This window comes from Thalia democratica, chromosome 6 (assembly GCF_965202585.1).
Source record: "Thalia democratica chromosome 6, ktThaDemo2.hap1.1, whole genome shotgun sequence".
NCBI lineage: Eukaryota > Metazoa > Chordata > Thaliacea > Salpida > Salpidae > Thalia > Thalia democratica.
The window spans coordinates 46301096-46368668 of NC_139170.1; the positions used below are offsets into that span (position 1 = coordinate 46301096).

Genomic DNA, 67573 nt, shown 5'->3' on the forward strand with positions numbered 1-67573 from the left:
TAAAAAAATTACAAAAAGTTTAAGCGTTTTTCGATTCTCGCAAACAGGTTTTTGGAAGTACAGAATAAATTTACAAAACACTTTTAATTTTCAATTTCACAGTTTATAAGATAAAGTAGCAACCTTCGAGTTGCAGACGTTTTAAATTTGCTTGTCGAAATGCCAAATTAATATTTAAACGAATTTCAAACTGATGCTCGGGTTCCAACAAGAATTTGACAAACAGCGGTAGACAGCAATTTCACGCGGTGAGCAGAAACAATTTGAAAGCGCTTGCATTTTGGAGAAAATTGAAAATATTTTGTATAACAAAAACAACTCAAAATGACCAAAATTTTAATTGTTTAAAAAAGAAAGATTAGATTAAGAGAAGCACTTTTCTAGCAGTAGTAGACAGCAATTTCACGCGGTAACAGAAAAAATTTCAAAAAACTTGAAATTTGGAGAAAATTGAAAATATTTTGTTAAACAAAAACACTTTGATACAACTAAATGTTCAATCATTTGTTTGTAACTTGATTATCAAATGTAAAATTAACTTTTCAAAATAACTTGAAAGCTAAAAAATATTGAAAAATCGCAACTTGAAGATACTGTTGTTGATCAAATGGATCTCGATGCAGATGTACGTCTAAAATAAATAATAAACTTGCAATTAATGCGCAAAAACATTTTCAAAAATGAAACATCACTACTCAAAATATTGCCGGTCAGAAGCAATGCCGATCTGCGAACGTATAATTAAAATTCGATAAATCACTGGTAACTATAACATGCATGAGCAGTATTGACATTTGGAAACAAATAATATTGTCACCCGTAACATGCCTACATTGAATCTGACATTTTACGCTGATCTAATGGAAGTTTGATAGACTATAATGCATGTACAATTTTAAGAGGTAGCATAAAAAAGGGGAAGTAAATATTTTACTGTTAAGTATTTATCAATCGCCCTTTAAAGTATGCATGGTAAGCTGATTATAATTATAATTAAGAGTACAATGTTAATATTGAGTTTGTTTTTGTTATTAAATGTTCGGAAATTATTACATACTTAACTCATTAGCTTATGTTACAGCAAATACACATTAGATTGAAAACAAATTAAATTAAAAATTAATTATAACTGATTGCACGGTCGAATAGACTTATATAAACTTTTACTAGCTATCATAACAATACTGGAAGTTCTTAATAAACTTAGAGACGTATTTATCTAAGCAAAGCAAACACTAAATGCCTCTATCAAAATGATAACATTTATTTAATAAATTTTATTTATTTCAATAAAACTAATTTGAAACTAATTTGAAACGAATTTGAAACTAATTTGAAAAAAAGTATTAAACTTATTTTAAATTTTTTAATCTTAATTAGAATGCTTTATTTTAACAACTAAAGTATCGAAGGCACGCTTATTCAATTAAAATACTTAAATTTAATTAGATACCTAAATATAGTCCAAAAAAGAAAGTTTCTATTTTGAAATGACTATTATTAGTTTGGGAAACTATAAGTTATTTTAATCACTAAAAAAAAACTTGAAAATTTTTGATTACAGCATTTCTTTTTTAATCAAAAAAACGTTTTAGTTAGTTAATTTAACTGTTTTATGTTGATTTTTTAAAGTTTACAACTGTATCTTTCTAAAGTTGTAAAACTATGAAACTAACTTTTTAATATTAAAAACTTCCTTAGTTATTTTCATTAAATTTAATAATATAAAATTGTTACTTTTTATCTTAAATTTTTTCAACAACTAACCGTAATTTGTGAAAATTATTGTTAAAAAATGCATTATACAGACAGCTCGATGAAATCACAAACAAGGGAAGTAGTTAAAACATAATCACTTAGCTTACTCAAGCACTTAAAACTGTTTCAAAGGGACGTTTCGATAGTTAGATTACATTTATACCTTTAAAATTTACTTTTAAAAACTTACATTTATATAGTTGTAAACTTAACAACTAACTGTTCTTATTGAAAGTGATCACTTTCAGCACGACGCCGTATTTAGTGAAAATGGTGTTTATGACGTCGATGGTTATGGGGTACACCATATTTTCAACCATTATTCTCAACACGTGGTTCGGGCCACCTTCTGTCTGCTGCAACGCTTGCAACACCGCCTGGGCTTTCTGTTGAAAAAGTTATTTTTAACAAAATAATTGTTAGTATTTTCCTATGAATTTTTTTTTTATTCACCTTATTAATTTAAACTATTATTTAATTTAATAAAAATCAGGTAAAAATTAAGTGAATACAATAAACAAGTTTTATTAGTTTGTTACAACACTGCCTGGGTTTTCTGTCAGAAAAAATTCAATCAAAATTGATAAACAACAAACATTTTAAGTTTAATATGTTTTTGTTTTTATTTTGTTTTAGTTTTAAATTTGCCTTAAAGTAATCTATACTTTATAGATATAGCAGAACAACATATATTTAAGGTGCACAAACAAAACAAGTATGTTATTCGTGCTAATTTATATAGTTTAATAATATCTATTTAAGTTATATTGGATTTATACAAAAACTATTGAATCTGTACATAGTTTATAGAAGCTTTACTACATATTTTATTATTATTTCTGTACAATATTGGTCATAATTTTCTGGCTAATAATCTTATAAATAAAAAGTATTTGCAAAACTAAAACTTTTTTGTAAAACAAAACTATAAATGTTATACTTTGTAGATAAACACAAATTATATTTTTTTAGTAAATTCTAAACAAAAAAAATTAATCTTGGTAATGATAAAACGTAAAATCGTAGGCATTCTATTTTCATAAGTCACTGCAAAATAAACTTAAATACTGTGAGATATACTTTTAGTTTTTAACGAAATTATTTATATTTCATTCCGTTGAGTCAGCCTCAATTTAACTGTCAAAGCGAAAGAAGGTGTATAAATTAAAACATAATTTCATAAAAATATTCTGCTTGCGTTTTCCTCAAAGAAAAACAATTAAATTTAATTTTGAAAAGAGAGTTTGTAATCACGACGCCAAAGCTTTTCTGATTAAAAACTTCTAAGGTCGCATTTATCGATTTTTATAAAGTTTTATTGAAGGGGTTGTGTATTGCGTGAAGCAGTTGCGAAATGCAATTTAGCAAACTTGTTGTTGGAAGGAGTTGATGTTTCCAGCATGAATTTGCTAAACAAGTTATGAATAATTAAGTTATTAGAACAACAACGAAGCTTTTAATCAATAATTAAATGTGTTTGTTTATAAACGAAGGTGAAATAATTAAATTTTGTATTATATCACAGTGGTACACAAATTAATAAAAAAAAAAAATCCGTGCTTGTTAGAGGTTGTATGAAAATAGTAAAAACACAAAAAAAAATTTGAATCTTATTAAGTTTTTATACTATTTAGAAATTTAAACTTCAAACTTTTATAAAAAAGTTCTTATAACTTTTTGTATAAAAGCAAAACAAATTATTTTTTTTAGTTAAGTAGTGAACAACTTCAGAGAAAACTGGCCATAAAATTGTTATAACAGCTTGAAAATTTTCTACAACAGTTAAGTGTTTATTTATTTTTAAAAGTAACTTTTAGCTCATACTTAAAGTTTCAGTGCAAGATCAACCTTTACTTTGCTTTCCAAGCTTTAACTCGTTTTAAAAGATTTATTTTGCAAATACTCAAGCTAACAGGACCATACAACTTTTTCTGCATTTCTTGAAGTTTGAGCTAATTACATTAAAAGATTTGTCCTTATACAAGTCTCGTGTAGTATGAAACTGCAGACAGCCGAATACAATTTTAATGAGCATGGGAAAAAATTATTGATTTTTATATAAGGTTCAGTTAGAAGAGCCTGAGATTTCTAAGTTAACATTACATAACCGTAGATTTCAACAAAGTTAATGCTGTGTTTTTATATTAGCTGTTATAAAAGTGGTTATGATAAGTCGTTAGAGACTAGACATATATCCAAGACATATGGCTTTAAAACCTAAAATAGGTGCTAATTTTAATATACTTATGCTTATACATAGAAAATAAACTTTTTCAAGTTAATTTTGTTTTACCTTGCTAAATCTCTTAACTACTCTAGGAAAAACCAGTAGCTAGGAGTTAAAGTATGTGGCACTTTATAAGTCAATAATACTAAACTATAATTACTAGTTTGAAATACTTATTGGTTAATTATTCCTTTTAATTTTACTTGTATACTTTTTTTATTACGTTTTATATAAGAACATATCTATTTTATTATTTAGATTTTTATATTTAGATATTTAGAACTAGGTTTTTATATTTTATCAAACTTTGTTTGGTAGTTGAGTCTTATTATGTTTGTATTATGAACAAAAATAAACAATTTTTTTTATATACAAAACTTTATTTATTTAATGTGTAATTGCCAATTAAATTACTAAAATATTTATTGAATGTTTTATACTTATAATTCTAACAATTTTGCCATTTTTGTACAAAGTTTTACGATAACATATAAAACAGATTTGATAAGTAAAATTTTTGTTCTATATAGTTATTTAGTTTATATTGTATTCTATAAGTTTCAAAAATTTTCATTTGCATCTGATTTTATAGCTTATATATAACAATAAATCCTGTAAAATTTACTACACATTTAAATTATAAGACGCATTACTTTGTATTTTAAACTATTTATATTAATTCTAATTAAGATGGATAGTTTGTTTATGTTTAGTATTTTTTAGTGTAATTTGTCCAGGTTTTAGGTCAGTTTTATGCAAATACTATATCAACAATTACCATTTGATCTGGTGAAGTATCAGTTTTAAGTTCGTTGTGATTACTAAACTGTTTGTATATCATTCTCTTATAGTTAATATCATATCAACAATTACCATTTGATTTGGCGAAGTATCAGTTTTAAGTTCCTTGTGGTTACTGAACTGTATGTATATTATTCTCTGCCTTATTGTCGGGGGATTCGATTCGCTGGACATCACCATTTGTTTTGCGACGTTCTCATCTGCCATTTCAAGAAATGCCTGATTCTTGCCCTGAAGGTTTTACTTTATGATAGAAAAATATACCTAACTGTAATGTTGTAATTAAATACACCTCTTTTATGATTAAAGTAATAACTTCTTGCTCTATCTTTTTATTTTAGTTATGTTTTTACTATTACAAATTATATAATTACATGTAAAAAAATTACAAAACTTTTAGTTTGGCTACTTACTTTTGCTTGAAGTAATTTTTTCAGTTCGTTATCAGCAAATTTAAACATTGTTACTAATAGAAAAATAAAGTTTTAACTTAATGCCCTAAAGGTTTTCTCTTTATTGTGTTTTTACAAGATAAGTAACTCCTATTTGTTTCTATGTTTTTTTGGCTTTTATGAGCACTTAGTAATTTGTGTGTAAACTGTTATAATAGCTTTTTAGTAGCTCTAATTGACTGCTTTAAAAATAGATAATTGCTTCTTTAAAGGCAAATTTTTATAGCTTCGTGACAGATTTTTTAGTTTCAAATACAAATTGTTTTACCCAAATAAAAACATTGAAAAACTTAATAAGAACTTTTTCAATAAATAATCCTTTGCAAACTATAACTTTTCTGACTTAATTGTTTCAAAAATTATAAAATGAATTAAAACCTTGAGCATAAGCACGTTGACAATTTTGCCGTAAGTCATACCCAATTGTATTACTTCAACATCGGTTACGTCCGAAGGCAGGCTTCTCAAATGGACCACTTTACTGACTTGCTGGTCCGTAAACGGTTCTATCTTAGCCTACAACACATTTGTAATGATTAAAATTTATGCAAACTTACAAAATCTTAAAAGCTTGATTTACATTGTATTCTGTTTTAAATCAAACAATTTAAAGTTCTTGACTTAAATAGCTTTAAGAAGATATTTATCTATCTATTTATTTATTTATTTATCTATACTGATGATCTCTTATATGCCAATATCCGAGTGAAACATTGTTTTGTTAATAATAAATTGTAAAAATAAATAATAGACAAGTTTGATTTATGGTAAAAAACTTAAAATGTATATATGAAAAAAATAAAAAAACTTATGTCACTTGAAAACTATTTCTACTGCTATTTTAGGTTTTAAATTATTTTACTTTTTATTTCAATAATTGTAAACGAGTCACTTAATTAATAAGTTAACTAGCTATTACAAGTCAAACCTTTTTGGTGGTATTTTCGTAGCTGTTATAACCATTGAAGTCCTCATTGCTTCTCTATTAAAAATAATTTAAATCAAATATACGTAATTTCAGCCAAATATTAAGAAAAAATAGCTCTTGTTCCTCTCTTAAACCCCTCAAATGTTCAGTGTTAAAAACATATTGGCAGAGGTTTTTTATTATTGGGTATCACAGTTATTTTTGTTTAAATAACAGCTATTTTAATAGATACTAGTATAAGAAAAAAAAAATGCTCAAAAATTTGATACTATATTTTAAAAAATATATCTTACAACAACTGCCAACTTTTGATGAACAAAAAAAAACACAGCGCTACTAAGAGTGCTCAATTTATTAACAACAAAATCCAGAACTGAACTCTACAAAAATACAAAATTATGCCCGATAAATCGAACACCTTTCTGAGTACCTTGGTGGCGGTTTGAATCGTCACGGGGAAAGTTCTCTCCACAAACTGGTGGTTGAACGCTGGGGGAGGAGAAATGACGATGGAGGGCTGCTCCACGGGCAGCAACGTCGTCGGAGTTTGGATTATTTGGGTGAGGGGCAAGGTGGTGGGAGGGTGGAGTGGCAAGTAGACGAGTGACATTTTTAATAAAGAGCTAAAAGTGACATTACTCATAAGTAGCCAGAAGTAACATTATTAATTATAAAAATGACTTTACCAACAAGTAGCTTAGGCAAGTGACATTTTTAAAAAAGATCTAAAAGTGACATTACTCATAAGCAGCTAGAAGTAGCATTATTAATTAAAAAATGACTTTACTAACAAGTAGCTTAGACAAGTGACACTTTTAGTAAAGACCTTAAAGTGACATATACAAGGAGATAAAAGTGACATCATTAATAAGAACCTAAAAAGTATGGCATTAACAAGAAGTGGCTAAAACAAGTAACAATGTTAAAAAGTAGCTAGAAGTAAAATAAACAATTGCTTATTATTCTTAATAATCTTGACTGGTACTTGATGTAATTAAATTTTACACATAACATAACCTTGTAAATCACAGTAATGTTTTAATTGATAGTTTAACCCCTTTTGCTATGCTTGCTTGGTTTTATTGTTATCGCAGACAAATAGCTTTTATTATACTTTTCACTTATGTTTTATTGCTATTGTAGGCAACAATTTATTTTTATACATGCTTAAATTGTAGCTAGGATTCGGTTTTGTTATTTCCTTGTTAGAAATGCGTTTAAGAAAATACTAATTTTTACTTGATAGTAATCTTTTTCTTACTTGTTTATATCCCTTACATAATAAGTAATTACTTCAAAGTTAAAGAAAATTATAGTTTTCTCGAATAAAAGTAAAAACAAATGTACTTCTTTATCTAATTTGAAAAAAAAGAAACCTTTTAAAACTATGTTTAACTTTTTTTTAACGAAAACTTTACATAATAGTTTTTTTTTTGTACTAAAAACTTATAGTTTTTGTAAAATATGTGTAAACTTTGTATTATGTTAAAGCTTCCATTATTCTCAAAATAATTCCATAATTATTTTAAAAATAAACGAAACTCAAACTTAAGTCTATTCATTTTTCATAAGAAACTTTGAACTTTTTTGACACTTGACTTGTTATGCAAATTACTTTAAATTGCTTTTTATTTAAACTTACTTGCGACTTCTTCCTAAGCTTTTTAATTATTTAAACTTTAAGTTTAAAAGTATACTTATTAAATTTTCTATCTAATGTTTTAAAAGTACAAGTCAAAATGACAACTATTCTGCTGATTTTTTTTTTAATTGTTTTGAAGCTTTTATTAATTTGTTTTTTGAATTAAAGCTTAATCTGAATTCAAAACATCTATTAAATTTTAACAAAAATGAACAACTTAATTCAAATTAAACTTTTTTCTATACTTTTATTAAGTGTTCACAGGTACACCTTACTAGAAGTACTGGTTGTATGTGCGTGCGATTAATTCGCTCGTTTGTAAAAAGTCTCCTTTTTTCATATCACGCTTTCAATGACAGAAGGGAAAAAAGCAAAGTGTTCTGACTCACTGGAAATGATAACAAAATCCTCCCATTATAACATTATAGCTTTGACTTGCTTTTTATTCAAAAGGTGATGTATCATAAATGCAATCTGATTACTTTTTATTATACAACTCAAGTATGAGGATCATAAATAAAACTAAAAAACTAATAAATTTATTTATCAAGCTTTATCTCTACTTTATATTTGAAACTAAAAATAATAAAAAACACATGATAATCTAGTTTTGAATTTAGGTTTTCTCAAAGTTAGTAGGCAATAAACACTGATGCAATTTGTTTTCAACTATCTACTAAAATCTCACATGTGAGCAACAACAACATGATAAAAACATTATGAGCACATTATTTGAAAAGTGTATATGTTGTAACAGTTATAATGAAAAACAATAACAGTTTAACTGTAAACAAATGTATAAATCTTTAATTAAAATTATTCAAAGTTTTATTTGTAAACTAAAAACGTATCCACAACCGCTATATATTTAAATATTTAAAACAGATACGTTTTTGAACTTAAAAAATAGAATTTTAAATCTTTGATAAAAATTTATTAAGAATGTTAAAAATCAATTGCTTGACATAGTATAGAAATTGAATTAACCTATATAATTCTACAAGCTAGAAAATAATCGATTACAATAGCTCTTGTTTTTTAAACCTAAATCCTGTCTTGAATAAATTTGCATCTGACATTTTTAATTTTAACAGAAATTTTTTTTTTTCAAAAATTAGGTTTAACATGTATTTGTTGAATTTAAATAAATTCAAAGGGTTTGTAACGTAATTGTTGTTAACATGTAATACAAACTGAAAATAATATAATAGTTTTTTTTTGAGTAAAATTACACCACACAACAATATTAACAAAACCACTAATTTATTTATCATAAAAAACTTTAAATTATTAATGAGCTTATAGAGTACAAACTATAAAAGGAGTACCAAAATTTAAAATAAGTATTACTAAAGTTTTTATTAAAAACAGCAAGTAAAAATTATTTTATAAGTTATTTTATTAAAATGTGCTATATTTACTAGCCTAATTTCTATAAAGTAAAAAGTATTTTTCCATTTAGACAAACAAAAAATATAACAATTAAAAGATGAAAATAAGTAATTGACCTTAACTTTAATAGTTTAACTTATAACATACTTGAAACTAATAGAAGTAGTTTAAAATTGTAGCTAAAAAACAACAATTACTTTATTAGCTCAAAAAACCATTTAAACTTTTCCTGAAGTATTTCAATGCTTATTATATAAAGTCTTTATCTAAACTCTAAAACTTTATATATAAATTTACAAAACATAGAAATTAATTATATAAAATTTAGTAATAAACATAATCAAAAATATTTTTTTTAATATTGTTAATACAAAAAAAAAAACTATAAACATTTTGTTTATTTACGTCTTAATTAAAAGTATGAACATAAAAACAATAGTCTAGTTTAACTAATGTTTTTATCTAAGTTTTTTAACTAAGTATTTAAAATTCTTTTAAATGTTTAACACAAATTGATTAGATTTTACTAATGTACATAAGTTAAAAATTATGAAATAAATTTCGAGTTTGTACATAAAAAACCAAGTTTCTATATGTGTCTAACTTAGTTTTAAAAAGTTTATCCTTATGATGGCGCTATAACGGCAGTTTTTAGAGACTTCTTGTGATTAATAATTTAAGATAACTTGATTACTTGACAGCTTAAATGAATAGAAAAAACCACTTATACGAAAATAGCCTCACGAATCAATATGAAACAAACATAAAACAGAATTCAACTGTTTAGTACAAAACTAAGTTTTAAAATCATAAGTGAAACTATAACTAGCTAAATATGAAAAACTAAAAAAGTATAAAATTAAACAAATATTATTTTTGCTATAAATTTAAACACGTTAATAAAATGTTTTAAATCACAGAACACAACTTTAAAGCTTTTGAAAACTTTAAAATTTATTTGTAAAAGTCTAGTTAAAAAAATATATGTCACACAGTTATTTTACATAATAAAAAAGAACAAAATAAAACTTCTGTCAAATAAAAATAATTCTTTACTACTACATATAGATCAGTACACTTAAACTTTTTAGTATCCACAATTTAATAGCTAATTGAAAACACTAAAGCGCAACAGTATAATAAAATATAAAAACATAAATCATAAAAAAATTGACAATGGTAAGACCTCAAGAGTTTAAGAAATACTTAGATAAAGTTTTAAAAAATTCAACATATATTAAACGTAAATATATAAATTAAGTGTAGTACAATTAATTATAAGTAGAACAAATAATTGTTTAATTTATAAACCCAAAATAACAAAACATTTGAATACACTTTTGTTAATAGCTGCATTTCAAAAAATTCAAGTTTAAAATTTTTGTAACGGGTAGTTTTTATACAGTTTGAAATTAAGTTAAAAATATCTTTAATTACATAAATAATAATCTATCACTACAATTTAGTCTATCAGTATTATCAAAAATTTTGTATAAATAATAAAATCTTATTGTGTCAACGCGATCTAAACTTAATTTATCACAGAAACATAATTCTATGTTAACTGCATAAACATATTATTAAAGTTTTAAATAACTTGCATACTTTTCAAAACTTAATACATATTTAAATAAACAAAAGTATTTATTTATTAAATAAACCTATATTTTACTAACCGTCTTTAATTTGTTTTATTATATATATAAATGTACTAACAAAAATTTCTACTTACCTTTATTCCAAGAGAATTGGGATAATTAGACATAGTTTATCTTTAAATCTTTGCAAAAAGCTTTATTATAGAATCTAAAAAAGTTTGTAGACATTATTTTCTGAATGCAACTACTATTAACATAACAAAGTTTTGAATAAACAATAACATTAAACTATTCTAATTAATCTAATCTTATATGAGAACGTAGTACAAAATGTACAGTATATAGTATATAACAGTATTTAAACAAAATTTAGAGATAAATGTAAAAAAACAGTTGTTGAAATAAATATTACAACTCTTGTTAAATTTTACTTAAAAATTACATAATGCCAGTTTTTAGTAAAAAAACATTTTTAGTAAACATTTGCTGAAAGTTATTTAAAAAGTATTTAAAAAAAATCGATCATATATTATATAAATATATGTGTTAGATTATATGCTGTGTTTTTTTTTTTTTTTAATGCTTGATACTTTATAAACAAACAAAGAGCAACATTTACAAAAAAAAAGTAATTATGTTATTAAACTCCTTTAAATTACTTTTGTTTATTTGAACTATTTATAACATACATACATGTATATAAATATTCCTATTTTAGACTTATGTACACATTGGACTAAAATCAGCTTTAATTTGAATATTAAATAAATATTGACTAATATTTATTTTTAAATTTTAACAGCCTTAGATAAAATAAAAATTAATGCTTTAAGGGCATCTTAAAAAACGTATGAGAAGATAGGTTTTATGTGAAATAGTCTTTTTTTACAATTTTAGTTTGCGCCTTCCATAAGGAACCTATTGTTGTCTCCAACTTTGACCGGCTATATCTCAAAAATTATGTTGAATTTTTAAAATCTGTAAAAAGCATCTTGTAGCTTAGTTAAAACTCTATAAAATAAGATCAATTTGTGGAAACAGTGTCAAAATGTAGTTACTAATAATAATAAAACATTTTAATAATAATATCCTTAATAACTATAAAAAGAAAACCAATGATAATCATATTGATACTAAAGGCGTAGGTATAAATCAATTTTTTCACAATTTCCTCTTAGTTTATAGAGTTTTAATCAAGCTACAAGTTGCTTTTTGCAGATTAAAGTTCAAAATAAATTTTGAGATATAGCAGGTAAAAGTCGGAGTCAACAATAGGTTCCTTATGGGGGGCACAAAGTAAAACGGCAAACAAAGTCTGAAAGTTTGAGCTAGTTATCTCTAAAAACGTAGGAGAAGATAGATTTTTAGTGAAATAGTCTATTTTTGCCGTTTTATTTTGTGCCTTCCATAAGAAACCTATTGTAGTCTTCAACTTCGACCTGCTTTATCTCAAAAAAATTTTTTTATTTTAAAAATCTGTAAAATTATAATATTAACAAATAAAATTAGAATGAAAATTAAAAATCAATACCAACAAAAAAATAAATAGAAGTTATTGTTATAATAAGACTGATATAAACAAAAATAATAATAAAATATAAAAATAGTAACAATACTAGTCTCTTTGTTGATATCAATATTTATATATTTTTTTCTTCTTTTTATAACTTATTAGATATTATTTATATACTTTATCAACATTTTTGATATTGATGCTATTGTTATTATTATTAGTGATTAATTTTGACACTATTTTATCATATTTCGTCCCTGGTATGTCACTTAGCTCTAAATAATTAATTTACTTTACATGCAAAAATATTCTGAAAATATGGATGAAAAAAAGTAATATACACATAAAAAAGGTTAAATTTTAAGGGACATGTATAAAAACTACATCAAATTAAGAAAAAACATAGAACTTTACAATTATAACTTAAATAGTAAGACTAAAATAATAAATAAATACTTTGTTATTTGAGCCATAACTTGGCTAACAAATAGTGTTGTTGTAAGTACTGCCAGAAAAAAAAATTCCCTAAATCTTTCATTTTAAATTGAAAAAAAAAAACATAAAACCAGGAAATAAAATAAATAACTTTAATTTAAAGAAACAAATTTAAAAAATGATGCAAAGCTTAAATCATGTTTTTATTTATTTGGTATTTTTGTGACAAAAACAATAATAATACTAAAATGACTATTTTTTCAAAGGATCTTTGCGTCAAAAATAAGCCCCAATAATTTTTGACTTTTACTTTGTTTAAAAACTAATGAAACGTTCTATTAAAGGTAAAAAAAAAGGTTTTTAAATTAATAATGGGAAAGTTACGCCATAAGGAAGTGAAGCTATATTGGAAAAAGAGGAAATTTGAAATCCTCTGAGAATCTAGAGTTGTTAATCTACACTAAATTAGAACATTTCTTCCAGAACTTATGTAAAGAAAATTCAGGTTTAATAAAAAATTGTTCTTGAACAAAAGTAATCAGACTCTTTAGTAGCAGCAAATTAACATTGTTTCTAATGTATGCAAAAAAAGAGACAATGTTTAAAATATACTTTTTGAAAATGGAAACAAAGCAGATTATTTTCTTTTAAAGCTTTTTGCTTTCTAATTGAATTTAAATGCTTTTTAGATACAAAATAATTTTAAGGGCATAGGGGGGTAATAAACACCTTTTGTTTTAATTTGATCTTATTTTATATTGTTTTTACTAAGCTACAAGATGCTTTTTACAGATTTAAAAAAATTAAAATATTTTTTGAGATATAGCTGGTCAAAGTCGGAGGCAACAAAAGGTTCCTTATGAAAGGCGCAAACTAATACCGCAAAAATAGACTATTTCACTAAAAATCTATTTTCTCCTACGTTTTTTGAGATAACTACCTCAAACTTTTTAGAAATGTTCCTTGATAAATTTATAAAATTCTGTCAGAAATAATTTTTAAAAAATTATAAAATAAAAATTTTATATAAAAATAAACAAAAAAAAAGTTTTTTTTTTGTTTTTTTGTTATAAAATTTTTATTTTTTTTAATTTTGTTCCAACAGAATTTTCTAAATATTGCAAGCACACTTCCTGATAATTTGAGGTAGTTATCTCAAAAAACGCAGGAGGAGATAGATTTTTAGTGATTTCTATTTAATTGCCGTTTTAGTTTGCCCCTCCCATAAGGATCCTATTGTTGCCTCCAACTTTGACCGGCTATATCTCAAAAGTTATTTTGAATTTTTTAAATCTGTAAAAAGCATCTTGTAGCTTATTAAAAACTATATAAAATATAATCAAATTTAAAAAAAAAAGGTGTTTACCCCCCCCCCTATGCCCTTAAACAAAAATCTATAAAAAAAATTACTGGATACTATTTAAAGTTTATTATTATAAGAAATAAAACACAATTTTAAGTAAAATTTTTTGCAGACATTAGCATGTAGCAAAATTATATTGAATCACTGATAATAAGAAACTGATTACTTTTGTTCAAGAAGATTCTGATTATTTAAGTAAATCATTTTCTCAATTTATCTAGGGCTACTTGACAACTTAATTTAAAAAGTATTTAAAATGATTAATATTTCTCCTATTTATAGTCAGTCCACTGTGAAATATGTATTAAAAATATTGATTATTTTTAATGAAATAATTGAATTTAATGATAATAAATGTACAATACTATTTTATTTATTGCAAGATTTTAGTGGGAAAAAAGTTGCTCTTCATTTTACAGTAAAATGAGCTATATAGATTTTAATTACAATAAACTACAGTGAAATAATTGATAAAATAAACAAAAAATGAAATTACATTCTCAAACTAGTTTTTATTTAACTTAAACTTTTTATTAATTTTTTCAAGTACAAACCTCATTTAAATAAAAGTATTTAACATTGACTGATGAACTTGTTTTCTTACTTTCTAAGAAAGAAATATATAACTTATTTTTGTTTGATATTCAAGTTTAGTTTCATGTTATAAATAAAAACAAAACAATCCATTCCTAATAACAGTACTTTCCACTTGATAAAACTATGGTTGTAAATTTAGTGTCCACAGAACTTTAAGCAGTATAATAACAATCATGGATTAGATAATTAGAAAATAGTTATTTTTAAATTTCTAATCTCAAAAACTGTCTTAATCATTTAATTTACTTACTACAAAAAATATACACTAGTAAGTAAGTTTTTAACAAATCTTAATTTGATTTTAAGTTAGTTGAAAATTTATGTATAGATTAACAACCTTAAAAAATTCAAAAGCTTAAATAAAGGATTTTTTAAATTAAAAATAAAGTGTTTTTTTTAACTTTAATTGTTTCCATAGCATACTACAACTATTAAGTATATACCTTATGAGTATATAATGCACTACAATTTCAAAGATAATTAAAAACAAAAAATATAAAATAAATAAGCAAAGCAACATTTAGTACTGGTACTATTATAACTAATAGAAGCAACATAACAACATTTCAAATAAAGTTAAATAATTGTAATTGGTAATGAAACTTATGAAGTAATTTGATACTAAAACATTTAATAACCTTTTATATTGATGAAAAATAAAACTAATGTGAAAGAAATTACTTACAATTTTACAATAAGAAATGTGTCATAACTAGAAAATTAAATGTAGTTTAATTCTAACATGTATAAATTAGAAGTTTATTAAACTAACTACATTGATAGCTTTTATCAAGATTGTTGTAATATTATATATCTATATTTAAACACTAATGCATAAAAGTTAAACATCTTTTGTGATTTTTGGTCATTACCTAAGATAAATACACTAAGTTAGGACTTGAATTAAGTGTTTTAATTATTTTAAAAACTACAAATAATTTAAAACATCTTTAAACCATCAGTTAAGTAGCAAGAACAGATTTATAATATATAACTTATAGAAGCCTAAAATAGAAGATTCTATCAAGATAATACTAATATATAAAAATAGTTTTTTTTTTGTTTTTTTGTTATAATTTTTTTTTTTTTTTTTTGTTCTGACAGAATTTTCTAAATATTGCAAGGAACATTTCCTGAAAACTTGAGGTAGTTATCTCAAAAAACGTAGGAGAAGATAGATTTTTAGTGATTTCTAGTTATTTGCTGATTTAGTTTGCAACTCCCATAAGGATCCTATTGTTGCCTCCAAACTTGATTAGCTATATCTCAAAAATTATTTTGAATTTTTAAACTCTGTAAAAAGCATTTCGTAGCTTAGTAAAAACTATATAAAATAAAATCAAATTTCAAAAAAAGGTGTTTACCCCCCGCCCCCTATGCCCTTAAAGACCCTTAAATTACTAAAGCTAAAAATACAAACATAAAAAACAAACTATTAAAACCATCAAACAGCAGTATAAAAACTTAAGTAGCTTTAAACTATGAATTAAACTACAAATTAATATTTTTAATCATTTACAAGTATTATTATGATTTAATTAGGAAAAATTGTTCTACAAGGAGAATTACAATGAAAATTCAATGTTTTAAAGACACATATTCAGAAATCTTAATAATATCTTGAGATTTTCTAAAACTTCAAAATATTTCTAGTTATCTTAAGTATGTGGCTACCCTGAGAATACTAAGAATATTTTTTTACTTTTAATTTTATGAAACTTTACTTTTTATAGATAAAGAAAGGTTGCTTGACTTATTTTCTTAAAATTATACTTAAATTGTTGGATTTAGTGTTTTTCCTAGAATTCTTGATTAAGGGCATAGGGAGGTCCACCTTGATCTTTACAAGTTAATTTTATTTTGTAGAGTTTAATCTGAATAATCAGATGTTTTAATAGCTTAAGAGAATTCAAAGTAACTTTCAAGATATCAGTGATCAAATACATTGATCTTAATAGGTTCCTAATGGAAAGTACAAACTAAAGCTGGGAAAAAAGACTATTTCACTAAAATCTATATCATCCTTCATTTTTTAACAAATCTTCTTAAAACTTTCACAGTAAGTCTATAATTAATATTTAAACCTATTTAATGCTGGAATTTTTTTATAACAAAAAATAAAAACTTTACAAAAAAAAAATATTTTATCTTTTTTTTCAAGGTTTTTAAAATCAGATAGTAAAAGAATTTCAAATTATAAAAGAAATGCTTCCTGGAATTTGAGGACTTAAGCTCAATAAATTAAGGAGATAGATTTTTAGAGAATTTTTAAACTTCTGAGAAAATTTTACCCAAAAAAATTCCCAACCTTTTTACAAAATCATCTACATCTCAAAAACTATTTACAATTTTTATATTCTATAAAAAGAAAAAATTAACTTGCATTTTATACACTAAGCTTCCATATAAGAGCTAATGTTAAATTCTGTAAAAGAAAAAAAATGTTGGACCCCACTATGCCCTGATCATTTATTAATCATTAAAAAAACATGTATTATTAATGCTAGAGGAAAAACTTTATCATTAGTAATATATTTTTTTTTAACTCTTTCAAAATAGAAAAGCTAATGTGAATAATTACTTACATTTGAAAGTAAAATACAAGTTCATGACATATTTAAGAGGTATTTTTTTCTTGAACATGTCTTTGCATTTTCTAGATTTTGAGTGAGTTATGTTTTTGACTACTCATTTATAAATGCATATAAAACTATAAAGTTGTAGATTTCTGTGTTAAATTTACTTTTTTTTATTTTTAGTACAGTCTATTGGTAAAACACAATAATATTAATGGTATTTTTATTAGATGATTTTGAGGATTTATTTAAAATTATAGTTTTGTCTACATCTTAATATTGAGGTTGTTTTCCAAATAGTGTCTTCATACAATTTTTTTTTACATTTATTAAATTTATATTATAATAATAGTTCAGATTAATAGAAGATTTAATATTTTGATTTTGCTGCCTGTTGTTTTATTAGGTTGTTTTTTTAGCTCAAATTTTATTATTATTTGCATCCAGTAATACACCTTTGCTTAGGTCATGGTTGCCACTGATTAAGCTGAGAAAAATTTCCTGACTTTTCCTGACTTTTTACCAAATTTTTCCTGACTTTTCTAAATCAAACTCTTAAATTAAACTTATTCTAAAATACATAATCTAACACTTGAAACTATATAAAGCTTTCAATCTAATTTTAATACAGGTTAAAACAACAGTTTTTTGTTGAACTATATCATCAAACTTCCAGTACATCACTTAAACCATCTGTGTATGATTGATGTTTGGAATAAACAGCTCTATCAGCAAAATATTTGTACTATTACCTTAAAACACAGCTTGTCTGAAAAAAGATACAATTTTTTAGCATTTCCTAGCATAAATGTATCTAGATAAACAAACAACATATATGAAACTTTTACAATTAAAATCTTGAATTAATAACAAACTTTCACAACTAAAATCTTAAAACAATAACTAATTTTTACAGTTGAAACCTTAAAACAATAAAGAACACAATTTTTTAGAATTTCCTAGCATAATTGTATCTAAATAAACGAAACGACATATAAGGAACTTTAACAATTAAAGCCTTAAATCAATAAGGATCTTTCACAATTCAAACCTTAAAACAATAACAAACTTTTACAGTTAAAACATTAAAACAATAAAGAACTTAATCAAATACTGCTTTTTTAAATGTATGTACTAAAATTTATATTTTCTGTTTTTTATTAGCACTTCAACCTCTTAATCTAATGAAGATATGGTTTCCTTCATCTGAACTGCATTCTGCTTCATTTTCTTGGCAGTTAAAATCATTTGCCTCTTTTTATTTAAATCGCTCTCATCTGCTGCCCCTACACTTGTTGAAGATAATCTTCTCAATAAATCTAGCCACAACTTGTGGGCTTCATTTCTTTTCTTTTGGCACTATTTTTACTTTCATTTATAAAACATTTCATCTTATCATTTAGTATAAAATTTGTAACAAATAAATATACTCTTATTTACTTTAAAAACTTAAGTTACTCTACAGAAAATACAAATAAACTTAATCTTGGCATATACTTCTCTTATAACTTATTTTATAAATTTAAACAACTTTGAAAAAAATATAAAGAGGTAAAGTATACACATTAACTTGTTACATAAAATACTAAAATAACTGCTTAGTTATAAAGAACTTAATTATTTACTTAAACAAAAAACACTTTGATTCTAAAACTATGCTAGATAAACTTTTTGTATATATCACAGTTTCACTATGGAAGTGTCCTTGCTACAGATCATCAATACTAAAAAGCTTACAAAATCTGCTTGTTGTTCAAGTAGGGTACTTGTTCAATATGTTAATAGAAAATTTTTGCAGTTTTGTAAAGGATGTTTTACTAATTTATACCGGATGAAGGCATTGGAAATAAAATTAAACATTTTTGTAAATTTCTAAGAAAATTTTGGAATTTTTTTGACTTTAAAGAACTTTTAATTAATTTCTACCATTTGAAGGCTTTGGAAAACAAGGAATTTTGTAAATTAAACTGACAAAATCTGCTTTTTTTTTTTCAAAACCCCCCATTTTTTCCTGACTTTTCCTGATTTTCTGACCAAGTGGCAACCCTGTTAGGTAAACACAAATAATTTTAGTTGCACTAAAGAGCACACTATTTTGAAAATGCATTCTTAATACAAACAGGGTAGCCACTGGTATTTTTTAAATTTTGAAATTTCTTTTTAAAGTGCAAGTATTTTTGTCCTTTACAAATATTAAAGTCAAAAATGTTTAAGTTTTAGATTAAACTGTTTTAAATATAAAAAATAACTGATAAGATATTTTTAAGAACATCCCAATGACATAATCAATCTATCAATGTGTACTGATTGTTTCAGGTGGGTTGTTTTGTTCTGTTAGTTGAAAAAATGAACTTTCTTATCATAGGGATTTATTGATTAGCTATATTAATATGATATATTAATATATATATAATAATTATATTTATAAGGCAGTCTTTCTAACTTAGTGTATTAATTGATTAATTTATTTTGACAGCTAAGGTTCATTTTGGAGGCAGTGAAAGGATTGAGGTGTTGGTGTTGAATTACTTATAGCAAAACACCTTTTAGGGATTTAAGTTTCAGGATTTTTACACATTTTTTATTTTAATTGATTTATTTTAATCTTGTTTGCAACTTAATGATGTGCCACTAAGGGTACTGTAGAGAAAAAAAATATTGTTGGTTAAATAGGTGTTAAATATGAAAGGGATAGATAAAAAAACACTTTATAAAAATTTCTTGCTTGAACCTTAAAACTTTTTATTGATAAGGGGAGAAGTTAAGCTTTTTTTATGGTAAACAAAAACATCAGTCTAAAACTCTACCCCTTGCAGATTGATGTTTTTTACCAAATAAGGAAGATTTAAACATAAAGTAAATGTATAAACTCTTAATAAGACATTTAAAAATTATAAAACGCTGTAGGTTTGTTTTTATTTTATGAATCATAAAGTTTAATAGACAATAAATACAAGTTTTCAGGAAATTGTTTAAAAACAAACATACTAATCAAAAAATATTTCTAAAATTTTTAATGGAAATTCCCCAACAACTATGTACAAAGCGATTTACAGTACCAGGGATTATAGTTTATTGAACTATAAAGAAAGACGCTCAAAATATTTGGTACTAGGACCTAATGCACGAAGAACCTTTCGGTTATCGAATCACATACCACAGATTACTTTTAACGTCTTGTCCGAGGATGCTGAATAAGTATTTAACTAAAATCATACGTAGAATTTCCGATAAAGGTTTACCATCTAAACTAAGTATTTTTATGTATAGTTGCAAACAAATAATTATTTTATTATTATAGATTGTTTTTAATCAAAGTCAAAAAAGAAGTTGCTCTAAATATACATCTAAACCTTCATCTATTGCAGAACACATGGTTAAGAATTCAACTTGTGCAAACAGTTTTAATCTAAATAGATTTAAAATTATTAAAACTTATAATAATGTTTTCGATTTAATTAAATTAAACTTTAGAAGCTTTTGAATTTTTTTGAGGAAACCTGTTTTATGTAAGCAAAAAGATTTTAACTATACTGTTTCTTTATTTTCGTAATACTTTATAAGAATTCATTTTATTTATGTTTAGTTTTACTGTAGATTAATTATAACGTAAGTAAACTTAAAAGATTTTAACTGTTATTAATTTTTTCTTGTCGTTTATTAATATTTTTATTAATTTATGATTATTTGACTACTTGGCTACTATATAAGCTTGTAAAATCTTTTTACTTGTTAGCTTTGTACTCTACTGATGAGAATTGCTCGAAGTATATTTAGTTTTATTGAAATTGTATGTCTTGTATACCTTATTGCTCTAAATGAAACAAAGATTTTTGTTTAAACTTATTCTCGTTTAATATTAAAAATGCAATTATCAACTAGTAACAAAAAAAAATGTAACAAATTTGAAAATAAAACTAAAACTTTAAAATTGAAGACCTAATTATTTTACTCGTATACTTTATTAAACATTACTGTGGTATAGCACCAGGGCGTGTCTAGACTTTTTTCGCAATTTTTTTTGTTCTTAATTTCCCGCTTAAGTACGCATTTCTTAGGTATGCACTGCCAGTTAAGTACGCAATATTTAGCCGAAAAAGTCTGTGTTTAAAATGCTTTTTTCTGCTTAAAAATAAAAAAAAACATATAAGAGTAATGGAAAAATATTATATATTTTTATTTATTATACTGTATTAAGTTTAGATAAATTAAAACTAAAGGAGCCGCAAAAAATATATTTATAATAAAATCACTTTTTAAAGTAATTTAATCTATAAAAATTTGAATTTCACTAAAAAAAAAAGGTAGTTAGCTAGGATGATGTCGCACCAATATCAAGCTGAAACTTTATTTAATTCAATGTTGTTTTTTACAATAATTATGGGCTTAGAAATACATAAAAAAAACTTATTTATCATAAACCAAAAAATTTAAATACTTAATTGCTTTTATTTTTTAAATAATGTAAATGATACATTAACTTATATACATTACTATACTGTAAAATAAAACCGATTAAGTATTTTAGTTTATAACAAATGAGTTTAGTTCTAACTATGTATTTATATAGCTTGTTAAAAACGAAGAATAATTTTAGATCAATCATACAAGGCTCAAAATCTATATTTTAAGCCTTGTATGATTGATCTAAAATTTAAATTCTTAAATTCTATAATTAAATTCTAAAATCTTAAAATCTATATTTTAAGCCTATAATTATGGTTCAAAAAGATATTAAACACAATAAAATTTCAGCTTGATATTGGTGCGATATCATCCTAGGTAATTACTAAAAAATGATTAGACTTATACAACTAAATTGAAATATCTTTAAAATATAATTAAATGTTTGCCTGATGGTGCAGGAGTTCATAAAATGATTTTGAAATCTTTCTGAGTTAAAAATTTGAAAAAATCAAGAACCAACTTTGTGGCCAACAGATATACAAAAATAAAACAACTTAAATAAAAAATAATGAAACATCATTAAATGATAAAAGAGTAAATTGCCATGTGGTGTAGTTGTCTAAAGATGATTTTGAAAACTTTCTGAATTGAATTTTTCAAGGTTTAAACCCAGTTGGTTGACACAAAAACAAATAATATAAATGCTTAAGTATAAACACTACATTATCATATAACAGCATAACACAAAAGCTTCATACATTATTGTTATATACAATAAACTAAGCAATTTAAAACTTTAGTGATTTTATTTGACATTTTCTATGTAAAATTGTACTTACTAGTTCAAAAACAATACTGTATGAAAAGTTATTTACACTAAGTAACAATTTATAGTGGGAACTAAAGCAGGTTAGTAAAAAGTCTCCTAGAAAGAAAATGCTACTTTAAAACTTTTACCTATTATGACGTCACTATTAAAATTTTATTTAAAATCTGTTTCAGCTGGGCAAAAAAGAGCTTTTTTGTTAAGGAAATTTTTTAATCTTTCAATGTTATAAATTCGACATTCATTATTTAAAGTTTATCAAATCACCAAAACAAAGTCAATAAAAAACGTTTTAGTGTTATTCTAAGAATCTTTTTTTCTTTTTTCTTTTTTTTTTTCAAGGGGTTCACAGGAAACAGGAAACCAGTCAAAACACGCCCCTGTATAGCACACTTTATTTTTCTTATGTATTATGTTATATATTCAAAAATCTAAATAATCTAAGACTATTTATTAATTACTGACAGAAATAAACTGGATTTATTATTAGACTACTTTAAAAACGATTGATATAAGATCGAACAATCATAGAACATGTTTACTAACGTGAATTACAATATTTTTTAAGATAAGCAAATTTAGTAAATTAGTTTTCTTTAAAGGTTAAAAAAGTTGGATTAGTTTTTAAAAATTTTACATAGTTTTTCATTATTTTAAGTTTTAAAAGTTAAAATACTAAAATAAAAGTTGGCGTTAAATAAACTTTATAAAATTTACTTAAGTCCTTAAGTAAATTTTTGTATTCAGAACTTCGTTCTTAAGTCGTAGAAAACAATTCATAAGTTTAATTATAATTGAGGACCTTAAAGACAACAAGCTTGTTATATTTAACCGTACTAGATTAAATACATTAAAAATATGTTTCTGTACTTTTTTTACTGTACGTTACTATGCAGTAAAAATATTTTTGTAGAAATTTATTTTATGTCGATTTGTTTTAACTGCACACAACCCTACAGATGACTTTTAAACCCCTCCAGTTATCTAAGAAGTTTATTAATAAGACAATTTAAAAAGTACTAATAAATTTTATTTATAATAAATATGAATAAAATTATAAAACTTTTAAGTTCTGTTCAAGTGGCCCAGTTTTTGATTCCTGAGTGACAATAAATATTACAATAACAATAAAAGCTTAACTAATTTAAACAAAACAAGGTCTTAAGTCTATGACTATGAGATCTAAAAATTCAGAGCCTATTAAGTAAAATCTAGTATCTATGTTATGCAAACATAATTTTCTTCAGTATTTAACGTTATTTTTCTCATATGCAAATACTTTAGATCAAGATGTATTTAATTAATAATTATATAATTTGGTATGTTTTTATTATTGTTAATCACACACATACTCTGTAAGTTTGTAGATCTGTTCTTTCTTCACGAGCAAGGAAATATAAGTCACTCAATAGCCGTTTGCGTGAAATAAAGTAACGTATTAAAAATTTAATTTAAAACTAAAGCAATTACTAACACTTTAATAAAAAACTAAGTCGTAAGTCAAAAACAACAACATTTTATTCTCTTATTCAAGAGGCTATTTCCCTTTTATTATGTCACAAAAAAACTCTTTTATTTGACTGCGTGGTAGCATTTTCCAACTAACTGTAACTTACAACTTAACACTTATATAACAGCTGTTCGTGTTAACGTTCAGAACATCACACATTTAGAGACCATTTCTATAGTATGTTTCTCACGAATGCTATTTAACAATGGCGTTAAACCTATCACGATGATGAATTGTAGAGAAGCTCTCTGAGTAGAAATAGATCTGAGTGAGGTGATCTGCTGTTGTCAAGGTAGCAGGTGAGGGGAATATACAATAAGTGATATGAACAAACTTTGAGATGTTGTTCTGATTATTAAAACGACTCTCGAATGTATTATATAAAGTTACTGTGAGTTATCGTTTAAATTATACAAAGATTTTATCATAATTTGCATAATTTTATAAAGGATTTAAAAACTATTCTACAGTATTTGTGAAAAAAAAAGTTTATATCGCATTGAATGTTAAATAATTTTGCATTAAACTTTTTTTCATGTATTAAGTAACCTTGAACAAACTTAATTTTAAAAAGTTGTTTTAAATTAAAACTGACTTTTTTAGAGTATAAATTGATTTATCATCGTCTTAGAAATGTTTTATGATCTATAATAAAAAAGATAAACTATATTTTATTGAGTTCAAACTATTTAATAAAATAAATACCTTAAATTAAAAGTAACAAAGATACCTTAAAATTAATAATTAGAATTCAAAAAAAACACACAAACAGTTAAGAAACTTTTATGTGCAGTTTTTACAGAATTTTTCGTTTAAAAGTTAAAACAAACAGAAAGCAATTGATTTATTTAAATTAAACAATTTTAATAAAGGTATAGAAATTTTATTAAATAAACAAATTTTTATTTGTATATGGTTTTTTTAATGAATATATCAAAAAAAATTTCAATAAAGAATAGATAAAAATATCCTTTTGACTACTGTTCATTTTCTTATTTTTTAACAAAGAACTTAATACTGAATTTTGTAAAACTTGTGAAAGTCTCAAAGTAAAAACTTTTGAGTAAGCTTCACTGAAAACTAACTTACAAAATTTCCAATATATCTCTATTTAGTCTAGTTAAAATACAATTTGCCTGGGTATAAATCTATGATATTTAAGTTAATGTAAGATATTATACAAGAATCTTAGGAACCTTTGATCTTAAGGTAATTTAAAAAAAACATTAACCCATTGTTAAAATATATAATCTATTCTTTAAATTAAAAGGTTATTGCAGGTAGAACTACACATGGTATTACTAACTTGCTTGACATTCAAAAAAAAATAATTGCTGAAGAGGTAAAAGTTAAATTGAAGTTTTTTTAAACATACAAAACTTAAGTATCTTTGGAATTATATTGACATGTTAAAATAATATTAAAATTGTGAGTACATTTTCATTGTGATCTGTTTGGGCTAAGATTTCTAGGCTAAGATTATGAAAAATGGGGCATCTAACGTTCCGCATGAGTAATTTCACTGTTAAAATAGGCTAATATTTTGCAAATTATATCATGGTATACGTATGTGTCATTTTCATACTTTTCCATATTAAACTTTATTTAAATTTAATAAAACACATATCAATACATTCCTTAGGCTTTGCACTTAATGAATGATTTGTTTATTTTTAATATAAACACTTTTAATATACTTTTTTGAGACCTTAAAGTTTGACTAGTTTTTTTCATAAATTTTTCTTTATAAAAGTACATGCATGTGTCATTTTCATACTTTTCCATATCAAACTTTATTTACATTTGATAAAACACATACCAATACGTTCCTTTGGCTTTGCAGTTAATGAACAATTTGTTTAATTTTAATATAAAGTTAAGCAAAATGTAAAAATTATTTTCAGCATATCAACAAGTCTAAACAGTTTTTGACGGCTTTGAATTCTTATAAAGTGGAAGAAGATAATGGGGAAATTCGAAGGCATCTAGGAAACTTAGTTTGCATCGCATACCATAGGCTTAAGAGTCTATACGCTAGAACTCTTACCTGAAGATCACAATAACAATGCCGAATTAGCTATGATAAATGTAAGTTTGTTAATTATATATTTTTTAGAAGATGAAAGTTGTTAATAGATTAATAAAACTTGAAATAAAACATTAATACTAAACACGCTTTTGACAGTATGCCGAATTATTGCTAAACAACGACAAACAAGACCAGGCATTGTAGCCTAGAAATCTTAGCCCAAACAGATCGCAATGTGCATTTTCAAGTCTTTTTTTGAAGTTTTTATTTTTATAAAAATATTATTGTATGTATCACATTTTTAATTAGTAGAGTAATAAATGTAAGAAACAAACTTGACATACTGAGTAAAGCTTGAAGAGTTTTTTTGTTTTATTTTAAAGATATATAAAAAGCTACCAGATACTTCTTACAAATAAATCACCCATAATTTGTGGATGGGTCAATTATGCACAAAGACACATTGCACCAAGAGGTAACAGTGATAGTAAAAAAGATAATTAGATACAATTAATAAAAAATTAAAGACAAAAAAGTTATTTAAAAAAAAACCAAAGTAAACAGTAAGGGTAACAGTTATAAATACAAAAACAATACAAATCTAAATATTAAAATAAATAAATAAAAACAAAAACAACCTAGGGTAAGGTTAGAGGTAACAGTGAGAGTTAAAAATTAAAATAAGTATAAAAATAACTAAAATATGAATTGATAAAAACTAATCAAAAGAAGAAAAAATGCTACCAACCTAAGTTAAGGGTTAGGGTTAAAAGTGATAGTAGAAATAATAATAAAAATAAATTTAAATAAAGTTTCAACCCGTGCAAAAATGTCTTTATGCAAAAGTGACCTTTTGTGCAAAAGTGTTCCTTTGTGCATATTTATTTGACACCAACCCGTGTAAAATATATCTTAATGAAATTTTAAACTTTGAAAGCTACTTTTTTATTTTTAATGAAGTTTCCTTTTAAAAACAAAAAACATAAATGTGTATGAATAAAAAAATAATTTAAATTATGTTTTTATGATACCTTTTTACAATAGTAGATTTATTATTGTGGTCTTTGCCTGAGTTAAACTAATTTAAGTTTAAAATTTTATGATTTTGATAAATAAATTTTTATATAAATATGGTCATATTTTGCCTAAATTATGAAAACATCTTATGGATTTTGATTATGGCAGGGTAGGAATTTTACCTTAAAGCCTAAAAAATAATGGGACTTGAAAATTTAGTCAATAAAAAACCTTGTAAAAACTGAAATTTGATTTAAAAAAAAATCTGAAAATATTTGTGTTATCTATATGTTAAATAAATAAATTTAAATAAAGTAAGAAATAAATATGTCTACTAAACTTTAATGTACTATTCAGATTTTGAAACAGATTTAAAGTTGCTTTAAGTTAGCTTTTGATAGTTTTAAACTATTAAAAGCATTTTTACATAGCAACTTAACTCAAAAACAACAATAAAACTTGTACTTAATCTGGAATAAGATAAGAAATCAGAAAGAAATTTCTAAAAATACTTTGGTTATGTTGTTTTATTATTGTACACAGACTTTTAGTTTAAAAAACAGTTTATATTATTTTTTTTGCCATTAATTGATATTTTTACTTCAAATTTAAAAATGTTTGACTTGATATTTACTAGCAAAATGTTATATTGGTATAAACAGATTTTATAAGTTGTTAATCATTTAAAAAATCTTTCAGTTCAAAAAAAAAATTAAAATTGCTTAAAAACTATTTTTGGTTTCTAATAATTTATTTATAAATAATTTTCAAACCTAAACACGTTTGGTATATTTGTCATCTTAAACAAACTCTAAAAAAGGATGTGCCCTTTCACCTAGAACTTTTTAGTTATAGGTTTGCCTGCTTATTATTTTATATCTAGATTTTTTTTGTATTTTTTTATTGGATAATAATTTTTTTGTAAGTTTATAGGTAGTGAGATAAGTCTGATAGACTACAGAAATGTTTTTGTATCTCTATTAAGAACTGATTGATTGAACTTCAACAATATTATGACATAGGAAGTGAAATGATTGTAGATTTTAATGTTATAATTATTAAGTCAGTTATTGCTGTTGGTATAAAATAAATGTAGGAACTTTTTAAACTTTTTATTACTAGTTACTGATGATTTTTACTAAAGTGAAAACTGTTATATAATATATTTTTACATCAAAAATTTGAATTTATCTATTGTTTTCATTCAGCAGAACTACTTATTTAGTGTTTTTGTAAGAAATTATTTTTTTTTCAAAAAATTTAAGTTGTCCACTTTTAACTCTAACTATCTAAGAAGTGGAAAATCTTTTTATACTTTATTTATACATTTATTTCTTATTTTGTCTAATTTACTTTTTATTTACAAAACTTTTTTAAATACAAAAATAAATTCAAATTAATACTTCTTTTCTAAATACATCATGCTCATATATATATAAGCAATTAAGTTAGGTAAATATACCAAGTATACCCTTTTTAAAAGTATATAAATCTATGTATTTTTGTATTTTTTGGGATTAATCTCACTAGTTTTTCTAAATAATAATAATTAATGTTTTTTTTTATAAGGTTTTCTTGCTGCCTAAGTTTGAATATAAATATAATAGTCTTCAATCATTTTTTGTTAATAATTTTTAATGCAAAAAAAGCACTAACAAATAGTTACTAGAATAATTTTATTTATTTTCAACAGTGTGAAGGATAATGTTCAAAACAAATCAGTAACTTTTAAAGTTTAACTGAATAAAGTGTCCAAAGTTTCATATAAAATAACTAGAGTTGATGAAAATTTTCTCATAAATCCTCTTCTTACTCTTCAGGTATCCTTTTTAGAACTCATTTATATAAACTATTTATAATTTGTTTTATTCTTTTTAATTAAGTAAGTTATTTTAGTAAAATTATTTTTTACTTACAGTACAAGCTAGATTTTTAGTTTATACCATTTAAAATTTAAAAACGACCAGTTCAAAGTCACTGTCTTTTTAAAAATTTTGAATACTTCTAAAAATTAAACTGAGTTGGTGTTTAGAAAAGTTCAACTTTAAACTTTTTATTGGTTGTTAAAACGTAAATTATCAATGAACAGTTTTTCCTCACCATTTTAGTTATAACAGCTACCATACTTTTATATTCTAAATCACTATAATCAGTTAGTATTTTGACTTGTTTATTTAGTGCTATTTTTCTTCTTTTTAAGTACTTGTATTTTATAACTTAAAAACATTTTTAACTAAAAATTACTACCTTTAAAATTTTTAGAAATTTGTTAAGTACTAAAAACTTTTGAATTTAATCCCTTATCAAAAGTAAAATAAAAACTGTTGTTTTGAAGACTTTACTAATATGTAATATTTGTTGATAATTATATTGTTGCTTCGTTTATAAATGTATTTTGTTTAAAAAAAGAATATAGTCTGCGTTAAGTTTTAAAACTTAACTTTTAGGTAAATTTTTAACTTGTTTTATGTTGTTGTAGAATCTGTTTTGATAGGTACTGAAATTTGAAGTTGCTTTTAGTTTCTTCCATTAACTGCATAATTGTAATTAAATTTTAGAATAGTTTTTGAATTATAACAACATGTTTTAATTTTTATTTGTTTTATTCTTGTTTGAATTTAGCAAGCATAGCAACAATTTATTTAAAAAATAGTTTGCCTTTATTAAAAAGGTTAAAGGTTACTTAATGTAGTTAAGCTCTAAAATTCCAATTAAAGTTTTTACATGTTAGAATTTAACAAAACAGTTTTTGCTATGTTTTGAAATTTTTTCTGCTTTTGTTATTGTTTGTAGAAAATTTTAAATTTCAGATGTTAGCAACACCATGGATTGTTCATTTTCACCTTAGTCTCTCACTCACTACTTAATGAATACCAAGTTAAATTCTAGTGAGTTTATTTGAAATGTTTTTAAGAAAGTTTTTGTATATTATTAACCTATTTTAGATTAAATAACTATTGATAATGTTGCTGAAATCAGTTTTATTAATTAGGTATAGAAATTTTAAAACGTTGTGTTTTGTTGATTTTTCATTATAGGTAAAAATTGTCAGTACTCAATGTCAAAACTCATAAATAGGTTTTACTGATTCCACAAAATAATTGAACAAATACTGAGTTTTGTATTCTTTACTTTTTATAAAACTAATATTAAAAAACCTAGATCTTTTTTAACATATCTCAAATATTTTTTAGTGTAACAATTAAGGTGTGCTAATTTCAAAACTAAGTTATTATCAATTTGTTCAGTATATTGAATTTTGTTTTATAATAACTAAAAGTTCATTTTAAAGCTGCTTTGAAACTTATTTTTTTTAAAGCTTGACAGTAATGAATGAAAAATTTTAGGTCCTAGGTAGTATTGTAATTTTTAAACTTTAGTATTGTTATTTTTTACAAAATAAAACTTCTTTGAACTTTATACTTTTATAAAAATTGTTATATTTAAACTAACTTAAATAAAAATTTTAAATTGTTTCTGAATATTTAAACTCATATAATTTGTTTAAATCACTTCAAAAATAACAAAGGAAAAATATCTAAGTTTTTAGTACTTTTAAATAAAATTATCTTAAATGGTTGTTAAGTTTATTCGAAGAAATATTTAAAGACGTATGCTTTAATTAGACTTTTAAAACTACTGAAATTAAACTTCCTGTATTTAATGAGAAGCTAAATTAAGTGAAAGAAGCATAATTAGAAAAAAAAATATTTATTAGTGTTAAAATCAGTGTTATTACAATTGAAACTACGTTATAATAAATTTTCATAAATTTATTATGGGGCCATACTTAATATATAAATTGGAAAAAAATTAATGTCAAAACGGTTTGGTCAATAAAGATAATGATTGTAAAAATGTTAAAAAAGGTTTTATTAAAGCGCTTATTTATAATTGAAAAAAAAAACAGGAATACTTTGTTTAAACTTGAAATATATTGTAGTCTTATTTCAAAAAACTAAAAATTAAGTGCCAAAATAGGTGAAATAGTTATAAAAAAAAGAAATATGTAACAAGAAATAGTTTACAATAACTATTAAATGTATGATGTTGAATCGTATAATTTGAAATTTCAGAATTTTAAATCTCTAAAAATTGGTAAAGAAATTGAAATCTAGCGTTGCGTTTATAACCCGAATTTATGCTGATATCAATGTGGCCGCGTGGCTCAGCGTGACAAGCGTCTGTCTTTAGACCGAGAGGTGATGAGATTGAGTCCCGGCAGTGTCACAATAAAAATAGCTCAGTGATGTGTTAAACGAACCGCTACGGTATGAATTAAAAATGTATATACCTTCGTTTCTGAGAGTTAATATTTTTAAATAATTTTTTGAAAACAAAGCTTGATTTAAAACATAATAAAATAAACTTGATACTCAAATTTAAGGTGTCACGTTTTGGAAAATTCTTTTAAGGAACAACACTTTACTATCAATTTCATGTTTTAAGCTAGAAGTGAAACGTTTAAAAAAACTTATTTTCAATAAAGCGAATAGAAAATTAATTTTAAGTTTTATTGAATGTTGATTGAATGAAATTAGACTGTTATTAGTTATTAATTATTAAATTAGGTTTTTCAAAGCTCTGCTGTTGTTTTATATAAAAATTTAATGAAAAAGATAAATAGTTATCTTGGTAATGTTATAAAAGCCTTTAAAGCTAGTTTTAGTTATGTTGGTTTAAGCTTTACAGCTTTAACTTTGATAGCAATTTGAATTTTACTGTCTAGATATATTAGTTATAAATTTTTGTTTTTATAGTTTCACAGTTTGTTTTACGTTTCACTTGAAAAACGTTTTATAATTATATAAACAACCTTTAAATTGATAATATTACAAATTTATGAATTTATTTCACTATAACTCTATCTAAAAGCTTGTAAATCATAGCGTTTTTTTATAATTGTTTATGTTACAATGAAACACAGAAGCAAATAAAATATCAAAACAAAATCTTAATGCTAATTGTTTTTGGTTTAAATAGTTATGTGAAAGTAATTTATTTTAAAATATACCTTTAATTTTGTTGTCTCGATACAGAGATGTTATTAAGGGGGGTAATAGGGATTAGTAAAGTAGATTAGTACAACAATCAAAACAACACTTATATTTTATTTACATAAACTAAACAACACAAAGATACAATTACATCACTCTATACGAGAACTAAAGTTAAACACACAAGAAAACATTAGTTCTTAAATCTAACGTGCTTAAAATGCATCTTAACTTAAAGCACACTTGGCGAATGCTCTGCCGAAACTGCTACTGCTACTGCAAGTAATTGCAAGTCAAATTCCGTTTTATAAGCACTAAAACAAATGTAACTCCTTTAAGTAAACAATATTGTTTATTGTTTTAGAAAATTGTTTTAAGAGTTATAAAAATTGTTTTGGAAAAGCTTGTTTTGAAAATAATGAAAAATGTTTTGGAAAAGCTTTTATTGTTACAAAAAATTCCATATTTATTCACAAGCTTTAAAATACTAAAATGAGATGCTAATATCATTACATTGTTATAAAAATTATTGAAATTTTGTTTCGTGGATTATTTAGTTATGAGATGCTATACTAACTTTAATTGTTTGAAACTATTTCTAATTTGATGGTTACTACTAACTAAGCTTTTAAAGTTTCAAACTAGCAAAATAAAGTACACTAGTTATATTTTAGATATGGTTTTACAATTAGTTTAGCTGATTGTATCTTTTTACTTTAATCAAGTTAATTAAATTTGCATGTGTTAAACATCTTTGGATTTAATAATTGTAATTTTTTTATTTGAAAAAGCTTAATGAAGAAACTTGATAAATGATTAAAGAGTATTTTGTAAAAAACAGATTTTGCAACAAAATTTTAGACAATAAATCTCTTACACTATCTCCTTAAATTTAACTACAAAGTTGAGAACTGTGATTATATTAAAATTGAAACCAAACTTATAAACTTGAAAAAAAAAACCGTTATAAGTCGCTACAGAGTAACCAAACATACAATTTTCTACGAATATAATTTTTACTGCAATTTAAATAGTAGTTTTATTGAAAACAAAAGATATTAACTTTAACGCATAAAAATTACAAATACAATTTCAGTTGTTTTAGTAATTTCATTTAATCTTTTTAGCAAGAAGAAATTGATTTTTCCTGAACAAGGAAGCTTTTCAGAAGAAATTTTTGCAACACAAGGTCAGTTATAATAGTTAAGAAATTTTTTCCTAATAAAATTTGACTTGGAAAAAATATCAAAGACTTAAATACATAGTTTGTATATTCTTTAACTTACAACTATATATATCCTTTAAGTTGAAAAAAAAACTAGTTTATTTATATATTAAACTCCTGTTTTGTTTTACCGAAAGTTGTGGTGAAAAAATAATAACTATGCAAATTGAAGATAATCTAAAATAAATATCTAGCTCTTTTTGTTAAGTTACATTCAATTAAAGTTATTCCTAAAAATTGTACAGTTAAAAAGTCTTATTCAAGAATTGAAAACAAATACTTTCACAGTCATTTTTTATTTTTCAATGAAAAAATAGTTAAGCACTGAAATAAATAATTAAAATAATCTCTTAAAGCTACAGCAGTAAAATTTTGAACATCTGTTTTTCAGCAAGTAATAAGTTGTTTTAGCACTTCAGAAATGACATTTTTAGTTGTAAAACTTTAAAAGTTAACACTTAACTAAAAATTGTTTAGTAACTAATATAAGTAACTAAATGTTAGTAGCAAATATATTAAGAATAAACTTGTTTTGATTATTAAAAAGAACTTAGAACTGTTTTAAAAACATAAAAAAATCTTAAATCGTTAATAAACTGAACTGATTTGTTTATTTGTAAAATATTTCTAAACAAAAACAACCAATAAATACTAATACCATGATTGCCCTTAAACCTAATTAAAATGTTGTCAATCACTAAAGTAAAACAATAGTAGAAACACATCGTATATGAAATATCGGGAATGCCATTGAGTTTACAAAGGGCAATACGTTTACAAGTTTTTACAAAGGCCAGGGGTAAACATTTAGGGTTGGGAAATTGTTTTCCTGTAAATAAGTGTGGCCCCATGCAACTTCAACACCCACCCCTAGTTTTTATTATTACGTGTTGCAACAGTTGTCTTTGAACAGCTGTGAAACAGATTTCTTGTTGTTGTTTTCAACCTCTTTTCCGCTCAAGTTTATACTGTTGTTTGCGTTCGTTGCCGATGAGAATTTGCCCGATGATATGTTCTTGATGTATATCTGTTAGATTTGTTTATTTTAGTTTGGTTTTCCTAATACTTGTGTACTCAAATAAAGTGGGAGTTATATGTTTATGAGTGGTTAAATTCTTTTTAAATTGTTTATATATGCCTATCTCTTTAAAAAATAGATTACAGCTTGGTTGTTTTAAAGTAATATCAACTATGTAAAAGTAATATCAAAATGAAAGTTTTCGTTAGCAAATAGCTATCACCTGAATTAATTAAAAATATAAAGTTATATTTTTAAAAGTCAGTGTTTTAGTTCCGCAAAATCATCAATTAAATTAAATCAGTTAAGTTTATTTTACATTAGTTATAGTTTTTAATATAATTTAAATTAAGACATAATTTTATTAGTCAATATTATTTTTGTTTTTGAAAAACATAGTACTGAAACACTGTATCAAATACATAACAATGACATGGAGTAATAAAGCTAATTAATAAGCCCCATATGAAAGCTGCTTTTACATTAGTGGAATTCAATATTTCAAAATAAATGATACAAATAATAAAATAAATATCAAAACTAATTAATGAGCCCAATAAAGACAGCCTCTGAGTTAATTTACTTCAATAAAGTAATGCAAAGTAATAATATTAAACTAAAATATTAAGTCCAATAAATGCAGCTTTGACATTAGTTGACTTTATTATTACAAAAAATAAACTTAGTTAATAAAACCAATAAATGTAGTTTCTGAAATAGTTAACTACAAAAAAAAACATTATATTTGAATAAGATAGTTTATTTAAGCACTGACGAGGTCTTTGACCGAAACTTAGTTTGCATAATAAAGTCTTTAAAAAAAATATTTATTATTTTCTTCTCTTGTAGTTGAGATCTCTTAATTTATTTTCTAAAAATCAAAACATATAATAAGAAAATAACACAAATAAATGTTAAGCTTGGTTAATAAGATCAATAAAAGCAGCCTGTAAGTTATTCGATTTCAATTTAATAAATAAATTTAACAAACAAAAATATCGAACCTGGTTGATAAGTCCAATAAAAGCGGCTTCAACATTAGTAGATTTGAGTGCAGACGTTTCAATGTAAGCCAGTTTGTTCTGCTCGGCAAACTGTTGAGCTTCAGGTTTCTCAACCTTCCGCTGTTTGGACAAATCCGTTTTGTTCCCCACTAACATCGTCTGAAATAAGTTTTAGTTCGTTATAAAGGTGTATAATGACAACAATTAAAACAAGTAAACTGGGTTTTTTACAAGTTATCCCATTAGTACTCACTAGCATGGTCTGAAAGTAGTTTAAAGTTGCTATAAAATTGTTTATACTTGCCTATAAGTAGGGTTAAACCTGTATTGTTTGTTTAAACACTAAAATCTACTGAAAATACAATAAACATGTTTTTCAATATCTTATTTAAAAATTTGTTATAATATAACTTTCACACTTTATAGCATAGTCTTAAAATAGTTTCAAGTTGTGCTAAAGTATTATTTCTTACAAGCTTGGTCTAAAAAGGTATAAAATACTTAAAAGTCGTACGACTTTTGTTTATTAAAGCGTAAACCAAGATTCATGTAAGGCAATTAACTTTTAATATGAAAAAGTTTAGTCAAATCTGTGTTTTTTCCACTAACAACATTGTCTGAAATATTTCATTTTTAATTGATGGTTACTTGCAAGGAGCCTAGATTACTTAAAACTTACAAAACTGCAAACTTCTTAAGCAATTGTCTATAAGCCTTGAGTTATCTTTGTCAACTGATTTTTTATAAGAAAACTTTTATGTACGATTACTTTTGCATGTTATTGAGAAAAACTTTGATTTCACAATTTTATTAATATAAAACAGTGTTAAGATTATAATAAAAAAAAAGCATAAAATAATTTTTGTCAAACTTTCCCTACTTTTCTTAACATTTTTCATTAACTTTCACTAGCTATTTATATTTATATTTCCCCCAACCAAACAAATTTTTTATGCATAAAAACTTGTCAATATCAACTAATACTATTTTTTCTAAATACTTTATCTCAACCAACCTGACAATCTTCAGACGAGTAAGCTTTTATCTCAGACAGCCAGTAAGCGAGGTTCTTGAAACTTCGTGGGTTTGTGACGTCATAAACCAGCAAGACTCCCACGCTGCCTCTGTATTAAAAAAAAGGAAATAATTAATAAATAATTATTCTATTCATAAATTTTAATATTAGTTAAAATAAGTGTATATGTTAGTATATTATAAACTCCCACACTACTCTGTAATAAATTATATAACAAAATAGTTATGTAATTAATAAGTTCATTCGTAAAACCAGCTAATTTCCCAATAATTTTACTTATTAATGATCATTTAACCTGTAGTAATCTGATACTAATGCACGGTAATAATAATAGTAATAATAATAATAGTAGTAGTAATAAATAATAATAATAATAATAATAGTAGTAGTAATAAATAATACTTATAAATAGTTTATATAGTAACAATTATTTAACCTGTAGTAAGCAGAAGCCAATGCTCTGTATCTTTCTTCACCAGCCGTGTCCCATAATTGACAACATATTTGTTTCTCTATTAGAAAAAATTATTATGAATTAAATAATTAACACGAGTTTTAAAAGTATGTATTTCTACTTAAAATATTTAGATATATTTGTCCCACAATTGGCAGCATATCGGTTTCACTGAAATATTCACTAAGTTTTAGTAATTTTGATTTGTCAATTTTTTGTTTCTTCTAGCGGCATGTATGATTTTCTGTCGTTTTTACTTTTTAATCTTTTATCACTTATTAATCTTAGTGTCACTTTTTAATTAATTTATAAATGTGATCTATGAATTAGTTATTATTTTAACTTATTAATATTGACGTGTCCCACAACAACTTATCTGTTTGAATAAATATTTCATAATTTTTTGTATATAAACGCTTTAATTATTTCTCCCATAATTGGCAACGTATATGTTTATTTGTTGGATAAGAAAATATTTACCAATTTAAACTTGTTATAAACAAATATTAAAAAACTTTATTTTTTTTTCATTTATCTCTATTTCTAACAAGTATCTTATAAGTTGTCAATAAGCCAAAAGTTCGTTAGTGATTGATATGTGCAGATATATTATGTTTTGTTAAACATATTAAGTAAGTGAATATTTTAACAAACAAAATAAAATTAATTAACAAAAATAAGTATAATTAATAAAAAAAGTTTAATTTTTATGAAATAAAAGAAACCGCTTACTATAAAAACATTAAATATGAAAGTTGTTTGTATATATATATATATATTTGTTGTAAAATTTCAATTACTATATAGTTAAATTGATTTCAATAAATAAATGACTATAACATGCTTTCTTGTACAAGTTTTAATGAATTTTGTTGTACTATATGTATATAATATTATATATTATATATGTATTTATTATATATTTTAGTATTAAATATAATATTAATACTAAATTGATTATTTTATACTTGAACGGGAAATTGACATTTTTAAGCATCTAACATTAGATACTTTCAAACTTGTTTTATATGCTGTTAAGCAGTTTATTTTTTTTATCTCTTGCTTTTTTATTGTTAATTATCAAATTTTTAAAAGTTTATTAAAGTATGCTGTTCTGTGATGCTTATATTTAACTTAAATTCGTGGCCTGAAATTATATATATATAACGGCTTTAGTATTTAGCTGATATATAAAAGTTTTTACAAATTAGGTAAAATCTTAATTTTAGTTATAGTTAATTATTAGTTAAAAATTGCTGTTTAATTTAAGTTTACGAAAATATTATATACATATTACTATAAACTATTAATAATTAAACTGCTAGTTTGATTTTTGTTCAACATAACTTATTAAATTTTATACACATATCACAATAAGAATTATTCACTAAATGAATGAGCTAACATTACTTTGTTATGACTAAGTCTGCATAAGTAACAGTTTTTGCTATTAATGTATTTTAAAAGATAATTTAACATTAAGTATAATTATTAAATTATGCTGTTCATTAAAAAAATAATTAATTAGTTTAGAATAACTTTGACTGAACTTTTAAAAAGTACTCAACATAACTTCTCTTAAATTTATTTAAGTACAACATATATTTACATATATAAAAAATTATATTTTAAATTATAAACATAATTACTGTGTAAAATTTGATAAAATTTAGATAAACTTTTGTTATCCTTAATTATTGACATATTTAATAGTATATGGTGTTAATGTTTTTAAATCTACTAAAAATGGGATTTTGTATATAATATATAACATTTCTTTTAATTTATTGCTTTGTATGAAAGTTAAACTTTCTCTTTTTTATTGACCTTTACATTTTCTTATTACTTTAAACCGTGAAGTTATTTAACAATTATTTGATATTTCAAAACACACAACAAATTTCTCTTTATATAGAAATGGTGACATTGAACTCAAAATAAAAAAATTACAACACCGATGTTGTAACTTATTGCTATAACTTCATTTATTATCTCTCATTATATTTACTTAACTTTTGACTCGCAAAACTTTAATTATCACTTTACTTTATTATTCCTCTTATTGTTTACTAATAATGAAATTGTTTATAAACCAAGTAAAGATAAGAACACTAGACATTGAAATATTTTACTTGCACTATATCTCATTAAAAGTTATTTTTAAATTGTCATCTGTAATTTTATATGTTTCAAAAATTTATATTATCTTTAAAATTAATCTAAATTACCACTAAAATACTTCTGATGATGTATGCTATTTTAATTAGGGGCTAAAGTTTTTTGTAAATAGTTTGAATACTATAAGAGTTACTAGTTTAACTTCATCATTGATAACATACTGCTAAAAGTTTACCTTAACTTGAACAGTTTGAAAATTTAACCTGTTTTTATTGAATAACAAGCAAACAAATAACATAAAAAAAAATTTAAGTTGAATCACCTGGGTAGCAAGATTTAGATCAAAATTTATTTACCAACCTAAATGTTTATATAAAAACAATGATATTTAAGATGTTTCGTTAAAAAATGTTTTAAACTAAACAAGTTTGTTGGAACATATGACATTTAAAAAAAAAAGTCAGTATGTTAAAATTACCTTATATTAAGTTGATGATATAGAAATAGTTGTCTTATAGAAAAATAAATTGGATATCTTAGAATTTCTGAAAACAGTTTTTTATTATAAAATTTGTAAAAATTAATGCCATAATATAAATAGTTTGAGTAATTTAAATAAGTGTACGACTTATGAATAATTTAAAAAGTAAAAAAATAACCTTCAACTTTCCTGCTTTTATGGGTAAATAAATACTAAATAAAATAAAAATAGAAAAAACCTTCAAGTTGGTCAAATTTTACCCCAGTATCATGCTTTATTAGTAAAAATATATACAATGAATAACTTCAAATCAAGCGGTTTTTGTAACAAATTTCCCACCGATGGTCTACCTCATTTTATGGATAAATCATAACAAATTAATAAAAATACCTTCAACTTGGACAGTTTTTGTGGCAAATTCCACCCCGATGGTCTGTCTGCTTTTATGGGTAAACTCGCCCCTTGAAAACCTGGCAACAAGCTGGGACTTTCCCACTCCTGAATCTCCAACAACAACCATCTTGATCAGGTAGTCGTATTCGATGTACAAGTCGTCTTGTTGTTTCATTCTACCGTTGTATCTAGACTTGCGAGAACAGAATATAAGTTAATTGACTAAAATGTTAAAAAGTATTGAAATGCAGTAATTTAAATTATTTATTTATTGTTTATTTTGTTTTAATGAGTTGATCGTGTTCTATGTAACGGTCGTCCGCATTTCGCTTCATTCTGCCGCTGTATCTAGACTTTTAAGTAAAAAAGCAGATATAACAGAGTTATCAATCGTTGGCAAGGAGCTAAGAATTAAGCTAATTTATAGTTTAACTTTCATTGCGTTACTACACTGTATATATGAAAAAGATGAAAAATACACGATAAAATGGAAAACTGTTTGAAAAATTAACAGAAAATTCAAACCAAACTTCATGTGCTCATTATGCAACCTGGAAAGACTATACATAGCAAATGCTAACAAAAAAAAACTAAATAAGAGAAATGAACAAGTTACACAGTGTCCACAATACCCTAGGAAATATTTTTAGTATATTTTTAATGTTTGTTTTTAAATCTTATCACATTTACTTATTTATTTAATCTAATTTATTATTATGTAACATCTATTTTTGTATTGTATATATGTTTTTGCCTTAACTTACAAACTTTTCATAAAAAAAAGACATTAAAAAAAAAGCCCTATTAAGTTTTAATATTTTCATTTTTTTTAAAGCTTAGTATAAGAAGATAATGGTTTAGTTTTGTACAGAATAAATTTATTTAGTATTTTATTGTTATAGATATAGATAATGTATAATTCACCAGTTAAACAGTAACTCCAGTTAACAGAATACTGATATTAGTACTTACCTGTGTTTAAGTTAATTTTTATCAACAGCATTTTAATGGTAAGTCATATATTAAAGTTAATTTTATTTTTATATCTGTTTTTATTTTGATTCATCGTTCTTTATTTTTTCAGCTTTTGTTTGTGTCTGATTAACTTCTCTGCAGGGAAACGGCGTAACGCAATAAAAGTTAAAACAATATGTTAGTTTTGTGTCTAGACTTGCATAAAATATTTAGTTAATAAGTAAAATATTATTTGAGGTAGTATTTACACTTTTTTAAAATATATGTTTATTTTAATGTTTCTGAGGTAATCGTATAACTGTTGTATTGAGACTTGCAAAGTTACAAAATTTATTTAAACAGTTTAGTTTCAAACTTTATCTGTTCTTCAGTATATAAAATAGGCTATAATATATATTAATATTACATGACAGTCAACTACTATTTGAAAATAAATTAAACATAGTAATAACAACTATTTGCACAGTACCTTTTTTTTTAAACTGACATTTGTTTCTCTGTGTTAAGCGAATTAACACAGTTCCACAGAATTTTTAAAAGTTCAAAAACGTTACTTTTTATACTTTTTAAAATTTTTGAGAGTTTTGTGGAACTGTTTTCGATTGTTTAACACAGAGAAATATATATCAATTAGATAAAGAAAATTACCGAGTTATTTTTGTTATTATTATACACTCCAACGAACTTGTATTTTTAGGATCTGTATGAATAAACTGTTTGCAAATAATTTTGAATACTTTAATGAAATATAACCAGAGTATTGTCATAATAGTTTTAGAATTAAAGGTTCTCATATCAAAATTAAATTGCTTCTATGAAAGTGTAAAACTTTGGTCGGTTATGATAAAAAAAATAAAATAAAAAAAGTCCTTAAAAACATAATATAGTAGCTTGGTAATGACGAATTCAAAGTAAGAGTTTCTTAAAATTTAATTAGTTTACTTTGAAATACTTTTTATAATTTTTTTAGTGCATACTTTTCCTTATGAACTAGTTAATTTAGTAGTTGCTTAATAAAAATCAATTTCCGGTTATATTGTTGTAACATATACAAAAACTGGGGTTTACATTTTTTTCTTTTCGTAAACTCAGATTAGTAATTTAATTTTTTTCTAATGTTGTTTAGCAAATTAAAAAATTAGCTTTAAAAACTTGTTGATAAAAATCGTGTTAACTCAGACTAGCTCAGGTTTTTTATAGAAACTCAGACTACTTTTTTATAAAAACAAGTGAAAATTCTTTGGTTTTACTTGGTTATTTTTCTACATTACTTGAGATTGGTTGTTTCTAAATAGGTGCTTTAAAAATGCATGACAAATGGTAAAATAAAAACTTGATAATTTAATTTTTAAAACAAGGTTTTAAACAAGATTGTGACTTACTTATGCTTATTTACAAATGAAATATATTTAGAAGTTTTTGAAAAGTTTTGCAAACATGTAAAATGTATGCTAACTTGTTTTTAATTAAACAGTTTGAAAACCTTATTCTCAAAACTCTGATTTTTTTGAACAATAAAGTCGGATCAAAATAATGATATGCTTTAATTTTAACAATTCTCGGAACAAAACTTATTCTGGTAATTTTAATGCAATAAAAACTGTATAAAAACAAAGTCAGGTCCCTTGAAATTAGTCAATTAAAAAGCTGTTTCTTATAAATAAACGTTATGTATAACTTAAAAAAAATCAAAACTCACGCTTTTAGAGTTAAAAAAGAAGTTTTGTTCACTGAACAATAATACTTTTGAAAGTTACTTAACTTTTGTAAAATTTTAACAGGAAAACTTCTATTTAAACTTTTCAATTCACTTTCCGTTCTTTTTTTCAATTTACTTTTATTTTTATAATTATTTTATTTTACAAACAAAGTTCTCACCTTTTATCTTCTTCAACTGATTTTTGTTTTTGCATTTTTAAAGTTTTGTTTAATAGACTCCAATTGAAAAAAAAATAGTAATCTAAAAGTAATAATGACGTTGCTTCTATTTTGAAATTGTTTCAGTTTAAACAAATTCTACGTCACGAAGTAAAAAACTAATAAGATAAAATATTTCAAGGTAAATAAAAATATTTTAGTTTTCAATTAAAAAATATCAAAGCATATACTCTTAATTTTAAAGAGTTTTCAATAAAAAATGAAAAAATAACTTTAAAAAAGTACTTTTAATCAACAAATATGTTAAACTTTTATAAAAGAACATCAAAAAGCAGCTAGAATATTGACTTGTTATTTTTTTACACTTCTCAAAAGTTGTTTTTTATGTGACGTCATTAATGATGTAATTTCCGTTCTACTACAAAACTAATTTGCACTTTGATAGAACCTTTCTTGTTAAAAGCTGTTTAGTAAGGTACGGGTTTACACTTTTTATTTATAGAATGATTTAAAATTTTAATATTTTTTTAGTAAAAATACTAACGGTTTAATTCAATAAAATTGTTTTAAATACTTTCAGTAAATTTTTTGTCTTGCACTACCACTAAAAGTTAAACACCTGTTAGAACTTAAGAATTAACATATTTTGTTTATATTTGTTCAATACAGTACGAACCACTAACAATGTAATTTAAATCCTTTTTAAAACAAATAATCACCTTTAAACGTTAAAAAAACAAGTTTTTTTTTTAATCTGTTTTTAGTTTTTCTACCACTAAAGATTGAAATAAATTTATCAATTTAGAATCTAATTTTTCTTGTTAAAAACGTATGAGTCAAAAGCAAAAATTTAATAATTCAACAGTTAACACATGATATTTGGAATCAGCAAAAAATTTTGTGAGTAATTAGCATGAGTTTCCATGTAAGTTTTCTCAATTTTATTTATTTTTGAGTGTAAATTAATATTTTTTCTATTTTTTTAAATTGAAGACTATTCTTTTTTTTTTGAAAAAGTAAATGTCATTATTTTGTTTTGTATTTAAAGTATTATAAATTTTATTAATTTTTACTAGGTTTTATAAAACCTTCTGTACTAAATACAATAACAATTAAAACTATAACTTTAAGAATATATTCATGAATGTTTTTTTATATTTTACTAAACTAATTTTCATTAAAATAAAGGTTCTTAGTTAGAAAAAAAGTAATCAAACTTATTTTTTTCATTAATGTATTTCTTCTTAAAGTTTTTTAACATTTTTCCAGTCAGTTGTTGAAGCAAGCTAGTTTCGAAATTTGAGATTAAGAAAAAAAATTTGAAAAAGCAATTGTAAGTTTTTGGAAACACTACTTTGAATAAAAGCTGTAAAAACTAAAACACACTCACAAAAAATACTAACTGAAAAATATTATTTCAGTTTATTCGAAGCTTTTGACCAAGAAACAAAACGTCGTACTACTGAAAATTAAAATGAAAGAACAAAGTTTGCTGTATGTTCGATGAAAGATATTTTTCTCTTAATAACATGATTATTAGCACTTATTTTTTATAGTTACAAGATTAATAAACTTTGTTTGATAAAGTAGGGATAATGTACTATACTTGTGATTTATAAACTTCAATCTTAATATTCTGTTTGGTATTTTTCAAATTGAAGTGTTTTTATTTTTTTTTAAGTGTTTAAAGTTAATTTTAGCAATCTCAACTCTCAATAAGAAATATCAAATGTATTAATCAATCTACGCTTACCTAACTATTTGTTATTTTTTATATATTATTTTTCGTCATAATTTTTTCTTAAAAATTTAAGTTCCTAAAGACAGCTTTATTGATACTAATAAAATGGTGCTTTAAACATGAAATCTTTAGTTTCAGCATTACTTAAATGTATTAATAAACTTATAAAAAACAATTATAGCTGTATTTAATTTGTTTTCACGAACTGACTTGTATTTCGTTTTACTATATATTTATTTCGTTGTTTGTTTTCAAACCATTTTGTTGTTTTGCAGCTCAACTAGCTTACATCTTAATATTTTGAAATCATCATTGTTTGCTATATCATTTTTTTGTAGATTTACTGGATTAGTATTTAAAAAGAAATCATAAAAAAAAATAACTTAACTCAGCTCAAAAAAACTAAAATTAAAATCATTAAAAACATTCAAAAAAGTTTATTTCCATCTGTTCTTATATAAAATGTTTATATCAATATTAAGTAATTGCAGCTCTAAGACATTTTTAAATATTTTAGTTTATATTTTTATAGTATTTTAGAAATACTTGAGTTGCCTGTAAAATTAATTTGTGTGAGCATATAGAATATAAACAACAGTGAAAGTTAAACAACAAGGATTTTTTTATAAACTTCCGCTAATCGATAGTGTATTGAGGATTAGTTAAAGTAAATTAGTCAAGCTATAATAATATATTATATCCCTAAATTGTATAAAATATTATCTTAAGAGTCTTTGTACTTCACTAAATTTTCAAAAAATATTAACACTTCATTATTTACACACATAGTTGTTTAATGAAATTTACTCAATTAAACACATAATTGTAATAAACTTCAGATTTTTTTTGAAAATTTAAAAGCTTTTTATAGTGTACTGTTTTACTTTTACTAGTTTTTAGCTTTTCTATTAAAGGCTTAACCATATAGATAGTAAAAATTAAAATCTAGTTTTTTAAAAAACAGTACAATAACCTATTAAAAAGAAGCTACTATATCTAAATCATAAAATTTATAGAGCTATGTCTTTGCAAGTTAAGTATTTTATAAAATTTTAAAGATACGTGTTTTGTTGATTTTTTTAATTAATAGCAATAAATTCTAATTGAAAGTAAATCATTAATAAACATTCATTAAATAGTGTGTTGGAAGGTACCATATCAGTTTAAGTTTAACTAAAGTTTGCTTTTTTCTATTTTATACTAAATGTAATTAAAATCAACAATTGCAGTAATTTTAAGCTTTAATTAAATTTATTAAACTTTTATTTTTTCCTTCGATTCATTTTCTATAACAATAAAACTTGAATACAGTATAAATTTAAAGTCAAAGAGCTATTTAGTTCTGAAAATAGTATTTTGGATAGTTAAAAATTGTTTAAAAGACACTTACATAAGACTAATTTATTAGATAACATTAAGGTTTGACAGTTCGTTCACCAGACCACAAGCCTTCCGTAGACAGAGACCCGGTTTTTGTTCTAAATTCGTCTGTCAGCTGCAACCGAAAAATAAGTCATTAATCTACAAACAGTTTAGTCTACCAGAAGCTTGAGGTCTGATTATCGAATTCGTATGATCAAGCCTTATGGTAAAACTTGAGCTTGACTCACGGCGTACAAAATTTCAGACTCTGTAGACATTCACAGATTTTTTTGGTTTGAATTACTTAAGGTGAAATAGGACAGCAAAGTATTTTAAATAGAGTATAATCCTAATGCATACAAAGTTTACAATCAAAAAAACAGTATTTTTTTTGTCTGAGTCGTTTATTTTAAAACAATATACTACAATTTCCCATAATACTTTTGTTATACACAAGTAAAAACGTTGAATAGTTCCATTTTACAATTAGGTGCTTCAGATAAAGTTTGTAATAACTAGACAACCTACTTTAAAAAATATCAAAAGAAACAACTTTTATATAAAATCTTAGCTAGCAAAGTTATTTATAATCGGTTTAAATAAATATTTTTTGTGAAAAAAATAGTTTTAGATAAGTTAAATTATTAGTTCCTACTGGATATGTAAGTGAAACTATATTAAATTCTTCTTGACAATAATTAACTAACAGATTACATGATTTCTACAACTAAAAAAATAAATAAAAATAAAATTAGTTTGTAACCATTGCATTTTAGCCGTAAAATAACTATAAAAACCGTCTCTTACATGTGCTTTAATGTTTTTCTTTACAATTTTTATTATTTTCGATTCGTGTTAAGGTATTGTTTATAGTTGTGTTCAGGTTCATTACTATCTTGCTGACCATTGCGATTAACCGACGTTAGATCAACTTGGTCGTTAAAACGAGAGGAACCGATGTTTCTATCAAAATTATTTACAAGTTCATTATTTTCTTGTTGGTCATTGTGGTTGACAGTTAGTTGATATAAAGTCTCATCAATTAAAGCAGAAACTTCTTCAAGTTCCGGATCCAAACTCTCATCTAGATCACTACTAAGAGCAGAATGACCGTTTTCTCCGTTCAAAAACTGCGCGAAATCAACTTTTCTGCTTGGTTGCACATTGTTAGGGCTCGAAGAAAATACTAACTCCGAAAAGTTGTTTTGATCTGCCGACGGTTGATCCAAACTACCAACTATCTCAGTAGCAAACGGAAGATCGAAATTGTTTATTGGTCGGTTGTTCGAAGCGGATTTATCGGCTCCTTCCAAAAGCTGCAAAAACTTCAAGTTTTCTTGAGCCTCGTTGTCAGAGCTGCCTGGTAGTTTTTGTTCTGAAAAGTGTTGCAAAAACTTCTGGGCATCTGTTTGGTTGCTACCTTTGGTGTTAAACAGCTTTTTTTTACTTCTTTTTCTGTATGAACCTTGTTGAATTACTGGGAAAGTCCCGAAACCCAACTCCTTAGTACTGACGTCATAAACCAAACAGTCCGAAGTTTTTGGTTTTTTGTTGGAGATAAGATTGTAAGATGAATTGTATTTATTTTTCTCGCTTGCATTTTTGCCGAAATTCCCGTTGAAAAAGTCAAAACTTGCGTCATTAAGTATTTGATTTGCAGTCCTTACATAATTTTTCTTCGGAGTTTTTTGTTTGAGTTTCGGAATATTCAGATATTGCATAAAGTCATGTTCTGCTTTGCCAGTATTTTGATTACTGTAAGAACTGGAAGGTGTGTTATCATTTTTAGATCTGACTCCTTCTAAAAGATCATTTATGTCTGATACGACATCAAAACTCACACCAGAGTCATTTTGATTTTGTGAACTGTCGCCGTTAAACTTACAGTTTGATAAATCATTAAAGTTAATTGTGGAGGCGTTTTTATTTTGTGACCTACCTCCACTTAACTGACCTCTATATGGCACGTCAAAGTTCACCAACGAGTCATCTCTTGTGTTTTTATTCGAATCAGAGCTGTCAAAATAAATGTCATTAATCTGTTTACTGGAGCCCACTTTTCTATTGTTCCCGTGGATATTTTTGCTAGTATTAGCGTTTGATTGCGGCCTCATGCGGATATAAAATTGCTCCGCGTCTCTTTTCGCTTTATCATTCGAATTAGCTGAATTCAGCTTGAAGTGCCCGAAAACACCGATGTCTTTTTTATTATGTTTGTTGGCGTTTTTGCTCCTTCTGGCAGTTCTCTTCACGACGTCAAACAGATCAGGGGAATTTTCGTGCAAATCATCGAGGAACTCCCTGTTCAAGTTTTCGATCTTACGTTTAGTTGCAGGGTCGGCTTTCATTTGAGTTAAAATTTCGTTTGCTTTGTAGTCATGCCACTTGTCAACTTGCCTGTAGAATAAATATAATGCATTTAAAAGCCATGTACAAAATGTAAATTAAATTTATTAAAAGGAACACAATTAATGAAATTTTAGCCAACAAACAATAAAAATAAAAATTGTAATTATAATTTAAACTAAAAATAATAAAAATAAACTTTTTCAAAAAATTTTTATTAACTAAAGTAAATAAAAATTAGTAAAATTAGCTATAATCGACACCAATAAATATTAAAGCAAAAAAAAAACCGAATATAGTAAATATATTTAAAGCTACTAACGTTTTACTCAAATAAGCTTTTTTGCTCAGCTCTTCAACTTTGTCGTTGTCGGGGTCCTTGTCGTGCTCAAAAGATCTCTCCAATATTTCCAACTGATGAGGCCAGAAGCTCTCGTTGAAGTCCAGGAATCTCAATCCGGCCCGCCTGTTCTTGAACCAGTCACTGATCGATTTCCACGTTCTGTTTGTCTGAAAAAAATAATTTGAGTTGATGTATCCCGATGGTGGAAAAATGAAAGCGAACTAAGCAGAACCTTCGAGCTCTTTTTAAAGTTTTTTAGCTAAGAAACAGTATATGGTACCGTAGAAGCAAGCTCAAGCTATTAAGAAATTAAAATAAATAGTTTGAAATAAACATATTTATATACATATAAAGGTTTACTTTAAGATGTAAAACTTGAAGTTTTACATCTTGAAATAAAACTTTTTATCAAAAAAGCCCTTAAGGTGGGCTCCAAGTGAAAAATTTGATTTATCAAGTTAAATAACTTAATTCTTTATGTATATATAAATATATTGGTTATTTTAAGAGGTTATATTTAAATTTTAAAGCATCAGCTTGTAGCAAAAACACATTCTAAATGATTAATCTTGCCCTCCGGCAGATGTGGCTCGCTACGTGCTAATATAAACATCTAATGCAGTAGAAGCAAGCCCGAGATTTTTTTTAAATTTTATAAGTATGCTATTTGAATCGTAGTAAAGTGGAAACATTTGTTCTTTTCAGCAGGCGTCATTATTATTTCAGCAGGTATCAATTTGGTAAAAAAAAACGAATTTAAACACGTTTAAACTGTTAGAGAAGTCAATTGCAAGCAAAAATCCAAACTAAAATAAAAATTTTTAAAAAATTAAAAAGAAAGAATGTATACAATAAAAACCAAGTTTCTTGTACTTAATTCAGTTTCTTTTTATTCTATCTATGTAGTTATTTGTGTTAACGAAAAATATTGCTGAACTTATTGTAATGTAAAGAGCTTATTTAGATATAAAAGCGCAAATTAAGTATTTTATTTACTACCAGGTTTCGTTGGCAAAAAAAATATCTTGACAAGGTCGTAATGTTTTTGTCACCGAAACCTGGTAGTGAATAAAATACTTATTTGCACTTGTGTATTCTACACCTAAAAAAACACATTTAAAACAGTCATCTAACAAAAACAAACCAGCAAACTTAATTTCATGAAATCTTCAAGCCTCGGAAACTTGGACTTTTCCACGTAAAACTCCTCCAAAACCCTCCTCTGTCTCTCCGTCAGGTTCTTTCTCGCGTTGAACCTGACTAGCGGCACGAAAACTCTCTTCTTGCTCTTCCCCCGTCTCGCGTCCGCAGTGCGCCTGTTAGCGAACCAGCTCTTGATGCTCTTCTCGCTTCGGCCGACCTGTTTCAAATTTGAAAGTTTCAGCGGTGAAAAAAAGTGTAAACAGAGTGTGTGAGTGCGTTTTTGAGTGATCGTTTGTGATAATGTTGTCGGCTTAGTTTTTACACTTTCTAAACAACTTGAACTTCGAATTGAACAATGGATTTCTTTTTTTTTTCTTAAAATACAGCACTAAACTTGTGTTTTAAATAGCTACCTAGCATGAGAAAAAGCAAAAAAAAAAAGATCTACCAGAACACCGAATTTCTTGTAGTCTGTTCAGCTTTTTAACGTTATAATGTTGGTGTTTTAATAACCATTTTGCGAGAAATATGCAAGAAAGAAAAACAAAAATCACCTGAACGGCGAGTTTTTTCTTGTCTTCAGCTGTCGGATACCTGGTCACATGCGTGTAAAAATCCTTCAAAGTGTCCGTCTGCCAACGAAGGTACCTGTTGATGCTGTGTTCTTTTTGCAGATCGATTTTTTTGCTTGTAGAATCGTTCTGGTTGGTAAACGGTCGAGTTTTTTGTTTTGCTCCGTTGTAAATGACTTCGGGAGGCACCGGTATTAAGGGGGGCGCTGGAAGTTTTGGTTTGGGTTTAGTTTTTTGTTTTTCTTCGGTGTAAACGGCTTCGGGGGGTACTGGGATCAAAGGAGGTGCTGAAAGTTTTGGTTTGGGTTGAATTTTTGGTTTAGGGAAAACTTTTGTTGATATTTTTGTTTTGCCGTCTTTGCCTTTTGTCAATACAAGGTTTTTAAGTTGGATCTTTTTTTGAATGCCACTGCCAGATCCTGATGAATAATTTTGATTTTTTTTAAGTCTTAACTTTTTAACAATGAATTAAAAAAAACATAAATGCTCTGAAAAATTAAGGTTTTATTCTGTTGATATAAACTTACTAGTTTTAGACAACTAATTTATTTTGTTTACTATAAAAATAAACTTACTAAAACTTTTGTTTTTCTGATTCGCATTTTCATGCTTTCCTTCCTCTTCAAAAGCTGTAGAACAAATAATAAATTTTTCAAGTTTTTTCTGATAAATACATACATAAAAAAATATAGACAACTAAAACCAAACTCATGAGTAAACTTTAACTTTGGCTTTTTAAAATAGTTTCATAAAATAATTAAAACCCTATTCTTGAATGCTTAACTTAACATTTAAAAATACCTGAATTTTTCGTAACAAAATCATCGTTTTTGGTTTGAGAAATTTTAAGTTTTTCAATTTCTTCTGACAACTGTTCATCCAGTTCGTTCTGAAGGACAAGTTTACGTTCCAACAGACAAATAAGTTTGTCGATATTGATCAGCTTGGAATTAATTGTCATTTCGTTTGTTTACCAACTTTTAATCATTCAAGATTACTTTAACAACAACAAGACTGTAACTACATAATTGTAAAAAACACCTGAATATAAACACAAAAAAAAACGTTTTCTTTAAACAGTTTAGTCGGGTATGTTTTGTATCACATGTTGCATTTCTCTTCAAAGTGCAAAATTATATAGTTAAAATTTACATTTTTACTGAGATAGAAGTTATAATGTCATAATACCAAAGCATTTATTTTATAATTTTAAACCGTGTGAATTAATATCGAAATTTTCGTAAACAATAAAAACTGCGATAAGCTTTCTCATCGGAATTTTCGTAAACAATAAAAAGTGCGATAAGCTTTCTCATAAAAATCATTTAAAGTTGCATAACAAAATATCATTAAAAAACAAAACTGCGTTAAGCTTTCTCATCGGAATCTTCGTAAACAATAAAACTGCGATAAGCTTTCTCATAAAAAATCATTTAAAGTTGCATAACAATAATCATTTTCCCATAAAAAAGCCAATATTGAGAGAATATGTGTTCTTTCCGAATGCATATATAAGCGGTTGTTTAAGAAACAGTGCTCGCTTTTTGTTATGCCCTTGAAACAGCGCGGAACTCAACTATAAGCCGCAGGAAAGGTTTACTACGATCAAAGCTGCTACGACTTTCAAACGGATATCTGTAACGTGTTAGTGTGTTTTATATCTTGTCACTGCACTTTATACTTATTAAAGCACAATTACTTAATCACACTGAAGTTGTATAAAATAGCAGAAGTTTAGTAATAATATAAATGCCTCAAACGCGCGGGAAAACTTCCAAGTCGAAGAAACTTTCCCTTCAAAGGGTTTTGCGGTCCAAGGATAAAACGGACAAATCGTCTAACATGGACTCTAATACAGGTTACAATAACAATGGAGACCACGCCCATGCACCGTCCGATAATAACCCGGAATTTTCGCAGCGCAGTATAAACGAAAACGTAACAGAAGAAACTCGCGCAAAGTCTAACATAAGTCCTAACAATTTAGACTCACATAAGGTTATAAGTGAGGGGGAAAATTTTATTTCGTCAACTAATCCCCAGGAAGATCTTGCGCTTACACGATCATTGTACAACCAAAAATTATTAGAGGTCCAAAAGTTAGAAGCGCAGGAGGAATTAGTAAAATTACAAAATGATATTAAAAAACTAGATATTAGATTAAATCAAAACAAAGTACAACAAATGCCAGACTATTACGATCGCGATTTGCAACATAAAAGCGAACATTTTTTCGATATTAATTCACACGGTTTAAAATTATAAAATAAATGCTTTGGTATTATGACAATAAAACAAACGTGGGCCAAAGTAAAACACAAAGAAAATTGAATGAAAACTGTTTGCAATAAATCATTCTTCGGGCACAAAGTAGTCAATTTTGCTACAAGTTCTAAAACTAAAAAAAAACTGCAATAACGAACTTTAATGAGATTCAATTCATTAATTAACTATAAGTATATAAAAATATTAAACAGAAATTTAAATATCTAAAATCATTTAAACTAATTAAAATTAATTGATAATAATGTGGCTAAACACAATTTAGCAATAACTTGGGTTAGAATCACATCATTAAAAATATTGTAGATTTCGCAAAATCTCGTAGCTATCATAAACTATCATATTTTTAAAAAGTATTAATCCATAAGTGAAGCACAATACCAATAACCCAACTATGTGGTCGATTCCACAAAAAATAAACTTATAGCTGCAAGTACACATTCAACCAAACTACTATTAGAAAACTTTAAATAAGTATTTTTTACAAAACAATCTTTCATTAAAGTGACTTATTAGATGTTTTAATAAAATATTGAGAAAAAAAAAACATTATAAAACATCGAACATATTGTTTACAAAACAATTTTCAATTAACTCTCAAAAAAAAAAAACTATAACTGTTACAAAAAAATGCATAAAAAAACATCAAAAATTCTAAAATTCAGTAATTATAGCAATTTAACAAAAAGTTTATTTAGAAGACACATAATTAAACCAAGTAAAATTGTTTAACACACTTTTTAAGAAATGCTGGTAAAATAAAACTGTAATTAAGATTCTTAATTATTATAACACCTGAGCAGGCTGAAATAGTAAAATTTTGAGCACTCAAGCGTACCAGTGAGAAAAAGTTTATGCAAATGAGAAACAGTACTAAAACGGTTTTAGAAACAGTACTAGTTTAGTTTGAGAAACAGTACTACTAAAGTAGTACAAAAGTGAAATTTTAAGTGTTACCATATCTCCTACCGCGGATTCATTTTAATTTAAGTTATAATCTTAACTTATACTCCTAATTCGCTTTACCTAAACCTAATCCAAATAGTAAACTGATGAATAAAAATTTAAAACTTACAGAAGTTTAAAATTTTAGCAAATAATTTGAACAGTACTATTGCTGCCAGCAGTAAATAAATATAAATCATCCAAGCAAGCGATAAAAAAAGCCATTAGTAGAACAAACTAAACTAACAACAAACTATTAAAGATAAATTACTTCTAACTAAATGTGCTCATTAAAGTTAAAGGTTTGCTGCAAGTACAACCATAACTACTCTTTAGAAGAACCTCTCCAAAAACAAGTATAGTACTTCGCTTAATGTTTAACAGAAACTATAGTCCGGTACAACTAATGTTTTAAAGTTTTTTATGACTAAGTTTTGAATGGTAAAGACTCTGTAGATAAATTTTCTTTAAAGTTGTTGTGTTCTGTTATACAGTTAATTTAAAAAGTGCTAGTAATTTGCTTAATATTATGATTACTTTGTTTTAAGTGTTTTAAAATTAAATAAAGTCTATAAGTTAATTAAACCCAAATAAATAAAACAGTGATAATTTGAGTTAACAGCTACTAGTAATTTTTATAAAAATTAAAATAGTTGCTTAATCAGCTTTTGAAAGTAAAAATTGATATTAGCTAATTAAAGTTGTATAACTTATAATAATGAATCAAAAGCATGTTTTTATTAGAAAAAATTAAAATTAATTATTAGCCCATAGATCGAAATACTATAGTACTGTTTGTAAATTTTCTTATGATTTTGGTCAGTTCAACTTTAGCTAACATGTTCATTAAAATTTAATAAAGTGATTTAGTAAAGTCAAAATTTATTTAGTTGTATTATATATAGGTGAACAAATAAATTTAATATTAACTTTGTCTCTGAAATTAAATTTGTTGAGACCTGTTGTGCCCAAAGAATAGTCCTTGCATATACGTATAATATGTAGGTTCTGTTACTTGACAAACTTCAATTTTTATAGATAAAGTTATACTTGAGGTTTCAAAAGTTTGTAAAAACTTTAAAAAAGTAGGAAGAATAGTTTTGTTATGTAAAAAAATTACAAAAGTTGACAATATTTATTTAAATGTTTGAACTATATTTTGCACTCTTTGTGTTTTAAACTTTGTTCATTTCAATTTAAAGTTATGTAACAAACAAAAGATTAACTAACAGATAAAATTATAAAACGTTTTATACACTTAGTACAGGTAAAAACTAAGAAAGCACTTTAACATAAAACAGTCAAATATGAAAATAGTTTACTTAAGTATTTTTAAATGTTTTTGTATGTTGTTAACCTTTTAACTTGGTTTTCATTGTATTTTTTACTATCGAAAGTAAAGTATAAACATTTACCATTCAGTTAAAGTTTTTACATAAGTTTTAAAAGTTTTTACTTAACTTAGTTGAACTTTAAAAAATCAAAAATAAATGTTCTTTTCAAATGGTTTCTTTAAACTTGCATGTAGTTGAAGTAATGTTGTAAAAGATGTTTTAAATGTTTTAACCGTTTTTATTACTTTAAACTTATGCTACTATGCTTTAGCTCAGGTATCGGCAAGCTACGGCCCGCAAGAGACTTAAAGCTTAAAATATACTTTTAAAAAAATAATATTTTTTTAGTCCGGTAAAAACTTACATCTAAGCTTTTAACTTAGTAATTACTCTTTACTAGTGCTCTTTCGATTGTTCGCATTTTTAGTTTGAATAAAATTTTTATTATTATTGCTACTATTTTTAAAATTAACTGCAGCAAAGACGTTTTTCTATGAAAGCACCCCGTGACTATTTGTTTCTACTAAGGTTATACCGAGACATACCAAATGCTGCCGACCCCTGCTTAAGCTAAACTAATTTAACTAAATGGTACTTTGTTATGTCACATTTGTAAGGTAAGGGTATATTTTTACGGGTTCAGAAATACAGAAAGGGTTGATTTTTAGCGGAAGCAAAGGAGATACACATTATTTATGTCTGATAACTAAAGTTTTAAAAATTTTTGTGTATTTTAAAACCACAGTGTCTTAGATAAAATTTAAAAGTTGTTTCAAATTGGAAACCCTTGGCTTTGAATATACTATTTAGAATAAAGTAACAATAAGAGAGATGAAAATATCTGCTTTATTCACAAAAGTAGTTAATTAACGATATACACATTAGTCTTTTTATTATATGCACAAAAATAATTAGTACTTAAAATTGGTGTACATAAGAATAAGAAAAAATTATACAACAATGTTGTGAATAGTAATTAAGAACTTATCATAAATCGAAAGTTTTAACTAGTTTTTAAATTTATATTTGAAAAGTTTAGATGATTAAAAGAATGATATAAGACAATGGAAAAACAGTAAGAAAAAACGAAACATATCAAACCAATAAACTGTTCAAGCAAAATGTGTTTTAAACGTTTCAAACTTACAAAATGCAGTCTAAGTTTACGTCCATTTATAATACTTACTAGAAAAGTATGTTTTATGTGAACAGAAAACAATAGTTTTTTTTTTTATTGAACACACTCTTTGATTAATTAATATATATGTAATAAATCAAAGTATTTTAAAATAGTAAAAAGTTTTTAGCGCTAAAAACTAACCATTAAAATTGTAAAGTTTTTACTTATAATTCTTTTTTTAAAATCATTAATTCAAAGTAAATTCCACTGGGTAGTGATCACTGACATCCTTTGCCTGAAAAACAAATATATAACTAAACAAAATGCTTTAAATTAATAAAGTGGTTTAAAATTCTAGTATTGCACTTAAAGTAAATCTTGTAGAACTTTAACCAAAACACAGATGGTTTTATTAAAGATGTTGAAATTTGAACAGTAATAATATAAACAGCTGACTTATTAAAAACCGAGTTTCATGTCGAAACACTAACAAACATGTCGTTAAGATTCTTTTATCAGTTAGCAAAACTGTTTTCTTATTAGTCAAAAAAAACATTTTGTTTTTATAAAAGCTTTAAATTACAAAACCTTTAGATTATAACCATTTCAAAACCGACCTCTGTTTGAGTGAGTCCATATTCCGCATCGAATCTGAAAACTTTCGCGTTTAAAGAATTTCCAGTCATTTTACTACCAGCTACCACTAGTCTGCAAAACAGTTTGTTAAAATTATAATACAAAGTTGTTTTTTTTAAAGTAGTATTTTGAAACTTAAACAAAACAATTTTTTCTTTATAATATTTGTCTACAATTTTGTGTTGCTCGTTCTACCTAAAACCATTTTGTAAATGAGCAAAATTAAAACTCACTCGTTAAAGTTAAACAAGTTCGATCTAAATTCTAAAGTCTAATTCTAGAACTTTGTAATGAAAATCAAGAGAAAACAAGTTTGTAAACTAGGTACTCAATTTAAAACTATTGCTAACATAGTTTGTTACTTTACTTAATAAAGTTCACTACGAAGTCACAAACACGAGTAAAAGTAATATGTCTGCTTTTTTTTCTTAGTAGTGTTTTACTTGTACTAGGTCGCTTCAACTATTTCAAATTTACCTGTCATAGGAACAATCGGAATCCGAGACGGTGGTGTCTTCAAGATCACCTAGCAACCAAGTGAATCTGGGGTCCTTCCTCAGGTCTATCTTGTCCCAACAACTCTTGCACACGTAGCTGCAATCGGCGTTGAAGTCCCCAGCTAACAGGCTTTCCTGTGCAAAAAATATTTAAAAACAACTATTTGACCAAATGATATGTTTTAATATATTAACTTCTCCATTAGTATTAATAGTAGTGATTGAAATTAACCGCTAATAATCTTGACTGTGGTTAAATTAAGTAAGTTTAGTTTAAAAAACAATAAAGTATTCTAACTTTTTTTGGTTTGTTCCAACTTATGAACTTTAACAAGCTTTCGTAAAAATATACAAACTATATACTTAGAATACTACACTTTAAACCAAAATAACTTAGTTCGCCCAAGCTTATCTTGTTTAAGATCAATTGTAAATAGTTTCATAAAAAGTTAAAGAACCAATTTAATAAATTAATCTTAAACTGAACTGATAGACAACAAACACATACTTTTTTCCTAAATATTAATAAACACTTCTCTTTCTATACAAATTATGAGATATAAGATTTTTACATTCTCGTATAAATTAGTGACTTCTTCTTATACTTCTACCAATTTATCTATTTCAGTATTAATCATTCAAATATAAAACTATTACTTTTCCATATAAATTAGTGACTTCTTCGTATACTTCGACCAGTTTGTCTATTTCATTATCTGCGTCATCTGGTTTGGCATGCAACGCAATTATTGAGAACTCGGATGGTCCGTCTGTTGAATAAATAAAATAAATAAAACATAAAAATTACTTGTTGTACATTATATAAATTACATTTAAAATTAGCATTTTTTAGGTTGTTCAAAACTAAGTGTCTAATATAAGTACTGTTTTATATGAAATACTTTAAATATCCTTTTTATACTTTAAAACTGTTTTAAAATTGGCAATAACACTGTTTAAAAACACTTACTCATAAAACTAAGAATTTACAACTTCCTGAAACTTTATGAAGCGTATTTAAAAGTAGCGTTACAAAATTCTACAATTAATACGGAATTATTAAAAATAAAAATGAATATAATCAGATTAATTGGCATCCAATCTTTTGATTTGAATTCTGAACTACAAAAATTTGGAACTTATTTTGTGTTTAAACAAATATTTTATTAAATCCATCAAAAACTAACATCTAATTTTATGAATTGGACTACAAACATTAAACAGTTATAATATTTAGACAAATATTCAAAATAAATTCATCGAAACTAACACCTAATTTTTTGAATTGGACTAAAAAAGGTAAACAATTACAATTTTTATTTTAATAGTTATTTGTGATAAACCGAAATTAGCATCCAATCTCCTGAACTGAACTACGAACGGTTCCCTCTCAAAAACGTCATCTTCATCCGGATACTGGTATTCTGACATCACAAGGACTCTGTCGGCTCTGTTTATTATAGAATAAACAAGTAAAATTAAAAAGTAATATTGAAATTACTTGAAAGATTAAGTTTTACTTTAGCTAGTAGTATTTTTCAGAATGCGTACGAAAAAATAAAAGTGCGAAGTTTTTTTAGCTTTTTTAATTTTCCTTGTAACCACGAAATTTAGTTAAAGATGTTAAAATTAGAACTTTCGCTTTACTGATATTTCTTAATAAAGCTAATTAAAAACTGAAATTATAAAATTACAAGAGTTTTAAAATAATAGTAAACCTTTATTGTATTTTACTAAAAGTTAGTTTAAAACACCTGTAAATGAACCCGTACTGTTCCTTGCTGCTGCTTCTACCGGTCCTGATACTGATCGACGATTTGTATTCGAACTGGGAAATTTCGTTCAATTGATCCACCAGAGACGCGAACGCCGTCTGCTTGGAATCCCTGATTTCCTGAACCAACAACACATCGTACCTTTTTGTAATCTGTCGTGATAAAAATATTCATTGGCATTTTTGTAAAGAATCAGTTGTAAGTTTTAATCATATTTATGGTACAATATGAGTTGTAAAAGAAATCGGGTTCTTTCCTGTAACTCCGTTGTATATATGTAAAAAATAAGTTTATGTTTACTATTAGCAGATTTGTGATAGTCTTGTCTATTTCGTTAGCTTTTAAATTAAACAAAAAAGTGTTGTACTTTTTGTATATCTTTGTGCACAAAATCAAACTTTAAAAATATTTATTTTACAAGAGTTTTTTTGAAGGTACTTTTAATTACGATTCTTTGAAAAGTATCGTGACAATAGAAAAATGTAAGAACAAAACCTTCTTCTTTTTACTTTGTGTAATAAAAAGTTGAAAAAAATTAATAAAAAGCTCTTAACTAAAACAAAAAAAGTCAAAAAGAATCTCTTAAATTAAAAGTAAATTAATCATATAACTAACTCTGAGTAAAACATCAACAACTTCCGGTTCTTTTATTTTTGATTGCCCGAATACTTGAATGTTGAATGCTCCTATTTTCAATTTGCCAAAAGCATTCGAAAGTAGACACAAGAACAATGTGCCTCGTAAAAGATTGTTCATAATTTGAATGACTATTTTCTGTAAAAGAACTTTTACTACATTGTTGATTTGTTATGAAAAAGTAAGTATTATACAGTCAAGTTTTTTATTATTTGTCATTTGTTTATTATTTTAATTTCTACACCAGAATTTCGTAATATAAAGTGAGTATCCTAACATTTTTTAATATCATTTTATAGGAATGCCTATAAGAAATATTACTTTTACAAAAGTTTTATTGCATAAATTTAAACCATAGCGTGTTTACTAGTTATGACATAACAAAAGGCTTTAGAAATTTTTTTAATATAAAACAAGTTCCAAATTTGTCTAACGCTTTTTGCACATAAATGTCTTTTTATATCACGCATGTTATTATCAATACTTTATTATAAATAGTCCTTTTAATACATTAATTTAAGTTATTTATTTTACGACACTAACTAAACATCAATAATAAAATTTAAAGTACTTATTAACAGCTAATTAAATGCCTAACAACTTTAATGAGAACAAAAAATACTTTTATGATCAAATTTGTTGTACATGATTTTGCAAGAAAATAAATTTCAGTTATAAAATGAACATAATTTTTATAAGTGATAAAAACTAGTTGAAAAAATAAAAAGCTAGATATAACAAACTACTAACAAAATAAAACAAAAGCCACTAATAAACAGAACTTTATTCTAAATTTTAAAGGCAAAATTTTTTTAAGTGCTTGTTGCTACGGCTGAGGCACACTAATAAAAAGCTTAACTTTCCAACAACCAAATACTTTTTCGTAGTAAATTGCTTTTAATATACGTGACAACAAAATAATTTTATTTGGAATTCTCTACAATTTGTACTTGTACAAAAGAGCAAAACTGGTTATTAACTTTAATTTTAAAAATTCTGACCTTTTCGGTTATACTAAAGCGAAAAAAAAAGAGTGGATAATATATTTTTTTTCCTTTTATCAAAGCTTTTTTTAATTTTGAAAGTTTTAGTACAACCAACAGCTTTACTATTAAAAAAAACTATAAAATTTGTGATTTAAACTATAACTATTTTAACTTGACTTCAAAAACTATTTTTCATTGACAAAAGTAATAATAGTATAGCCCCAACTATTAGGTTTAAAAAAAACAAGCTTTGTTTACGGAATTGTATTATAAAGAAAATGCGTTTAAGTAGTTTTTCCTAATGCTTTATAAATAGTAAAGTATATAAGTCACAAGTTAAGTTAACTTAAATACTATTCTTATATAAAATTGTAACAAAACACGTTTTTATTTTATTATTAAATTCAATAAGCGTGTACAAGTCATTACTTTGTTTGTTAAAAGTTGAAGTTGTTAAATATTTTAAAAATAAAATCTAAATGTAAAGTTAATGAAACAAAGCATCCTTTTTCTATAATAATTTTGACTGTTTTTGATAAAAAAACCAAAAAAAACTTTAAAATAAGCTTAATTTATTCTAAATAAACTTTGAGAATAGTTATCTATCTACAAATCTTTTTTTAACTCAAGTAAATGTTTTTTAAACTACTTTGTCTTTATGGACAAGTTGTAATATTAAAAAAAAATTGATTAAATAGTGTGTGCACTTGTTCTTACCATTTTTGTTACTAAATTTAAAAAATAACAAAACCATATGCTAAAAAGTTTTGTTGTAGGTGCTATAAAACTAGTTTTTTTTATTAATTTAACTCGTTTTTAACAAAAAAATCTAACATGAAACAATTCGAGTTCATTCTACACATAGTGTGCATAAGTTTTTTCTGTAAGTAAACATATGACATAAGCGCAAAATTTTATATCTAAACTTAAAAGCTTGTTTTTATCTAACTACCTACACTGAACTATGTGTTTATCAACAAAACAAGATGTAAATTAGAAAACATCTCCAAAGCTTGGTTAACCATTAACAAACTTAAGTTAAAATTTAAGTAACAACACTTTTATTGTATATAGATTTTTCAATATTTTAAGAAATGTTACTAAAGCTTTTTTAACAGTTTTATAATGCTTTAAAACAAAAACATATTTATTTAAAGGCTACAACTGGTAATTAATTAACTTATTAGTAAGTTTGTTTTCGTAGAAGCCACTCAATAAAGCAAACTTTTTGTGCAAATACTTTCTATTTAAACAAATAAACACCAATCCTTAAAACGTTCAAATCCTTAAAACGTCAAGTGTACTTGAGAAAATTGTGCTTTATTTTTTTAGTTACACTAAATTTGCATTTTAAAACGAAACAACAAAAAGTTTAAGTCCGGTATAGAATTTAAAAACATATAAGTATGGTAAAAATAGATATTTTTTGAATGCTTAATCTATCAGGAATTACGTTATATTTAAAAAACAAAACTTTTTGTATGTAACAATCCGTTTTACAACTAACTTGTTTTAAGTAGTATTAAAACTGTCTTTATATTTTGTAAAACAAAATTTTTGTGTTTTTCTTAGTGACTTTCTGACACTTTTTAACTTTGATTTAATTTAGTGTGACTCGGAAAGCAATGTTCAAATCAATATAAACATTAGATACCTAAATATCATACGAAATCGCAAACTTGTTATTCTACCTTAAAATTTCCCGGTGTAATTGTTTTTATTTTTAGTATTTTAAACATTGTATTTATTTGTATCTGAAAAAAGGTCAATAAATAGTAAGATTGATAGTAAACTTCTATGTAAAATTTTCATTAAACATAATTATTTTTTTTAACTAAAAATATATGAGTATTATATTTTCATCTTTAATACACTTAATACAGTAACAAAAATTGGTAAACTAAAGTAGCGATAAAAATGGTCACTTTTGTGTAAAAATGTCTATTTTTTTCTTAGACTTAAAACTTTGAGAAATTATTTTTGGATTTCTTTGAAGCAAAGTTGATAATGTGAATTCTTTTTAATATCATAATAAAGTTTATTTTCTAAAAAAGGTATCTAAAGTTACTGGTCAGCAAGTACTTTTAAAACAAATTAACTATATTATTTGAAAAGTTTAAGGTACTTATTTAATAAACCTCTAACTTCTACAAAACAGCTTGTATGATTGAACACTGTATTTAGCAAAGTTCTAGCAAATCGTAATAAAACGTTTTGTTAGAAGTGCCAATTTAATCATAAAATGATTTTACAGAAAAGCAGTCATAAGTTTATTAATTTTTTCAATTTATACTGTTTTAACAACAACATTTTTATCTAAGACAGTCTTTTTTAATCTTATATTTAGCTTATAGTATACAACTTGGTCAAACGTAATTAAAACGTTGTTTAATTAACTAAATCTTTAAATATATAATTAAAAATGTTTATCATACATTAAAGACATAAAAACATACATTGCCTTTGTTTTTTTAGATTTAACACAGTCTTTAATTCTTATAGTTCTAAGTAGAAGCACTTTAATCATATCTCTACAAAGTACTATATATCAATTTTAAGCTTTTTAGTAGTTTGAAGTCATTAAACAAAAATATTTTTTATTTAAATTTTTAAGAAGATTCATATTGAACTTATTCCAACTTGACACTAAAACAACTAGAAAAATAAAAATAAAACTTGAAAAACGGTTTTTGTACTTCCACAATTTTGGTATATTTTCGTTTTTATGTTTTATTCTTAGTTTTGTACAAATTTGATATTTTTTTATTAGTTTTATTGACCTAAAAGAAATCAAAGATGCTGCATATACTTATACCAAATTCTTATCTTTAAAGTAAGTGGAAACTTTTATAAAATAGTAGTTTTTTTATTAATTACAAGTACTTTTAGTTACCTTTACGTACACAAATGTAGAGTGGTCTCTATAATAAAAAAAACGAAAATAGGTTTATAATTTTCACTGATTAAAAATAATACAGCAACAAACTGGGTTAATAAGTTTTTTTTTTGAGGTTAAATCTTTAATAAAATGTCATATAAGTAGTACTGCGAAACTTAAAAAAATTAATACCAAATACGTTTTTTGCAAATGAATAACTTCAGTATCAATCGAACATCTACCATGCTGTCAATCATTAAAACCAAGATTTCTTAAAGCGGACAATATCACCCTCCTTTCGGTCGATTTTAAGTTATCTAGGAATTTTTTAACACGAAAATGGAGTTGATTTTGAAAAATTCTAATTTAATCTGTTTTGTAAATAAGTAACTACTTTTTCTAGCTGTAAATTGAAGCGTATACAGTTAAAAGTTCTTTTAAAGATATAGTTAAGTTAAAACTATACTAGTTTTAAAAGTGAGGTTTTTAAACGAAAAATAAAATCTAATAATATATTAGCTTAAGTAAAGAATTTTGCTTTAATCTTCAAAAAAATAAGAATAAAGTATACGCTAGACGGAGTTAGCAAGCAACTGTTTATGACGCGTTATATCACTAATTTACCATGTATAACAATAGATAACACTTTTAACTGTTCAAAATATAGATTTAAGTGCTTGCTAACAAAAGATCCTAGTGAAACAAGTTCACTGGAATATAAACGAAAACAAATTATACATTAATCTTCCTTAATTGTACCCAAATATGTTTCTCTGTGTTAACAAATCAACACACTTCAATTGGGTTTTTAATTTGAGTTATTCTTTCCATTAAAAACCCAGTTAAAGTATGTTGATAATACTTTTATTTATTTTTGAAACTTACTTTTTTCAGAAATAATTATTTTTTAGTACAATTAGAGTAGTTTAGCTTCGTTTAGATTGCAAATAAATACTTCAAGGAGTAAAAGGTCGTACTGAATTTGTTTTAATATTTTATGGGTTTGCTTAACTGTAAGAACTTCTAAGATATACTAAGCTAATTCGTTTACACTAACTCAGTATAGTTTAAAATGTATTTTTTTCATACAAAAGATTTTTATAGCATATTGAAAACTTTGTTTATGTGTTTTGTAAAGATATTAAGATATAGGCACATAAATGTAGCGTTTTTACGTATAAGCTTGATCATAAATTAATGATTCACTTAAACAAAATAACTTCATTAAACTTCTTACAGTAAGCTCTACCACTTTTTGCGTGGTTTTTATGAGTTATGTGTTTCCGGAACTCAAAGCTGTTATAGCATGCTTTAAGCTTTTTTAACTTTGTAGTCAGTTTTATAACAATACTTTAAGAAGAGTATTGTTTACTAAATAGAACATTTATTTTATGTAAAAAAAAGAGGTTTTATTCAAGCTGCTTTACTTTTTTTACTATAAAGTTTTTGTTTAAACAATCCTTTAGTTTAAAGTTTAGAGTCTTAAGCAGAACTTTTTTTAACAAGGTGGTAGTTTTTACTTTTTCAAAACAAAATATGTTTAGTTCGAAATGATTCACTATTCAAGTAGGCAGTTTTTTTCAAACAATACTTTTGGTAATTTTAAGTAAAACAGTTTTTACTTCGAAATTAGTATTTACTTTTTTACAAGAATTTAAGTTGACCTATGTGGTGTAAACAATTTTGTGTTGTAATTAGTTTTGTGTTATTATGATAAAAACACAAAAATTAGACTGTTAATACTTTAGTTTTACTTAATTTTGTATAAGAAATAGTTTTAAAATAATGAGTTTATAAAGTAAATGTAACAATGCAGCAAAGAAAAAAAAGTTTATGTTGAAAAAAAAAGCTAAAAAAAAAAGAAAATTCATAGAAAACGTTTTGTTATACCGTACAATATAGTTAGTTTTATATTTCTAAATCATTTAAGACAGTTCATAAAGAATTTTTATTTTTGTGTTTTGAAATTTTTTAATGCGAATAAAAAATTATTAAGTCTATCACTTTCAGCTATCACTTTTAGGTTTTGATATTTTGTACTTTACATAGGTGTTTGTATTGGGAACGGGTCACTTTTGCACGAGCGTCACTTTTGCACGAGCGTCACTTTTGCACGAGGGGACACTTTTGCACGAGGGTCACTATTGCACGAGGGGACACTTTTGCACGGCGACTCTTTTGCACGAGGGTCACTTTATCACAAGGGGACACTTTTGCACGACGTTACATTTGCATAGCGACATTTTGCACGGCGACATTGCGAAGCGTCACTTTCGCACGGCGTTATATTTTAACGGATATACTTATAAACTGCGAAAATTTAAAACAATAAGCCATTTTTGAACGGAACTTCACTTTTGCAGGCTTTTAATTTTTATTTTCTCAAACAAAAATTTAACTTAAAATTTAACAAAAAGTTAACATGAATAATATTTGCTTTTATACGCAAGTTGTTTTAAATAAATTAAGTGTGGTAGTTTTTTAATGAAGTTTTAATGTAAAGTTTTTATTTGAAGTTTTACGTAGAACATTATAATAACGTACCACAATTCACTAATTTATATCTATTATCTTGATTTACACAAACTAGATGAATACACAACTTTAAATAAAAACAATTTTGAATACATTAAATGAAAAAAATCTGAATTTTGTGACTTTTTAAACAGAAAGATAAACTTAATTTAGCAAGGATTTTAAACACGAATTTTGAGTATTATTGTTTACTTGTTTTCTCTTGATGAAAAAATTAGCATTATATTATTACAAAATATTTAAATAGTTAAACAAATATTTTAAATTTATTATATTTTCAAACAATTGTTGAATTACAAAAAAAAAAAAATTTAGTTAGTTTATGAAGTGTAAAGGTATTTAAGACTTTACTTGATGTTTATTTTTAATTTTTAATTTAGCGTGAGAATAAAAAAACACAACAAAATAGCGCATTTTTTATGATTCAAACTTGGATAATTTCTTTACTATAATGTTGCATGATCATGATAAGCCAATGAGAGAGTAACATTTGGAAGTTTGAACTTATGTTCATCAAAAGTATCAAGAGATACTTACACCAGCATTCCATGACCATGATATAAGCCAATGGGAACCTAACGTTAATGTCCTAGGAGCGTTAGATTTTTATTTTTGTTGTTAGTCAATGTATTTAATTATTTGATGTTGATCGTTTTACATCAAAGCGTAAATAAATATAAGTTTGTAGTTAAAATTTTGCTTTTTAAGTTAAACTATAAATTTGATATCAAATTATGTTTTTTTATCTTTGTTATAATAAATAAACTATTTGTGTTAATTTTTTTTTTATGTGTCTTCCAGTTTAAGTGGTCTCGGTTTTGAGGCCTAGGTTTATCATATGAACAATAAACTTGTAACCATATAGTAAAATATATAAAAAAGAAATTGTTGTTGATTAATATATTAAATCTCAAAATAAACTAGAACAATTTACTTACACTTAAAGTATTTTTTTATCGTAGTTTCTAAATAAATTAACTTTTTTGTCCCTAATATGAATCCTTTATAACTAATTATTATATATATATATTTATTATATCATTTTGTTAGTTTGTTTCTAACATTAACGTTTGCTGTTTAAGATTTTATATCTTTGATTTTTTGCCTTTAATATAGCTATATTATAAAATTTTAGTCTTCAGTTTCTTTTTATGTTACAGATTTGGTAGTAGATAAAAAACTTTTAATCGGCCAACATGCAAAATTGATTTTCCGTACAAAAATAGTCATAGTGGCAAAATGTCGCTGTGCAAAAATTTCATCGTAAAAATGTGACGTTGTGCAACAATGCAGCCGTAAAAAATTGTCATTGGGAAAAAATGTCGCCGTGCAAACGTGTCTCCTCGTGCAAAAGTGACGCCGTGCAAAAGTGTCCCCTCGTGCAAAAGTGACCCTCCGTGCAAAAGTTTCGCCGTGCTAAAGTGACGCTCGTGCAAAAGAGTCGCCGTGCAAAAGTGTCCCCTCGTGCAAAAGTGACCCTCCGTGCAAAAGTGACGCCGTGCAAAAGTGTCCCCTCGTGCTAAAGTGACCCTCGTGCAAATGAGTCGCCGTGCAAAAGTGTCCCCTCGTGCAAAAGTGACCCTTCGTGCAAAAGTGACCCTCGTGCAAAAGTGTCCCCTCGTGCAAAAATGACGCTCGTGCAAAAGTGACGATCGTGCAAAAGTGACACCCACCCGTTTGTATTAGCTTGATCTTTTTGTATATTTGACAAAACCAGTTGCTCTAAAACTTTTTAAACACTTTATTGTCAATTTAAACTTAAGCTTAGTTTAGTCCAAGTATTTTTACTGA

At 25.1% G+C, this 67573-nt stretch overlaps 3 protein-coding genes, 1 long non-coding RNA gene and 1 pseudogene across 5 annotated transcripts in view; 2 read left to right on the forward strand and 3 right to left on the reverse strand.

Annotated features, from left to right (window-relative positions):
* LOC145839594 (polypyrimidine tract-binding protein 1-like) overlaps positions 1 to 11008 on the reverse strand; it is a 23676-nt gene extending 12668 nt beyond the window's left edge. Inside the window, exons 1-5 of one of the 2 annotated variants that reach the window (XM_082947214.1) lie at positions 10933 to 11008; positions 6167 to 6220; positions 5617 to 5754; positions 4859 to 5017; positions 1979 to 2144 (exon numbers count right to left, since the gene is read on the reverse strand). In XM_082947214.1, coding sequence (XP_082803340.1) covers positions 1979 to 2144; positions 4859 to 5017; positions 5617 to 5754; positions 6167 to 6220; positions 10933 to 10965 — 550 coding nt within the window. In that variant the 5' untranslated portion in view covers positions 10966 to 11008. Of the gene's footprint in view, positions 1 to 1978; positions 2145 to 4858; positions 5018 to 5616; positions 5755 to 6166; positions 6221 to 6596; positions 6940 to 10932 lie in introns of those variants that run through there. The other variant, XM_082947213.1, reaches the window with a different exon arrangement.
* A 13162-nt stretch (positions 11009 to 24170) lies between these two features.
* Positions 24171 to 24298, forward strand: LOC145839647 (small nucleolar RNA U3; annotated as a pseudogene).
* A 5618-nt stretch (positions 24299 to 29916) lies between these two features.
* LOC145838111 (uncharacterized) lies at positions 29917 to 40927 on the forward strand. Its single transcript, XR_014370024.1, has 3 exons — positions 29917 to 29959; positions 33196 to 33257; positions 40882 to 40927. It is a non-coding gene; the product is annotated as an uncharacterized LOC145838111 (long non-coding RNA).
* LOC145838110 (uncharacterized) lies at positions 33967 to 42728 on the reverse strand. The gene is made up of 6 exons (XM_082945651.1): positions 42651 to 42728; positions 39795 to 39985; positions 36788 to 36863; positions 36331 to 36439; positions 35316 to 35474; positions 33967 to 34320 (listed from the first exon to the last, which is right to left on the reverse strand). Exons 1-6 carry the CDS (start codon positions 42683 to 42685, stop codon positions 34177 to 34179), a joined length of 714 nt encoding a protein of 237 aa, XP_082801777.1. The 5' UTR covers positions 42686 to 42728; the 3' UTR covers positions 33967 to 34176.
* A 12923-nt stretch (positions 42729 to 55651) lies between these two features.
* On the reverse strand, positions 55652 to 59524 carry LOC145838216 (deoxyribonuclease-1-like). The gene is made up of 7 exons (XM_082945776.1): positions 59363 to 59524; positions 58727 to 58899; positions 58316 to 58422; positions 57630 to 57742; positions 56953 to 57107; positions 56457 to 56547; positions 55652 to 56134 (listed from the first exon to the last, which is right to left on the reverse strand). The coding sequence occupies exons 1-7, from the start codon at positions 59501 to 59503 to the stop codon at positions 56087 to 56089; spliced, it is 828 nt and encodes a 275-aa protein (XP_082801902.1). The 5' UTR covers positions 59504 to 59524; the 3' UTR covers positions 55652 to 56086.
* Between the last annotated feature and the right edge of the window lie 8049 nt (positions 59525 to 67573).

Bases quoted from the DNA above. Each gene is read 5' to 3' on its own strand.
- LOC145838110 (XM_082945651.1), bottom strand. From the start codon at position 42,685: ATGCAAAAACAAAAATCAGTTGAAGAAGATAAAAG. The intron at 35,475-36,330 runs GTTGGTTGAGAT...AACTTATTTCAG, and splicing joins ACTCGTCTGAAGATTGTCAG to ACGATGTTAGTGGGGAACAA. The intron at 34,321-35,315 runs GTTCGATATTTT...CAAATCTAACAG, and splicing joins TTATTGGACTTATCAACCAG to ATATACATCAAGAACATATC.
- LOC145838216 (XM_082945776.1), bottom strand. From the start codon at position 59,503: ATGAACAATCTTTTACGAGGCACATTGTTCTTGTGTCTACTTTCGAAT. The intron at 57,743-58,315 runs GTTTATCACAAA...TTTATTCAACAG, and splicing joins GAGATTGGATGCTAATTTCG to ACGGACCATCCGAGTTCTCA. The intron at 56,548-56,952 runs GTAAATTTGAAA...ACTGTTTTGCAG, and splicing joins TCCGATTGTTCCTATGACAG to ACTAGTGGTAGCTGGTAGTA.